Source organism: Trifolium pratense, linkage group LG7 (genome assembly GCF_020283565.1).
Source record: "Trifolium pratense cultivar HEN17-A07 linkage group LG7, ARS_RC_1.1, whole genome shotgun sequence".
Classification (NCBI taxonomy): domain Eukaryota; kingdom Viridiplantae; phylum Streptophyta; class Magnoliopsida; order Fabales; family Fabaceae; genus Trifolium; species Trifolium pratense.
In genome coordinates, this window is record NC_060065.1 from 18,246,971 (window position 1) to 18,315,158 (window position 68,188).

At 34.1% G+C, this 68,188-nt stretch overlaps 10 protein-coding genes and 1 pseudogene across 27 annotated transcripts in view; 6 read left to right on the forward strand and 5 right to left on the reverse strand.

Moving 5' to 3' along the window:
• Nucleotides 1–9,585: 9,585 nt before the first annotated feature.
• LOC123894597 (ribosome-recycling factor-like) lies at nt 9,586–14,237 on the forward strand. 5 transcript variants are annotated; one of them, XM_045944632.1, is made up of 10 exons: nt 9,612–9,729; nt 9,867–9,939; nt 11,902–12,131; nt 12,409–12,561; nt 12,646–12,761; nt 12,873–12,964; nt 13,055–13,076; nt 13,178–13,246; nt 13,704–13,772; nt 13,865–14,237. In XM_045944632.1, exons 3-10 carry the CDS (start codon nt 11,933–11,935, stop codon nt 13,943–13,945), a joined length of 801 nt encoding a protein of 266 aa, XP_045800588.1. In that variant the 5' UTR covers nt 9,612–9,729; nt 9,867–9,939; nt 11,902–11,932; the 3' UTR covers nt 13,946–14,237. The 5 variants fall into 5 exon arrangements, with proteins under 5 accessions (XP_045800586.1, XP_045800587.1, XP_045800588.1 ...); XM_045944631.1 differs by having other exon boundaries at nt 9,609–9,729; nt 12,646–12,964; XM_045944633.1 differs by having other exon boundaries at nt 9,867–12,131.
• Nucleotides 14,238–16,869: 2,632 nt separating this feature from the next.
• Nucleotides 16,870–19,636, forward strand: LOC123894599 (ribosome-recycling factor-like). The gene is made up of 9 exons (XM_045944635.1): nt 16,870–17,126; nt 17,429–17,598; nt 18,075–18,206; nt 18,292–18,407; nt 18,519–18,610; nt 18,697–18,718; nt 18,820–18,888; nt 19,165–19,233; nt 19,321–19,636. The coding sequence occupies exons 2-9, from the start codon at nt 17,433–17,435 to the stop codon at nt 19,399–19,401; spliced, it is 747 nt and encodes a 248-aa protein (XP_045800591.1). The 5' UTR covers nt 16,870–17,126; nt 17,429–17,432; the 3' UTR covers nt 19,402–19,636.
• A 5,410-nt stretch (nt 19,637–25,046) lies between these two features.
• Nucleotides 25,047–30,201, reverse strand: LOC123894600 (F-box/kelch-repeat protein At3g23880-like). 8 transcript variants are annotated; one of them, XM_045944640.1, is made up of 5 exons: nt 29,140–30,201; nt 27,621–27,785; nt 27,371–27,418; nt 27,168–27,236; nt 25,047–27,071 (listed from the first exon to the last, which is right to left on the reverse strand). In XM_045944640.1, exons 1-2 carry the CDS (start codon nt 30,172–30,174, stop codon nt 27,765–27,767), a joined length of 1,056 nt encoding a protein of 351 aa, XP_045800596.1. In that variant the 5' UTR covers nt 30,175–30,201; the 3' UTR covers nt 25,047–27,071; nt 27,168–27,236; nt 27,371–27,418; nt 27,621–27,764. The 8 variants fall into 8 exon arrangements, with proteins under 8 accessions (XP_045800596.1, XP_045800597.1, XP_045800600.1 ...); XM_045944641.1 differs by having other exon boundaries at nt 27,546–27,785; XM_045944644.1 differs by lacking the exon at nt 27,621–27,785 and adding an exon at nt 27,544–27,620 and having other exon boundaries at nt 29,140–30,200.
• Nucleotides 30,202–31,105: 904 nt separating this feature from the next.
• LOC123894601 lies at nt 31,106–33,750 on the reverse strand (annotated as a pseudogene).
• Nucleotides 33,751–34,831: 1,081 nt separating this feature from the next.
• On the reverse strand, nt 34,832–38,570 carry LOC123894602 (mitochondrial inner membrane protease subunit 1-like). Of its 5 annotated transcripts, XM_045944646.1 has the most exons (7): nt 38,432–38,570; nt 38,282–38,355; nt 37,820–38,014; nt 35,856–36,065; nt 35,553–35,780; nt 35,356–35,466; nt 34,832–35,260 (listed from the first exon to the last, which is right to left on the reverse strand). In XM_045944646.1, the coding sequence occupies exons 4-7, from the start codon at nt 35,964–35,966 to the stop codon at nt 35,219–35,221; spliced, it is 492 nt and encodes a 163-aa protein (XP_045800602.1). In that variant the 5' UTR covers nt 35,967–36,065; nt 37,820–38,014; nt 38,282–38,355; nt 38,432–38,570; the 3' UTR covers nt 34,832–35,218. The 5 variants fall into 5 exon arrangements, with proteins under 5 accessions (XP_045800602.1, XP_045800601.1, XP_045800603.1 ...); XM_045944645.1 differs by lacking the exon at nt 38,282–38,355 and having other exon boundaries at nt 38,432–38,568; XM_045944649.1 differs by having other exon boundaries at nt 34,856–35,260; nt 35,856–38,014.
• Nucleotides 38,571–41,162: 2,592 nt separating this feature from the next.
• LOC123894604 (involucrin-like) lies at nt 41,163–43,649 on the forward strand. Of its 2 annotated transcripts, XR_006803878.1 has the most exons (3): nt 41,163–42,156; nt 43,097–43,269; nt 43,379–43,649. XR_006803878.1 is itself a non-coding variant. In XM_045944650.1 (2 exons), the coding sequence occupies exons 1-2, from the start codon at nt 41,539–41,541 to the stop codon at nt 43,118–43,120; spliced, it is 642 nt and encodes a 213-aa protein (XP_045800606.1). In that variant the 5' UTR covers nt 41,163–41,538; the 3' UTR covers nt 43,121–43,313. The 2 variants fall into 2 exon arrangements, 1 of the variants encoding a protein (XP_045800606.1); XM_045944650.1 differs by lacking the exon at nt 43,379–43,649 and having other exon boundaries at nt 43,097–43,313.
• A 1,765-nt stretch (nt 43,650–45,414) lies between these two features.
• LOC123894605 (nuclear matrix constituent protein 1-like) lies at nt 45,415–50,057 on the forward strand. Its single transcript, XM_045944652.1, has 4 exons — nt 45,415–47,878; nt 48,513–49,001; nt 49,323–49,495; nt 49,585–50,057. The coding sequence occupies exons 1-4, from the start codon at nt 45,466–45,468 to the stop codon at nt 49,726–49,728; spliced, it is 3,219 nt and encodes a 1,072-aa protein (XP_045800608.1). The 5' UTR covers nt 45,415–45,465; the 3' UTR covers nt 49,729–50,057.
• Nucleotides 50,058–54,231: 4,174 nt separating this feature from the next.
• LOC123894606 (nudix hydrolase 16, mitochondrial) lies at nt 54,232–59,221 on the reverse strand. Its single transcript, XM_045944653.1, has 4 exons — nt 58,822–59,221; nt 57,761–57,872; nt 55,450–55,533; nt 54,232–54,810 (listed from the first exon to the last, which is right to left on the reverse strand). Exons 1-4 carry the CDS (start codon nt 58,890–58,892, stop codon nt 54,556–54,558), a joined length of 522 nt encoding a protein of 173 aa, XP_045800609.1. The 5' UTR covers nt 58,893–59,221; the 3' UTR covers nt 54,232–54,555.
• Nucleotides 59,222–59,594: 373 nt separating this feature from the next.
• Nucleotides 59,595–63,125, forward strand: LOC123895990 (PKS-NRPS hybrid synthetase cheA-like). The gene is made up of 3 exons (XM_045946449.1): nt 59,595–59,826; nt 60,199–61,991; nt 62,130–63,125. The coding sequence occupies exons 2-3, from the start codon at nt 60,201–60,203 to the stop codon at nt 63,123–63,125; spliced, it is 2,787 nt and encodes a 928-aa protein (XP_045802405.1). The 5' UTR covers nt 59,595–59,826; nt 60,199–60,200.
• Nucleotides 63,126–64,528: 1,403 nt separating this feature from the next.
• LOC123895991 lies at nt 64,529–64,921 on the forward strand. The gene has a single exon (XM_045946451.1). It carries the CDS (start codon nt 64,529–64,531, stop codon nt 64,919–64,921), a length of 393 nt encoding a protein of 130 aa, XP_045802407.1.
• A 497-nt stretch (nt 64,922–65,418) lies between these two features.
• LOC123894607 (protein MAIN-LIKE 1-like) overlaps nt 65,419–68,188 on the reverse strand; it is a 2,974-nt gene continuing 204 nt past the window's right edge. The window contains exons 1-4 of one of the 2 annotated variants that reach the window (XM_045944654.1): nt 68,101–68,188; nt 67,231–67,720; nt 66,409–67,125; nt 65,419–66,307 (exon numbers count right to left, since the gene is read on the reverse strand). The exon at nt 68,101–68,188 is cut by the window's right edge and continues 204 nt beyond it. In XM_045944654.1, the coding sequence (XP_045800610.1) occupies nt 65,555–66,307; nt 66,409–67,125; nt 67,231–67,713 (1,953 nt within the window). In that variant the 5' untranslated portion in view covers nt 67,714–67,720; nt 68,101–68,188 and the 3' untranslated portion in view covers nt 65,419–65,554. Of the gene's footprint in view, nt 66,308–66,408; nt 67,126–67,230; nt 67,852–68,100 lie in introns of those variants that run through there. The other variant, XM_045944655.1, reaches the window with a different exon arrangement.

A 68,188-nucleotide genomic window follows, 5' to 3' on the forward strand; every position in this document is an offset into this window, starting at 1 on the left:
ATGTGTACATGATATTATGAGGTACTGTCAGTATTAATTTTTTTTTTTTGGGAAAAAATTATCGATTTTTTTTCCGGAAAAAAATTCCCGATTTTTTAGGGAAAATTTTTTGATTTCAGATAAAAATAATTTCGGAGTTTTTCTGGAAAAAAAAGTTTCTGTTCTTTTTTCGGGAAAAAAGTTTCGGATTTTTTCCGAAAAAAAATTTCAATTTTTTCTGGAAAAAGTTCTGATGTTTTCCGGAAAAAAGTTCCCAATTTTTTGGGGAAAATAGATTTGAAATGTTCATATGAAAAAGTATTGCTGATACAAAAAAGAGTGAAAAAACAGAAAATATTTAAAACTTTTATTTCGAATAAAATATTAGAACTTTTTCAGAAAAATATCGAAGAATTTTTTTCCAGAAAATATCCGAAACTTTTTTCCGAATAAAATATCGGAACTTTTTTTCCGAAAAAAGAACGAAAACTTTTTTGTTCAGACAAAACCTCCGAAATTGTTTTTATCTAAAATCAAAAATTTTCCCCTCAAATTAGATAAAAAAATGTAGAAATTGAATAATATGTAATAAAAATGACTCATATATCCTAACACTACCTTGAAGTTTTTGATACAAATTTGGCTTTTCAATTTATTTGTATGGTTGCTCAAAACTTAATGTAAAATTTTCAAATATTTTAGACTCTCTCATAAGATCCAACAATTGATTCTCTTGTTTTTATTTCATTGTAATTTTATTCTTACTCTCCTATTTTTTACAAAAGACAAGGATTTTTTTTTTACCTTCTCACACATAAGATGATTTATGACGAGAATAGATCCTCCATTTATTTTCTCTCAATTTTTCTTAATATTTACATCTTAACCATTAATCAATTTCTCTTCTTCTTTTTTTCTTCAAATTTTAATTTTGTTTTCATAATTTAAATGGTCTAAATTTCACATTATTCTCTCAATTTATTTTTACAATTAAGAGGGTCCATTCTCAAAAACTCAATCCAATAGACATATGTTATTTAGAAGAGACTATAACTTAATTAAGTACCACACCAAGCTTTCTTATCCACTTAAAATGAAAACTAATATTGTTTTATCTTTTAAAAAACAATGTTTACGATAACTTTTACTCTATTAACATCAACTCATTCGTTTTGTAGCCTTTTTTTTCTTTTGACTATGTGGTCTATCCTAATCGATCCTACATAGAGCTCTTTCTATAACTCAACTCTCAACAAAAACATTAATTTTTATGACATAAATCTATACAGAGGGTCCAAATTAAAAAATTAATATATCAAGTTAGGTTAGGACACCTCATAATGAAAAATAAAAATTTTGTTCTCTCAAAAAGAGCTATTTAGTTTCTCATAAAAAGAGCCATTCAAGAAAAAAAAATCTCATGGAAAGAATACAATAAGACAAAATGAAATAGAGGAACAATTTACAAATTGAGAATTTTAATTTCTCAAATGGAAAAATAATAAATTAAAAAAATTCTCGTTTTTCATGATTTAACAGGTGAACAAGTTTTAACTTGTAATTTTTATGTAAAAGGCCGGTGCCCACGAGACTCGGCTGGCCTTGCACCGTGTGATTTTTTATTTAGAATAAAAATATTATCACAACTTTTTCATATATATCTATTTTTTTTAGATATATATAGGCATGACAATAAAAATCATACCCATTTTGACAGGAAAAATCCGAGTTGACTGAGTTTGGGTTCGGGTTTGGATTTTTCTCGATTTCAAAAGATGGGTTTGGGGCGGGTAATAGGTACATTGATACTCACCTCGAACCCGCCCCGCTTATATTAATAACTAGATTTCACCTATTTCAAATTAGAAACGCTTAAACAATCTCTTAAATTACATTCATATGTTTATTTTTTATTTTAAATTTGAGTATTAGACAAACAATTTTCTCTATTTTTTTATTCTTTATTTTAAAAAATATTGTTGAGAGAAAATAATTTTGGACATTTAACTTTTTTTTAATAAAAAAAAACTAAAATACAATCTAAATTCATGTGGAAAGAGGTGTAATGGGGATACCCGAAACCCGATGGGGATACCCGATCCCCGTTAGGTATGGGTTTGGGGTTATCATTTTTATCCCCGCTCGAATTTGGGATGAATTTTGGGAACCCCGAACTTTATGGGTTTGGGGAGGGCAAAATCCATCCCCCGCCCCATTGCCATGCCTAGGTATATATCGGGAAATACAAACTTTGATGCGTCTTTTTCTTTTTAATTTTACCTTTATTTAAACTATTTTACGAATATGTGTTTGTCGATGTGACACCGACTATTTCAAGCAACGACATTTTGTACCGGTTGATTTTATATGTGAAATTCATCAACAAAACATTATGAAAAGTGTTGAACAATTGCACATAATCTGATGTGCTTAGAAAATATTCTGAGTAGTTGTAGACTCATTATGTAAGTTTAAGAGTGCAACCTAATAGGGTGGATGAATTAGGTTTTAAGACTTTTTGGTTATTTTATAGATGTTTTGGATTCCTTTTATTTTTCTTGAAAGTTATGATGAAGGTAATAACAATATGCTGAAAAATAAAAGAGAAAAGGGAAAGAGAAAAGCGACACAAGAGAATTATAGTGGTTCCCCTATCGGTACGTCCACTCCCTTCACACCCCGCGAAGGAATTCACTATGTTAGAATCTTTGTTACAAGCAATCTTACCCCAAGACCCCCTAACAATCTTTCTAACATACAACACAAGATAGCACCACACTATCTTTAACCGCAAGAATCTTCACCAAACCCTATGGTGAAATTCTCATACAACACAAGATAGCACCCCACTATCTTAAACAACACTTGTTTCCACAACCTTGGAAAACAAGCAACAATACAAAGTTACAATGAAGAAAACTATGTATGGCTGTTATCAAATCAATATCACTTTAATAATGTATATATCTTAGTGCTCAGAAACCTTTTTGGATATGAAAATATAATCAAGGTTTCACAAGATATGTGTATGAAAGTTTATGAGAAAAAGTGATATTAATAACTTAGAAATATAGTGAATATGAAAGTTGTTATTGATTGTAATGATCACAAATATATTTATAGAGGCTTTAGAAAATGTCCATGAAGCAAGACAACTTTTAGAAAAAAACTTATAATAAAAAGTTATGTTTAAAAAATGCAATGGTTCATAAAATATGCATTCTGTCCAGGACATATTAAGACTGTTGTTACGAACAGGCGATGTAAAAGGAACTGGTTTCAAAATTCAAACGTTGCACTGCTTTGAATTACCAACAGCAACAGATCATTTTAAAACGGTTAACGACCGAACAGATTTAAAAGGTCCTGACACCTATTTTTCAAAATCAGTTTTTTATAATTTTAAAAGCTTGCTTCATAGGACTTTTATATTCAACTTAGAAATTTATGTGTAATTAATTTTAAAATAATTTCTGAGCATTCTAAGTTATATATTTATTAAAAGTAATAAATCAAAGATAAGGACCATACTTACAAATAATTTAAATACTAAGTCTAATACTTTGGTCTTGATGTTGTTTCCTCATGTTGAGCCTCAATAAGCTTTCTTCTTTTATGATGTGAGTTTGTTATCATCAAAACCCAGCCAAGTTCAAGAAGGAAATCTTCTTCACAATCTCCCCCTTTTTGATGATGACAAACCATATCTTTTTGACATTGTTGCTCAATGAATCTCCCCCTATCTTGTATGTCTCCCCCTTTGTTTTGCAAATGAATATCCTGAAAAATTTTAACCACAAAACACAAGCATACAAGTATATACTCCTTCTCCCCCTTTTGACATCATCAAAAAGAAGAAAGAGTAGAATTCAAAGAATAATAATAATATAAGGGAAATTATATACAATATATATTAAAAATACTTATCTTTCGCAATGATTTGATGTCAATAAAAATATCAATGTTGATGCTCTTCAAATCATCTTTAATTCAATGAAAACTTTAATCCTACTATATCATATGGTCTTGTATCTTGAAGAAACCAATCTTAATATGACAATTTTAACATATGGTCTTCAAGTACCTACAAAACAATTAATAATATTTTCTAGGTACCCATTTTTCTTTGGGTCCTCTTGGGTTAGTTCCTTTCTTTATCCATATATACTCCCCATTAGGAACACCAATTTTCCTTACATAGCAAGCATTAGGAGTATGGCCACTTATACCACAATAAAAACAAGTAGGAACAAAATTACTTCTATATATAGGAATATAGGATTTCTTTTTAGAAAATCTTTTCTTAGGATAATGATGAACTTTTGGTGCTTTATTCACTTTCTCTTTGGTGGATTGATCAATTGCCTTAACAAAGATAGTTTTACTTGTACTTGGTTTGTCAAAATTAGAATAACCAAGTCCACTTTTATCATTAGAAAATCTTTGTTGACTAAGGATATTGTCCAATCTAACTTGTCCTTTTTCATATCTTTCAAGAACTCTTTTCAATTGGACAATTTGGAAGGAAAGTGAATCACACTCTTTGCATGTAAAATTCTGTTTTTCTTTTTCAAGAAAACTTTGTTTTTCAATTTCAAAATTCATTTCCATGGTGTCAATCTTTTCTTCAAGAGATTGAATTTGTTTCTTTTGTGTTGACACCGTTTTATATAGAATTTTACATTCATTGAGTAATACATTAATAGCACTTTGAAAATCATTATCATAAGAAGAAGATTTACTACTAACCTCTTCACATTCATCATCGGAATGATGTGATGCCATTAATGCGAGTTTTGCATATTCTTCGGTCTCCGAGTCGGATGATGAACTTACTTCATTATCATCCCATGCAATATAGGCTCTTTTGGGCTTTGACTCCTTTCTTCTTTTGAAACTACTTTTCTTTGCACGTTTTGGACAATCCGTCTTTATGTGTCCTTGTTTCCCACATTCATAACAAGTTATATTTTGTGTGGAAGTGGATTCGCCATTAAATTTTTTTCCTTGATCAAATTTCTTTGTTTTGTCTCTTTTCAGTAATTCCTTAAGTTTCTTGACAATTACTTCTACATCATCATCTTCTTCACTTTCCGATTGAGACTCTTCATCATTACTATCATAATCTCTTGCTTTTGATTTTAAGGCGAGACTTTTGTGTTTCTTCTCTTGCACTTCATGCTTTTCTAATCTCCCAAGTTCAATTTCATGTTCTTGTAGTTTACCAAATAATGTTGCAGAAGTCATTTTGGAGAGGCTTTTCTTTTCTGATATTGCTGTTACCTTTGGTTGCCATTCTCTTGTCAATGATCTAAGAACTTTGAGATTTAATTCATCATTAGAGAATGTTTTTCCAAGTGCTTTTAAATGATTTGTCAAATGCACGAATCTTTTTTGCAAGTTGAGGATTGATTCTCCGGGCTGCATTGTGAATAATTCGTATTCTTGACTCAAGGTGTTCAATCTAGATCTTTTAACTTCAACGGTTCCTTCATGAGTTTCCACCAATGTATCCCATATTTCCTTTGCCGTTTCACATGTTGAAATACGGAAAAATTCATCCATGCTAAGTGCACTTTGAAGTATATTGACTGCCTTTTTGTCGTTGAGTACTTTTTTCTTATCATCTTCATCCCAAGAACTTTGGATTTTGGGTGTGCCCACACCATTTACAACACTCATAGGAATAAATGGTCCATCAACAACAGTCTTCCATATACCATCTCCTTGTGCTTCTAAATGTGCCTTCATACGGATTTTCCAAAAATCAAAATATTCACCACTGAACAATGGAGGCTTGTTACTACTACCACCATCTCTAAAAGTCGGATTTGCGGAAGCCATTCTTGATCTTTTAGGAACAGGTTACCTATAACCCGCTCTGATACCAATTGTAAGTTTAAGAGTGCAACCTAATAGGGTGGATGAATTAGGTTTTAAGACTTTTTGGTTATTTTATAGATGTTTTGGATTCCTTTTATTTTTCTTGAAAGTTATGATGAAGGTAATAACAATATGCTGAAAAATAAAAGAGAAAAGGGAAAGAGAAAAGCGACACAAGAGAATTATAGTGGTTCCCCTATCGGTACGTCCACTCCCTTCACACCCCGCGAAGGAATTCGCTATGTTAGAATCTTTGTTACAAGCAATCTTACCCCAAGACCCCCTAACAATCTTTCTAACATACAACACAAGATAGCACCACACTATCTTTAACCGCAAGAATCTTCACCAAACCCTATGGTGAAATTCTCATACAACACAAGATAGCACCCCACTATCTTAAACAACACTTGTTTCCACAACCTTGGAAAACAAGCAACAATACAAAGTTACAATGAAGAAAACTATGTATGGCTGTTATCAAATCAATATCACTTTAATAATGTATATATCTTAGTGCTCAGAAACCTTTTTGGATATGAAAATATAATCAAGGTTTCACAAGATATGTGTATGAAAGTTTATGAGAAAAAGTGATATTAATAACTTAGAAATATAGTGAATATGAAAGTTGTTATTGATTGTAATGATCACAAATATATTTATAGAGGCTTTAGAAAATGTCCATGAAGCAAGACAACTTTTAGAAAAAAACTTATAATAAAAAGTTATGTTTAAAAAATGCAATGGTTCATAAAATATGCATTCTGTCCAGGACATATTAAGACTGTTGTTACGAACAGGCGATGTAAAAGGAACTGGTTTCAAAATTCAAACGTTGCACTGCTTTGAATTACCAACAGCAACAGATCATTTTAAAACGGTTAACGACCGAACAGATTTAAAAGGTCCTGACACCTATTTTTCAAAATCAGTTTTTTATAATTTTAAAAGCTTGCTTCATAGGACTTTTATATTCAACTTAGAAATTTATGTGTAATTAATTTTAAAATAATTTCTGAGCATTCTAAGTTATATATTTATTAAAAGTAATAAATCAAAGATAAGGACCATACTTACAAATAATTTAAATACTAAGTCTAATACTTTGGTCTTGATGTTGTTTCCTCATGTTGAGCCTCAATAAGCTTTCTTCTTTTATGATGTGAGTTTGTTATCATCAAAACCCAGCCAAGTTCAAGAAGGAAATCTTCTTCACACATTAACCGTTACTCCCTCCGTCCCAAATTATAAGGGAAAATAAAAAAATCACACTTATTAAGAAAAAATAAAACATGAGAATTTGAAGTATGTTTTTGTGGGTTTTCCTTGGAATAAGTTGCATAGGAAGATGTAAAAACAATTTTTATTGGTTGTTGTTTATTGAGAAAATGAGAGAGAGAAGAAATTAAATGCAATTTGCATTTAATTTTATGAAAATAAGGAAAAAACATTTTTGAAAATGATTTTTTCTCTTATAATTTGGGACAAAAAAAATGGGCTTTTTTCCCTTATAATTTGGGACGGAGGGAGTATAATTTTGTAAACATATTTGTGATATTCAAGACATTTCAACATTGTTGCATTTTAGACCTTGTACCATTAACGAACTTTTTATAATTCCAAAATTTCATTCCAAAATAAATATCCACATTTACTCATTCCAAAATTTCAACTTCATGTTGGCTGGTTTGTACACATAACCTCTTTCGCAACTGTTTTCTTCTATATGAACCAAGACTAAATTTCTCTATTACAATAGTAAATCCTAACTTTGCAAGCTTCACAACAGACCTAAATATTAATCAATTGATCTTGATCCTTATATTTTTGGGTGGCAAATTGATTACTTGTTGTATTGTATCAATAATAACACGGACCTCGGATTGAGCATTGTTAGGCTTTGAATCATCGAGATGTTTAAGAACATGGTATTTCAATTTATTGGGAGTTATTGAATCATTATCCATAACTACAAAAAATCATCAAACATAACAAAAATAAATAAACATTTTTTTTACGGTAAAAATAAATAAACATAGGCTTAAATGCAGTTTTACCCCCCTATTTTGAAATATGCGGAATTTTACCCCCTATTTTAAAACGGTAATTAATCTATCTCTGTAACTCCAAATTTAGTGGGGTTTGATTCTGTGGAAAGCTAACTCGATTACGGTCGTTTCAGTATCCGTTTTGTGTATTATTGATCCAAATTGAGTTCTGTGCGAAATTTTGAACTTGAGGCTCAGAAGCAGATTTTGTGCAGAATTTTGGTGGGGGGCAAAATCAAACAAATTATAAAATGGGGGGGGGGTAAAATTCCATATTTTAAAATAGGGGGAGTAAAATTCCGCATTTTTCAAAACATGAGGGGTAAAACTGCATTTAAGCCATAAACATATTTGTAAAGAAAACATGTTAAAATTCAAAACATGCAGAAAATACAAGTTTTGAATATTACTATCAGGTTTGAAATCTATTTTTTAAATTGGTTTTGAATATATCTTCAAAACTGGACCAATATATAATATGAAATTTCAAACTACGAATGTACGAGTGGGTTAAAAATGCAAATTACTTTATCTTCTATTTTTTATAGGGCAATTGAGTGTAAACAACCTTCATGAACGAGCCAATGTTAAATTTAGACTTAAAATACAAGAAAAATCGTAACTCTTTTGAGAAAAAACGAAGTTAAGTTTATACGAAGAATAAAAAGTGATAGTACAATGAACAAAATGTTTTGTGTGTGTTTGGTTCGGAACTTTTTTCCAGCTTAATCTTGGTTTGAAAAATAGAATACGAATCAAACTTAAAGGGCAAAAACAGAATTTTAGAGCACTTGAAGCAACATTATGTTGTATTACTTAGAAAAGTGGATGTTTGAACACCTTAAGATTTTGAGTTAATATGTGGTGTCTAACTCATTTGTAGAGTTGTTCTTAAACCCAATGTAGATGATCCCCGACTGTTCCCTCGTGCTCAACACATTGTAGTAGGCTTTAAATAGAAAAATTCAAATTTCAGTTAGTAAATTTATCTCTAAGCCCCCCAAGTTTCTTTCAAATCCCCCAAAAATTCCATTTTTACCTTTAAAATTCAAGTTCAGGATCTACTTTCTGAACTTAGTGTTAGTTCTTTCCCAACCAATTCGGATTTTAGATTAAGAACCAAAACCATAAACCACATAAACAAAAAACCCATACACAAAATCAAAGGTTTCGTACTTTCGTTCTTTCTTCCTCGCCTCCTATGTTGCCTAGGTACGGGTACGGTACCGGTATCCGGTACCGGTACTGGTACGCGGTACGACATTTTTAGAAAATTTAAGGTACGGGTACGTTAGTATAAAATATTAGAAAAATTATTTTTAAGTGAATTATTATCATCATGCTTTGAAGATTTAATTTTTTTTGTCTACCGTCTCAACTATTTTCATAAAAAATGAGAGATAATTGAAATATAATAAAAAATTATAATAGTTTAAGAGATTTTTCAACCGCCAATATGTTTTTTCCCTATTCATCATCATAAATCAACCAAATAAAAATGGGTACGGAATCGGTGCGTACCATGGAGTATCCGGTACTGATACGTACCCGGTACGGGTACTTCACCATTTTAGGAGTACCCATGCTACATAGCTCGCCTCCATCTTGAGGGGTTAGAAAAAAATAAGGAGGGTGTAAAGAGAAATAAATAAATAATCTTTCAGTTATATGGTAGTAAGCCCATTTACTCACACATACATACTTCTCTTCTCTTTGGTTTCTTCGTCCCTGCAGTGCACTAAGCTGCACCGCCACCTCCGCCCAGTCGCCCACCACAGCCGGAACCGTCGGCTAAGTGACCCTTCTTCAATTCAAGGTTAGTGTGATGTTATGTTTCATGTGACAAATTGGGTATAGACTAGAAAAGATTAAGACTATTTTATGTACACTTCTATAAGTTCCCAAATCTAAAATCAAACCCTAATTCTTCAAATCAAACCATCCCGATCTTAGTTTCCGATCTCAGTTTGTGATAAAGAAATCGTTCCACTTGGATTCAAGCACTCTCTCGGTCTCATCATCGCAGGTATTCCACAAAACCCTCCAAATTCTATTCCTTCATTATTCTTCTTCTTCAACTATCTTTCTTCATCAAGGTTTCTTAAAACTGAGAACAAAATCTAAGAATCAATATGTGAAATGTGACTTTGAGGGATAACATTTTTTTTGTGCAATTATTTATTTGCTATGGTATATGATTCTTAGATTATTTCAGCAACACTCTTCTGTAAAAACGTACCTGGTTCTGAAACCCAATTTGAATTTCAATCTCTAGGTTCATATTATTTCCCTTTATTTGATTGATTAGTTGATTTATATTTATGAGTTGTGATTCGTTTTTCTTTTTCAATTTTACTTTGAATATTATTAATAGTTTTTCTTGTATAGATTAATGATAGTAATTGGTTTTGTCTTAGTTGGTTAGCAATTACTATGATAATGATACGATGTAGCTTAACCTAGCCGCCCCTAGGCACTACGGGGGACATCATTGCATTGTGATTTTGAGTAGCGGCTGTAGCCTGTAGCACCACTAATAGTGGTCAGATTGCGGCCAATTAGTGTCTACTATAGCAAAATTCTTGCAAAATTTGCTTTTATAAATGTGTTCAATATGTTCATAAAATCATGAGCTTTGAAGTTTAGTCTTAATTTTTTGTTATATTTTTGTAGGGATAATTTTCAAATATAGATTAAAAACAGTAAAATTTATGTAGAAACTAAACTTGAAAGGTTGTGATATTGTAGGGACTTAAAAATCCTATTTAACCCTTAAATTATTGTAAACAACTAACTAACTGTTGACTTAGTGGTGCCTATGACTGCATTTTCATTGTACAAAAGTCTATGTGGCCTTAGGCCTTTGTTAAACACCTTCACTGAAATTGAGTTGTGAAACTAAGATCGGGATGGTTTGATTTGAAGAATTAGGGTTCGATTTAGCATGGTAAAAGCATTCGAGTCTGGCATTTGTTAGGTTTGCAGTTTTGATTCTGGGTTTATGAAGGTAAATAAATAGCATTCGAGTAGCATTCTGTTCTGGCCTTCTGGGTTTGTGACTTATGCTAATAGGTCTGATTGTTATTTCAGTTTTGATAACAAAATAGCTCTGATTTTAAGAGTGAAAATTATATTCTGAACTTATCAAAACTCATGTTTAAGAAACTTTAGATATATGAGTGAAAATCACTTCTTTATTCTTAATTATATTATGTTATGAAGAATGATACATTATGTTCTTTATTCTTAATTATAATATTATATTCTTGACAACTGAGTTGTAGATACTGAGTTGTTTGTGACTCTATAGGTAGTGCTTGTGATTCATGTTTTTCATATGTCCGTGTTTCATAGCTTACTCAACATTGACTTGAAAAATGTTAGAGATAAGGAATTTAAATTTGTATTAACACCACATAACATCATAAGGTAAGAGATTGGATATGTATCACATAGAGTATGGATATATGCAATATAGATAAAGAGTTAGATGAACAATGATATAAGGTAAGTTATTGTAATCTTAAATTGATATAATGTAAGTAGAAAGCAATGTAACAATAGGGGTTTATATAGGGGAAGAGAGATAATAATGGTAATAATAATAATAATTAAGGATGTATATTTTGTGAACTAAGAATATATGATTAGGTGCAAGGTGAGAATAACCATGTATGATGGTAGCAATGAGGGGATGTGATTCACTATAATAGTATAAGGTGTAGGGATTGGAAGTACTTAGTTTAGTGTATGAAAGTTTAAGTTGAACATGAGTGTCTAATCTATCTTTAAAGTTTTTGAGCTATAAGCTACAATTTTGTGCTTCTTTTTATTAGGAGTCCAATTTATAATATTAGAACAAGGCCTCCAAATTGTTTGAGACATCCCTGAATTTATGTTATTGTTACCATTGAAATGTTCATAATTTAGGATCAGAATATTTGCACGAGTTCATGTACTCATGTTTGTTATTATTATTGATCAACAGGGCAAGATTAAGATTAGAATTAAACAAGTATATGATGGCTGGCTACATTATTAGACGAGCATTCTCATGCCGTAATTTGTTTCGCCTCCGAACCTCTGCTCTTAGCGTTTGTGAAAATTCCCCCGTTAAACTTTGTACATCTGATGATAGCAGTAGAGTCTATACTCTTACAACTATGCCTAATTTTATCATGGAAAGTCGCAGAGCCTTTGCCAAAGGCCGAAAGTCGAGTAAGTAATTTAGAATTACCAGCATTTATTATTGAAAAACAAGCAATTTCACGCATTAATTGATCTCAGCCATTGATCTGAGATCAGTCGGGTTGATATTACACATTCACCAAATTATCTTTAAATAATCTTCACCACTGATGACCAAGATCAATAGTTGTGTCACACAGTTTGTGCTCGGAATCTAAATCCGGCATAGTATGCCTAACATATACTTTAATATACTCATTTTGTAACGTTGGTTGATTTTTAATGATCATTGGTTTCTACATATTAGAGGTTTTAGAGGATGAAGGAAGTGTTAGTACAGTTGAAGTTCCAACAAACGTTGGCCCTATTATTAAGGCAAGTGCTGTCTCACAGATGGAGGCTGCAATGGCTGCATTATCTGTTGAACTAAGCAAACTACGAACAGGAAGAGCATCTCCAGGTATATTGATGTTATCGTAATTCTATTTGTCTGCGAATGCTTAATACCCAACACATTAGTGCTGATCATGTCTTATCTATACAGGAATGCTTGATCACATTATTGTAGAAACTGGTGGTGTCAAGATGCCTTTGAATCGGATTGCTCTTGTTTCGGTTCTAGATCCTAAAACCTTATCTGTTAATCCTTATGATCCTGAGGTACTTTATCTTACACTTTGGACTATGATTGCTATTTGTAAAGTTCTAAGTAAACCAGCATTATGGCATGGCGTGACAAATTTTTGCATATCACACGACGAACTTTTGCAGACACTTAAACAATTAGAGAACGCCATTGTTTCATCTCCATTGGGATTAAATCCTAAAACAGATGGTGAAAGATTGATTGCTGTCATTCCACCGTAAGCTTTTATTCTATTTTACATTCCGTTACTCACGCCTCACAGAGTGAATCGACTAATTAATTTACTTCTCCAACCTTAAATGACCAGGTTAACCAAAGAGCATATGCAGGTATGTTAATTACACTTCATTTATATTTGTATATGATTTATACTTGACACTTTTTGTTTGATAGCATGCCTCTGTATCCTTTTGCTTGACATTTATTTCAGGCTATGAATAAGTTGGTGACTAAATCTTGTGAGGATACTCGGCAAAGCATTAGAAGAGCTCGACAAAAGGTGTGGTGTGGCTTTGCTATTTCAATTTCTTGACTTTTATTTGGGCGGACTTGCCTTTTAGTAATTGAAACAAGGGATTAAGGAAATGGTATTTATTGAAAGATTTTAGAGTTTTCCCTTTCTCTGAATCCCTCCAGCCATTTTAAATGGTTTTCTTTTTTCGTTCGTCCTTGTTTATTTGTTAGTCATTGACTTAAATTGCTGTTAAATGCTTAAAGTTTTCAGCATTCTGGTGAATTTTCGAATACGCCCTTGGTGCTTAATTTTCAGTCTGTCCATCCTTAGAGCAGAGGATAAAATATTTCAAAAATGAAAAATGCAATAACAGGATAGGGCTTCAGCCTTAGGTTTGGCTTATCTACCTATTTCCAGAGTAAAAGGGTGGTCCTCTGGATACTATTGTTTACATGGTTTACTTTAATTTTCCATACAGTGATTAAATATATTGATTTTACAGGCAATGGATGCCATCAAGAAATTGAACTCCAGTCTTCCCAAGGATGACATAAAAAGATTGGAAAAAGAAGTAAGTTACATATGCTTAATGTAGTAATTAATTTATGGCGACGAGATTCCGTAACTCTATAAATTTGATTTCTTATTTTTTTCTGCTTTCAGGTTGATGATTTGACGAAGAAATTTATCAAGTCTGCGGAAGATGTATGCAAGGCAAAGGAGAAGGAAATTAGTCAAGGTTGAGATGTAGTGTTTTTCTAGATTTTGTGGGTAGGTTTCACTAAATCATCTAATTTATTCTGCTGGGGCCTGAAATTTTATCTGGTCTAAGCTAAAGCTGAGTATCATTTAACTAGTCATTATATTTTGTTAGTACAACAGTATTAGATAAAAAGGATTTCTCATTCTCAACCTGTGGGTTTGGAGTTGTTGCATTAGTGCAGGCTGCTATGTAATGTTTTTGATTAAACATTTTGTGTTTATGGTTGCTACTCCCCTTGTTGGTCCTAATTTGTGAATGTTCCGTTTTGTCACACAACGGTGTCTAGAGATTTTACTCTGATATAAATATACACTGCAAATTTACTTGTTGGCTGAGTCGGCGAGTAAAAGAAGAGAGTGATGAGGAGGTCGATGGTTCGATTTTCACTCCCAACAGAATGCTCAATAAGACAAATGCTAAGGACAAACTTTCAGACACTCTTTATTCTCAGGCCATGCCACCATTTCTTTTAAAGATTGTACCTAGTAATCGGCTCCATAAGTTTAGAAAATACAATACGCCTTCACTTTTTTTTTTTTGGCTTAAATGCACTTTTGGTCCCTCTATTTTAAAAAAAATAAAGTTTTGATCCCCTATTTTAAAAATCAACTTTTTGATCACCCAATTTTAATTTTTTGTTAGTTTTGGTCCCCCATTCCATTTTGGAGTCAATTTCGCTGTTGTGACCCTATTACTAATGATGTGGCAGCGCTGGACAAATCTCTTTTACATGTCATTATTAAAATTTTCAATTAAATAATTAATTTTTAAAAATAATAAACATCTAATGTGTTTATCATGATCTTCATTGTTCATCATCATCTTTATCAATAAACCCAAATTTTAGAAAACACCTTCATCAAAATCAATCTCAAACAAAACAAAATCATCATCTAGAAACCTAAAACATACAAATTTTTAATATACCATCAAACATACAATTGATCTTTGAGCAAAAAAATAAGTAAGCACAGTATAGTAGATAGAGCATCCAAATTAAAGAAGTATGCATTATAATCAAACAACCAACTTGTGGGTATATGCTGGAAAATTGAACCTAAAATTGTGGGGGTATATGCAGGTTCCCAACTGCGTGAGGTGTCGACCCCTGGGTTGGGTTAGGTCGAAGAATACTTATAGAGCTTGAAAAGGTGATCTAAAATTGATATATAACCACATAAAACTAACATTCACCCCCAAAAGAGTTGATAATCAGATTGTGAATGAGTGAATTTTGAGATTTTTCAAGATTTGAAAAATTTAGGGTATAGATGTGGGGATTTAGATTTTTTGAGTTGATAAAGATGTTTTAGGTTTCTTGAAGATAATCTTGATTTGTTTGAGTTTATTGATTTTGATGAAGGTGGTATTTGAAAATTTTGGGTTTATTGACAAAGAAGATGACAAACACGATGAACAATATTGAAGATCATGATGAACACATAAATGTTTATTATTTTTTAAAAATAAATTATTTAATTTAAAATTTTAGTAATGACATGTAATAAATTGTCCACTAGGTGCTGCCACGTCGTTAGTAATAAGCCACATCAGCAAAAATGACTCTAAAATGGAGTGGGGGACCAAAACTAACAAAAAATTAAAATTGGGGGATCAAAAAGTTGGTTTTTAAAATAGGGGGATGAAAACTTCATTTTTTTAAAAATAGGAGGACCAAAAGTGCATTTAAGCCTTTTTTTTTCTTTTTCCGACAAGCTTATTTCCTAAAACTTAACTTCCACCATTTCGGGTCCACCGAGATCCGAAGAACTTTTCTATTTCTTCTACCTCTCTTATCTCTTGCCATTTCTTTTTAACACTAAACCATTTTTCTACCCATATCTCTTGGCATTTCCTAGAATGTATTTTTTTGGTGTTATAGTTCTGGATCTAAGATGCCTTTGTGAATTATATTTAATTATTATCTATAAAAGTCGTGATTATATTTCCGTAGACATAATTTTTAAGTTACGCATTTTAACTTCTATTGAAAAAACACTTTATAAAAGATGCATTTGATTTGGATTGTTATTTTGGAAAAAGTTTACTTTATTTAATTTAAAAATGATTGCGAAAATTTTAATTCAAAGTTTTTGTGATTTTTTTTCATCAAAAAAGTATAACATGCTCTCTTTTGGACTCTTAAAAATTGAGTTGTTACATAGGAAAGTATTGTCTCTCTTACAAACACATCTAAATTTATTCTAATATAAAAATATGACGTGACATTGAATTTTGCTATAGCTAACCAATGAATTTTGCTATTGCTAACCAACTAAACTCCGAGTACCGAAAATTTCAACCCCAAACACAATTGTCTATCTCCTGTTAGGATTCATGTGCATATCCTTGAAAGATTTCAACTTTTCGCAACCCCTGAATATATTCGGTCATTCCATGAAATTACCAAACTAACCCTCTCGCTTTCTAGAATGTGAACACTTTTTCACACTCTAAGTAGCGAGTGTCAATATTTTTAGCTCAAATCCACCCCTTAGAATGAAAAAAAATCATGAAAAAAGGAGTTCACATTCTAGAAAGCGAACTCAGCTGCAGTTCATATTTTAGAAAGCGAACTCCCCCCCCCCCCCCCCCCCCATTTTTGCTATTTACACACTCGCTTTCTAAGTAGCGAGAGGGGTAAAATAAGGTTTTCAGGGGTGATCATGACTACCGGGGGCGTCCGAAGTAACTTTCTCCTTGAAAAATAGAGTATGAGTATGGGGGACAACCCTATGTTCTCTTGCCCATGCCCCCTATGAGTACCAACCTTAGAGATAGCCATTCAGATAATGATGATGAGAAATAACTTGCAGGAGGATTACTGGGTGCTGCAGGGAGACTTGGCATACCATATGGAACTCCAACTATATATATATAAGACTGGTTATGCAGTGTAGGAGCACATATCTCACCGCCAGCTTGAAGATTTCCTGAGAGTAACGAAAGCAAAAGTTTGAATGGCCTTGATTAAAAGTTTCAAAATTAGTATTTTTTTTAATAAAATACAAAAACAAAAGCACTTTCAGTATCTGTATCCAAAAAAAAAAAAAGCACTTTCAGTATCTATCTCATCGCAGAACCTTGTTCCAATTCAAACAATCCGCAACAGCATCTCCTTGACAACTTCGCCGCAGCGCCGCTTTGACGGCTCCACCGCTGGTACATTTCACTGTTACAAATGCTTTATTTATTTATTTATTTATTTATCTATTTATTTATTTTGCTATGGCAAGAGTAGACAATAAAAAATGCAGGTAATACTTAAGTTGTTGTAATTCACTATAAGAATTGTTAAGTCTTTGAGCTTTGTGGTTCTTTTTATTAGAACAAACAAGGCCTCCAAACTGACTTTATGTTATTGTTACCATTGAAATGGGCATAATGCATAATTTAGGATCAGAATATTTGCACGGGTTTCAATTCATGTACTCATGTTTGTTATTGTTATTATTGATCAACAGGTATATGATGGCTGGCTACATTATTAGACGAGCATTCTCACGCCGCAATTTGTTTCGCCTCCCAACCTCTGCTCTTAGTGTTTGTCAAAATTCCCCTGTTGATAGTCGCCATCCAACTATGGCTAATTTTATCATGGAAACTCGCAGAGCCTCTTCCAAAGGAAAGTCATGTAAGTAATTTAGGATTACCAACATTTATTATTGAAAAACAAGCAATTTCACGTCGGGTTGATATTACACATTCATCAAATTAATCGAAATAGACATTGAGTCACGGTGAAAGAGGAGGAAGGAAGGGAGAATAGAAATTGAGTTTGTCACCTTGTGTGCTCAAAGTGAGAAGATTTGATAACATAATTTACACATGCAAACATGGAATCAAGAGAAAAGATGGAATTTCATAGTGAAGGCCATTTGAGAGAGATTACGGTACTGATATTGAGAGAAGGGAGAAATGTGGCTTTGCTTTGGCTTCATTCCATTTCCACTACTAATTATTTATCCAAGTCATCATTTGTCAATTTTGTCATTCAACTTACTACAAGCATATTTGTGTCTTTTAGTTACTTCTTCACACTTTTGGTCACTTGTTATTTGCGTGACTCCAATAATCCTCTCTAATTAATATTACTTTTATTAATTATAGTCGGGTGGTTACGTGAAGCTCCACCAAATTATGGCCCTGATATTAAGGCAAGTGCTGTCTCACAGATGGAGGCTGCAATGGCTGCATTGTCTGTTGAACTAAGCAAACTACGAACAGGAAGAGCATCTCCAGGTATATTGATGTTTATCGTAATTCTATTTGTCTGCGAATGCTTAATACCCAACACATTAGTGCTGAGCATGTCTTGTCTATACAGGAATGCTTGATCACATTATTGTAGAAACTGGTGGTGTCAAGATGCCTTTGAATCGGATTGCTCTTGTTTCGGTTCTAGATCCTAAAACCTTATCTGTTAATCCTTATGATCCTGAGGTACTTTATCTTACACTTTGGACTATGATTGATATTTGTAAAGTTCTAAGTAAACCAGCATTATGGCATGGCATGACTAATTTTTGCATATCACGTTACAAACTTTTGCAGACACTTAAACAATTAGAGAACACCATTGTTTCATCTCCATTGGGATTAAATCCTAAAACAGATGGTGAAAGATTGACTGTTGTCATTCCACCGTAAGCTTTTATTCTATTTTACATTCCGTTACTCCTGCCTCACAGAGTGAATTGACTAATTTACTTCTCCAACCTTAAATGACCAGGTTAACCAAAGAGCATATGCAGGTATGTTAATTACACTTCATTTATATTTGTATATGATTTATACTTAACACGTTTTGTTTGATAGCATACTTCTGTATCCTTTTGTTTGACATTTATTTCAGGCTATGAATAAGTTGGTCACTAAATCTTGTGAGGATACTCGGCAAAGCATTAGAAGAGCTCGACAAAAGGTGCGGTGTGGCTTTGCTATTTCAATTTCTTGACGTGGATTGATTTGCCTTTTAGTAATTTAAACAAAGGATTAAGGAAATGGTAGTTATTGAAAGATTTTAGAGTTTTCTCTTTCTCTGAATCTCTCCAGCCATTTTAAATGGTTTTATTTTTACGTTCGTCCTTGTTTATTTGTTAGTCATGGACTTAAATTGCTGTTAAATGCTTAATGTTTTCAGCATTCTGTTGAATTTTCGAATACGCCCTTGGTGCTTAATTTTCTGTTGATTTTACAGGCAATGGAAGCCATTAAGAAATTGAATTCCATCCTTCCCAAGGACGACCTAAAAAGATTAGAGAAAGAAGTAAGTTATATATGCTTAATGCAGTAGTTATGGCGACGAGATTCCATAACTCCACAAATTTTATTTCTAATTTTTTTCGGCTTTCAGGTTGATGATTTAACGAAGAAATTTATTAAGTCTGCAGAAGATGTATCCAAGGCAAAGGAGAAAGAAATTAGTCAAGGTTGACTTGTAGTATTATTCTAGATTTTATGGATTCTGCTGGGGCCTGAAATTTTATCTGGTCTAAGCTAAGCTGAGTATCATTTAACTAGTCATTATATTTATGGACTATTTTGTTAGTATAGAAATATTATATAAAAATGATTAATCTCATTCTCAACCTGTGGGTTTTGAGTTGTTGCATTAGTGCAGGTTGCTATGTAATGTTTTTTTATCAAACATTTTGTGTTTATGGTTGCTACTCCCCTTGTTGGTCCTAATATGTGAATGTTCCGTTTTGTCTCACAACGGTGTCTAGAGATTTTACTCTAATATAAATACACACTGCAAATTTACTTGTTGGCTGAGTCGGCGAGTAAAAGAAGAGAGTGATGAGGAGGTCGATGGTTCGATATTCACTCTCAACAGAATGCTCAATAAGAGAAATGCTAAGGACAAACCCTCAGACACTCTATTAAACACACCCTTTATTATCGGGCCATGCCACCATTTCTTTTAAAGATTGTACCTAGTAATCGGCTCCATAAGTTTAGAAAATACAATACGCATTCACTTTTTTTTTTCCTTTTCCGACAGGCTTATTTTCTAAAACTTAACTCCCACCATTTCGGTTCCACGGGAGATCTGAAGAACTTTTCTATTTCTTCTAGCTCTTATCTTCGGCCATTTCTTTTTAACACTAAACCATTTTTCTACCCATATTTCTTCACATCTTATTCCACAAGACCAAATAGAATGTATTTTTTTGGTGTTATAGTTCTGGTTCTTAAATTAAATGCCTTTCTGAATTATGGTCTATGAAGCACGGACACGGCGACACCGCTAAAGTAAAAATTATAGGACACCGACACCGTTAAATATTTATAAAAGATATAAATTAATAATCAAAATATATATACATATAAATCTAAGTTAAACAAGTTATTTCTTAAAAACAGTTTTAAAACAAGATATGATAATATTTTACCTTTATTTATTCATCTACTATTAAAAAATCTAAAAATATTGTAATCAAAATGTAATCTCTTCAATCCCTCATTGATTTTTATTGTTGTTTCGGCATATCTTTAACTCTTGTAGATATGTGTGATATGTGCCTAAGAAGAGTATAAGCAAAGAAAAATAATTTTTTTTAGACACTTGTCCGACACATGTCGTACGAGTGTCTTATAGGTGTCGGACACCGATGGAAGGAGTGACAAAATTGAGTTTTTTTTTGTAACACCCCTTTTAATTTGAAGTAATTTAAATACAAATAAGTAAATAAAATATTAATGTTTTTGAAATTTTTTGGCATAACCTCTTTAGAAATTAATTATTCTCTATGTCACCAAAAATTGTACCTAATAACATTTTTTCTCTTTCTAATAAACAAGAACTGTATAACATTTAACTGGTCATAAATAATTGCCAGTGGAAAATTACTCTTATCACTTATAATATGGAGAAGTTAATTTATGTGTATTTCTGTTGAGACTTGTCATTTTCTGTTACATGTTAGTTGATTTGTTAGTTGATTTTCAGTTACATTATAAATACATACATACATACTAGTATTCAATATTCATTCATTCAACCACATTTAGATTTTTATTTCCACACACTCAACACTCATTCATCCTCTTCCTTTTTCCTTCAATCTTTTCTTTTTCTTTTTTTTTTCTTTTCTTCAAGAAGAGAAACACAAGATCATGGCTTCATTTCTAAAACATGTTCTTTTGGGACCCCTTATCAACAGTATCATCAAATTGAAGACCCTCAGGCATTTGCTAATGACCCTCTGGCGTGGTCGAGACCACTGGTTAGGTATTGCTCTGGCGAATTCTCCATGGCTGCTGTTCAGGAGAATGTGGATATGGAAGATAAGTGCCAAGTTGAAGTTGGCATTGATGCAATCATGTTTCAATGGTCATGGAGCCTATAGCTAAGATGCAGCAGTTAACTTCTTTTTCAAGGTTCCTTTCTTCCAACCAGGATTTCTCTATAGTCAAGATGCTCTATCCAGCCAGATTTGTGTGGCATCAACTGGGTTCTTTGAAATTTGTAAATCATTGTATGTTAAAATAATCTTCAAATAAAGCATGTTAGCTAAAGCACCCAGTTTAGAATTTGTTGGTATATATCCGTTTGAAGAATGCATATATTCATGTTGCTGGTCACTAGTATCTTCTTGGCCCTCTGAATGAAAAAGGATTGTCCGACACCGCTTGTCCTCTGAATGAAAAAGGAAAGGCATTACAAGTGCAGCCTTTCTTTGAATTCGTGCATGGTTTAGTGAGCTATTAAACTTGTCTAATTCCTTTGTACATAATGGAATCTGATTTTATAGACTCAACTCATATGAGAGTGCAAGGGAACTGGATTGTTCTGTGACGGTGGAAAGTGCCTCATAAGATTAAAGTTTTCGTGTGTAGACTGGTGAGAGGATACATACCAACACGCGAGAAATTGGCGCAGCAAGGGGTGTACTGTCCGGCGACTTGTCCTCAATGTGAGATGCTGATGAAAAATGATTTTTACTTTTGTTTTTGCTGTCCAAATGTCCAGGCAGTTTAGGAGGCGAAACTGGGAGCATGCTCAACCGAGAAATAAAAAAAAATCGCACAGCTGCTGCAATCACGCATGAGTTGGGCCTGATTTGACCATATTTCCAACAAAAAATTTTCCACTGCGCTAAAGTTAAATCTTACTTAAAATTTCCATTTTCGCCTTAAAATACATTGGAGCATCCCTTGTCCTTTTTTTAACAAAAAAAAAAAAGGCATATATAAGGTACTGTAAATTTTCTAGGTCATGAAAAGCCTTTTTTGCCACTCATCTGTTCTTTCTACTTTCTGTGCTGTCCTAAAACCATAAAATCTCAAGAGCTCACTGTGTTGCAAGAATAAAATGTGATTGGACAGCAAAGAAGAATGTGAGTGAGTGTTGAGTTAAACGTGGAGATAAAAAACTGAATATGAAATAAGGAATGAATATGTACAAATATATAAATCTGGTTATGTATAATGTATTTATGCAATTGTAGAAGACAATTGGGTGATATTAAACGATCTGCAATGTTACAATTTGAACTAGTTCTTTTCCCAAAACTAGGCAGAGGATGGAATTAAAGGACTTTATTCAATACTATAGTCTAATTCCAAACCCATACGTTGCTAGCTTAATTCAACTAGGATTGGATTAGCAGGTGCATGTGCAGGTACCTATATCTCAGATTTATTTAATTGATCAGGACACGGCAATCTTAGTTGATGCTTGAGGAAAAAATTTAGGCATCAAAAACCATATTTGTTTTTGTTTCAGATTTTCTGTGTATATGTTTGTGTGTAGAATGCAGCGCATGTTTAGTTCAACGATGCAGTTGATCATGTCCAGAGAGGGACCATCTTAGTGCAGGATTTTTAAGACTTTTTCTTGTCTGTATGATGCTAGGTCTGTGGCAAATATTGCATTGTTGTTTTTCTTGTAAAGAAAGTTTCTCTTGATATGTTTTTCAATTTCATTTTTCCAAATTCACTGGTTTATATGCAAGACGGGTCTTATCTTTCTAAAGCTGCATAGGAGTTACCTTGTTTGTGACAACAACAGAAAGAACATATGTATCTAGAGTAGCACTAATCCTTCAAGGTTGGTTTCTCCATAACAGTGAAGTCCTAGTCTTTGATCGATGTCATAAAAATTTGTTTTACGTTGGGTGCTGACCGCCTAACACAATCCTCTCATTTTATCCAAGTTTGGGAACGGTTATATATAGTTTTGCAACGAAGCAAACAAATAAAGGCTTAAAATAGTAAGACATCGTTTGATTCATTAGCCAACCCCATCTTGTGGAATACGGCTAGGATGTTGCTAAGGTCGTCGAACCTTCACTTTGCTGTAAATGTTGCAATACTTATAATATAACTAGAATAGATATACATGATACAGACTTCAACATCCACAGGCATAAAATCAAGAGGAAATTAACTATGATTGAATGAGATTGTACTAGCTTCATTTTGTACTTCCATTTGGAAAATTAAGGCAGAGACATAATCATTGTGACACTTACAACAGAACTGAGTAAATGAAAAAACAAATGGCATCTTATTTCCTAGCTATACATGTGTCACGCATTAGCGTTATTATAGAAATTTGTAAACTCTGATTGTCGAACTGTGTTATCGCAGCCTATATAGGAGTTGATCTCTGGCCTCACACCCTTCCCATTTGGCCTTTTGTCCAAATATACAACAATCACAGTTATATCATCATGATAACCCGATCTAAATCCATAATCTCGATTGCCATTGTTCCCACTAATACAATTACTCTTCAGAATCTCTAGAAGGTCATCATGATATGTTTTCCCCCTTTTTTCAGCCCCCTTCTCTAGAGCAGTGACAGGTCTTTCCGCGATTCTATCTCGTGGACTGTTGTTAACATCTCTAGCAGCCTTCAAATTTGAAATCAATTTCCAAAATCCACCAGATCCAAATATAATGAATCTATCAGTGTTTTTTAAGGCTCTTGAAGAAACATCTTGATGTGATGATAGCAAAGGAAAGGTGGAGTCACTACTTCCGACAATGGGATTTCGAATGTTCTCCTTTGGGTGAACTTTGCATTTTTCATATATGCATATCCTATACAGCTACTTGTCTCGATTAAGCCTTTAACTTCAATACTTCGGTAGCGACTACATAGGATTATTATAATCTGGATGCAATTCAGTGAATTCTTGTTGAATATCTGGATTTATAAAATTGTGATCTCTAACAATCTTTTTAACAACCAATCTATTAAGTTTAACAACCGAGTATACGTTGGCGAAAAATAGCGTCCCTCTCCATATGATATAAATCAAACAACCTGAACTAACAAAACTGTTCTGTACCTGACACTTATGAAGCATTAAGGCTAACAAAACTATCTCTAACTATCTTTGTAGTACAGAAATACCATCTATTTGGTTGAGGAACTTCCATTTCCTATTCTTCTATCTTGTATCATGTTTCTTTGTGTTTTTCTTTCTTTGTATGTTGGGATATAAGAGCATTAAGGCTAGCAAGATATGTGAGATTCAATTTTCCCCTCATTTTGTTGTAGAGATGTGTATTGTTACTGATTTGGTTTGTTTGAATCAACAAATCTTTTCATCTAAGTGTTCTGATTGACATAGTTATGTGTTTGATTTATAATAATTATATGATATGAAAAAGTCATTGCTAATCACTTTCCATTCTTCTATCTTGATGATTTATGAAGCCCTACTACAAAAATTATGTAAAGTGTAAACATAAATATTTAATTAACAGACTTGCCTCTTTCCAAGCAATTTCTTTGATGAAAAAAAAAAAACGGCCACAGCTTTTTAATATCCGAAAATCAATCAAACAATTCAGAATTATTATAGCACACTAATTGCTTGATTGAGTGTTTTCTACATATATACAACATTATTCATTAAATAGCTACTGTATATAAAAAGACATGGACTATCATATTTAGGAACCTTGTGGAACACCCTAATAGATTAAAATGGAAGATACTTCATATTTCATCAAAGCTATAAGACTAAACTCAATGTAACCCTATAAGACTAAACTCAATCCAACTTTGCATAGTTTGACATAATCGACCCAACACAACAACAAAACCAACAAAACAACTAGACACAAAAACCAAAGCTATACCATGCTGATAAACATACAAAAGCTAACCATTAATTCTCTTACTTTGAACCAAAACAAACCTGTTAGAGGCACAAAAACATAAGCCAAAAGACCAGAAAAAGGAACATACAGTATGTAGATACAAATAGCACTGAAACAACAAGCACAATCAAACAGTATAGCAAACTCCTAAAAAAAATAACTACAGTCCCCAATATACTACAGGCCTCATAGAACAAGCAAGGTATAGTCTTCAAACCACTTAAAATCCACTTCCAAGACAAATTTTATTTCCTCCATTAACTCTTTGTAATCAAAAGACAGATTATCAAAGATCATCGGATTCCTATTTGTGTGCCATATCAGAAGAAATCCCTTCTTAACTTTTTACTGCAAGAAGCCGAACTCAGACCAACAAACAACACCTATCCATCAGAACACATCATACCAAATTTTGGAGACAAAACTAGAATAGAATGCAAAAGAAGTTAAATTGGAGTTTCAATCCAAACCACACAAAACACACAATAATTTGAATCTTCTGGAGAATCACTCGACACCTCATGTTAAATTTTTTTCTCTTTCTAGCATGTTAAGTTCTTTGAATCCAGCTTCTACCGTCCCTTTCAATCCAACAATTTTTCCTTCAATTGCATCTTCAACCACCAATCTAAAAGCTCCGTGAAATTTTTCATTTCTTTTTCCTTTAACTCCTGTGATGTGACTTATAACAGCATTTTCTACATTTTTTTTTCACTGCCTCCATAAAAAAAACTTGGTGGATGGAAGAGATATCCATCTCACCTGAAATAGCTTCGAAACTTGCTAATAAAACCCTATTTTCCTCACTTGAAGAGTTTTGAAACATTTGAGCTATCTCTAATATCTCTTCAGCCTCCATCTTCCCATGGATTCTATGATCTTCAAACCCTTTGTCTTTTAAAAAACTTTCAAGCCAGGTTAACAATCGATCAAACTTTGAAATAACCAGTGACTTACTTTCTAGGCTATTAAGCATTACATCTGCTTTTGTGCTATCAGGACAGTTGAAAGGTGATGAAAAAACACTATCATCATCATGCAGCTCTTTCCGACATAGAGCACACTTTTTATCTTTACGACAAAAAAATTCCATACACAGTTGACAAAAGATATGTTTGCATTCTTTGGTGATGAATACTACAGGAATAAACTTCAACTCAGAGTAACAGATGGGACATGCTGCTTCCTTTTCTTCAAGCTTAGTATTTATCTTCTCCATGAGTTCAGAATTTCTTTGTATATCGCCTTTTTTCACCGCTAATGGAATGCTTGAAAGCATTTCTCGAAGCCTTAGGATGCATAGTTCTAGATCGAGAAATTGTTGTTTCTTTACTCTTTCTTCCTCGAGTGGTTGGTTACTAAGTTTCATATCCCTTAGTTTCTCTTTAACACGATGTTCAGCTATTAAGTAAAATCCTTTTTCTTCATCTGTGAGTTGAACGGGAATTGTTTTAACTATTTTTGAGCCAAAATGATATAAACTCCTGACCATTCAATTTTTTCCCATTCAGACCCTGACTTACCTGTTTCTTAATGCCCTGACATGCAGAAAACCCTTAGCCTAATTAGTCTCAATCATCCCATAATAATCTACACCATGAATCGGCCACAGATATGTAACAAGTGTGTCCAAAAGCTCAACACCCTCTAAACCCTTAACAGTTGTTAGGCCTCGTATAATTACAACTGGACCCACAGACCCACTGTGAGACTTATCACCACTTTTATTATGATCACTGATGCATAAAATATTATCTCCAATCCCCTTTTCTGCATCAAGCTTGCGAACAAGGGCCTGAGAAAGTTGAACATCTGCTTGTATTCGAACTGATAGGATGAGTCTTTAGAGCAGCTGTGAAATCACTTTGTTTATTAAAACCCCTTCCATGTCTTTTCTTTTTGCCATCTGCTTCCTCCTCTGAATTTGGTTCGCTAGCGTGCGCTGATTTGCTGGATGAAGAGGCACTTAAACCCGGATTTCTGCATTGATTGTAAATACAATATGCATAAGCAAGAAAAGGAAAGCCAGAGTGAGAGATGCACATACAAGAGTAAGTAAAAAAGAGGACAACTTACAGATCAAAAGTTCCACTCTGCAAATCAAGCAAAAAATCTTTTGCCAGCTGTCGAGCCCTTTCATTCCTCCTAAAATATATAAAGTAACAAAAATTAGAAACCACTTGTCTATCTTATAAGCACCCCCGACAAAAATAAAGCAGACCCATAACATGACAATATGTTCTGTTTTTATTCAGAACAGTAAGATTGATATAAAATACCTTTCAATGACTTTAAGAAAATTTGTTGGATGGTATTTATCTTTCAACCTATATAAAAAGGTAAAACAAGAAACAGAAAAGGAAATCAGATTGGTTGAACTTCAAAAAATATGGCGATTCGTACCTTCATAGTAAACATTTAAAGATTGAAAACTAAATTCTTTAGAGCATACACCACTCCTCATCCTTATGAGCATTGAAATAAGCTCTTTTTTGGGTAGAAATGTACTCTGATCTATATTCTTGATACCTAGAAAAATCAATCAGAAGTCATTTGTCAAGAAAGATCAGAAAATTTTCTGACATAACTTGAATTCTCAGAGATAATGCAAAAGATTATTTATGTTCTGCTTCAGCTGGTAGTATATCATCCTCAAGCTCCTGAATGAATTGCTTATAGGACATCAACCCTTCTCTAAAATAGGTCATAAATATACTAATGTTAAAATGCCAAAAAGATCAATTATTAGACAAAGTGAAATAAAGATAACTTGGAATCATAAAACAAGCAATAATATTAACAGTTTTCGATAAGTGTTACTTTCATTAGTTACTGAGTTAACTCAATTGTAGATGCACTTAAGCATTAAAGTGTCATAAGTAGATAATTAGCGTTGAACGCATAAAACAATTGTTCTATAAGAACCAGAAAAAACTGACTAGAAATTAGAAATAAAAGCACATCATCAACAATGCAATGCCAAGAAATTTTGAACCTAAGTGGCCTGATAAATCTAATTTAGGAATCTACAAGCAGCCATATAAAACAAATGTGGCGGTTCAATCAACAATGTATCTATGAAAGACAACAATTTTAAGGTAATAGTGATTCATTAGGGGTAATTACTCATACTCGTCCCCATACCCGCTCATTTTTATGGGTAATTACCCATACCCGTGTCCGTACCCAAAATGCAGGTTTTTACCCTACTCGTTGTGGGTATTTTTGCGGGTGCCCACTAGGGATGGGTCAAATTGCCATCCCTATGAAAAATGAGTGAAAGCTTTAAGATGGAAGAAGACGAAAAGGCAAATGTGATAATGAGAAATAATAGACTAGAAAGATACCCATGTGTTTCTTAAATGAGATCTGAACCGTTTATTTTAATCTAAAGGCTAGCAAGTTTCTCATCATTCTCATATAATTGATCAATCAAAATTACAAGAGCTCTTCAATAAAATTCTTAAAGGCAAGGACAATATAACAAACCGAAATGAATACATCATTTCTATAACAAACTGAAATGAATACATTATTTCTTCATGAGCTACTTCATGGAATTTCTACATATAATGAATAACTTTGATCAATATCACCCAGATCCTTGGTTGCTAGATCATAGTCAATAATTGCTATCAATAACATTGCTAATAGTAGAATAAGAATTAAGAGAAATTTATAATCTATGGTGGAAGATTTGAATGATTGTTAACTATATATAAAATGTAATGAATGAGCAGTGACAAAACGGACATAAATGAAAAATAACATAGCAATTTCTCAAGTGGCATAGTCCATATACACCATAAGAAATTTACAGTTGAGTCTCTCAAGGAGGTGACGTAGCATAACATAACATCTAGAAAGGTGATATCAAACTCTCGACATAGACTTCAGGTACCATATCATCATAGATCTTGTTTTGAAATTCAGGAAATTGAAAAGTATTATTTATGGAATCATAAACAACCAACATATATTTATATTCCCCCACACATTTGGCAAAAATCTCCATTAGTACTTGGTGATCCTCTGAAATATATAATACCTTGTTAATGCGAAGAACGCCCCATTCTTTAAAGTAAGGAACAGTTAACAATTTAGTCCAAGACTTTTCATTACCAAATTCTTTCATAATCCAAACATCAGCAAAACATTTCCCACTAAGAAGAAGGGACAAACAACCCCTCAATGTCCCTAAGGTAACAAAACGTGAAGTTCTTAATTGCACATTAGAGACGGGAGGTAGTGAAAGCTTTTGATATGACTCATTCTCCAAATCAAGAGAAACAATGAACTCTGATACCAACCAATTAACAGAGTCACTCACAAATATTCCCTCCCGATTATCCAATAATGATTGGCCGGACTCGAGAATTGGAAAATCTTGAATCCTTGTCCAATAATCTGTACCCAAAATATGAACACTGACTTCTCTTTTGGTACTAAGGGCATTAAAAGCAATAACCTTATAACTATCGACGAAACGGTCATACAATAATGTATATGAGATTGAAGTAATCGTCTCTTCTGGAAATTTCAAAGAAGGCAATATTATGAATTTAGATCTAATAGAAGGGTTAAACAAAAGAACTGAAGAATTATCTATCATATAACATAGTATACCGTCACAAGTGGAGACATAACCACCAATAGATTTTCCTTCTTTAAGATAGTAACTGGAAATAGTAGCGTCTTTGGAGTTGATGAAGATATTGGATATTGGGCATTGTAAATGAAGGAACTGAGAAGACTTTAGGAAGAGATGGTGGCGGTGGTCTTGGCATGATGATGATGTTGTTGACAAGCGGAGTTGCTTCTTAGCAAAATTACAATCTTCAGAGATAAGGGAATTCCATGACTTGCAGACGCAACGGAGTTGACTCAGTTGTTTCACCGAAAGTCTACACAGGATTTCTGCAACCAGATCCAAAGGAAGATGCAGTGACGGTTCTATCCGCCGTCGTCGAATCCGTGATGTTAGGGTTAGATCAGGTTGTTTCCGTCGTCGAAGTGGCAGTTTCCTCCTCAGAAGAAGCGCCGTTTTTTTTGCCATCAAAAATCGTAACGAGAAGCCAACCATTTTATTTTATAAATAAATCTATTTTGGTTTAATGTTTTTTAACAAATATATATACTAACATTTTTTTTTTTAGAAAAAAAGGTAAGATAGAATTCAAATTAATCTTTCATAAAAAAACAAATTATAAGAGAGAATTACTTTCTGCACCCCCTGAAATACTTCAGTCATCTCCAGAATTAGAGACTTAGAGGGTTTCTCTTGGGTCAAGTATAGGGTTGATATCTTGTAATCACTTATCATTGAAATCTCTTGGTCACCATAAGAGATTTGAGAAAAATGTAGAAATAGGGAAAATATATTTCTTGCAACTCTTTCTTATTGAATCTCATTGTAATCAATAAAGAAGTTTGATAGTGGAACGGAGAGTCTCTCTCCCCCAAAGTAGGTTGGTTTTAACTGAACTGGGTAAACAATTTTTCGTGTTCTTTATCGCTTTTACTTGTTTTAGCTATTGTGTTTAAATTGTTTATTCCATTTTTGATTTTGTTGTTTATTCGTTTGCTCCACACACTAAAGGATTTATTGGTGTGGTTATCTTCGGATTCACAACACTAACAATAACCGTAATTCTTTCTAAAGATAAAATAAAATGTGTTTACCTACGATGAAAACTCAAAATTCTCTTCCCCACGTTTCTTTTATCACCCCTGAAATTACGTCATTGTCCATACCTAAACAGTTTGAAAAATACATTTTTCTAGGGATAAAAGAAACGATGGGGTGGGGGGTGGGTGGGATTTTCTGAAAACACAACACATAAGCACTAAAGAAATGCAATTACACAGAAAAATGCTTCACTTGATATGCTAACTTGAAAAATTAAGGATATAAAACTTTAAGCTCCGATATATTCTCTAAAGGTCTTGTTTGAAAAACAAAGTGAGGATAAAATAAAAAGTTTTGGTTCAAAGTATTTTTTTTCTCTCGAGTGCTTTGATAACCAACATAGTGAGAATCAAAGGTCATTTGACAACGAGTATCATAACACTTGATATTTGATTCTTCGCACTCGAAGGTCCAAGACCATTCTTCAAAAGGACAGAATATCATATTAGGACTACACAAGTTCTTCCAACAAAACCAATTTACCAACCATAAATAAATGCAAGGTTAGACAATTGCAGGATAAGCTCAAACAACAGAAAGTGCTAAGAGAGCATCCAATTCTATAATAAATTGAGTTATATTGGTGTGAAGGTTCTTGGAAAATTTTAAGATTGGTCCTACCCTAATGCCACTAAGGCCCTAAAAGCTTGAAAAAGTAGAATGGAATGAAATACATGCAGTCACAATCAATCTTTACTTGGTCCAGTGGTGATTGGCGTTGAATTTGGTCCATAACTTACATGATTGAAAGCTTCAAATCATTTATTCCAGAACGATCCAAAATCTTTAAGTGGCGATACCTTCAGATAAAACATCAAAAGATTAGAGAGAAGTGAAAGAAGAAAAGGAAGTGAAAAAGTGGATTCTTGTATACGCGTGGCTTCAGCGGATACACAAACTTACCCTCCAGAATAGCTTACTCTCAATAAGGCCATAAGGAACTGCACCGAAACTTCTAGAATCATTGCTATTATATTTGTTATCACCCTCTACCCAAACGTGACCCTTTGGAACCTATAGAAACAAAGGAGGCACTTAGAAAACAAAACCTCAATAATCCATTCTGCAAATAGAAAGACGATCGAATGTTAAACTTGATAAATGAAGAAAATATTAAGCCCGTTCTTAAATGAGGAAGCCAAAACAGTACCAGTTCTTAAACCAGTTATTTTAACAAGTGACTTCAAACTACTAACAAAGCAAAACACATAATCAAATTCATAAAAAAGCCACTAAAAATGGGATATTTATTTTTGTTGAGAAATTGGCATACCACAACTGTCTCAAGCTTATTGCTGTTTTCGGGACTAGAAACATATGTAATTCTATCACCCTCTAATCCAACCAAGCACTTTGCGACAGTCTATCTAGGGTTGTGAGGTAGGTGATGACATGCGTCATTACATGAAAATAAGACAAATTTCAAGTGTTTTTTAGAAGAATTGTAACTCATTTCATGGAAGAATAATGCACTAGTTTGAAGATATTTGCAAAGGATGAAAGTAGCTGAAAAATGAAGAAAACTGCTAATATTCTGTTTACTTTTCGCCCCAGGCGAAAATTCCTGTGCCTGAGGCGAAAAGTCCCAGTTGAAAAACACCTCTCTGTTGCTATTTCGCCTGAGGCGAAAATTCCTGTGCCTGAGGCGAAAATTTCACCAGAAAAGTGCCTCTCTGTTTGCCTGTTCGCCTGGGGCGAAAATGTTGGTGCCTCAGGCGAAACTTCTGTGCCTGGGGCGAAACTTTTGTGCCTGAGGCGAAACTCTCATTTATTGACTCCGGTTATAAAAGGAAAACGCAGATCTGAGAACCGGGATCGAAATTAGCATTGGAAACATCAATTTTGAGAACTTTTGAAGATCAAGGAGTTTGGAGACAAGGATTTGAAGGTGGAAACACATCAAGATCATCTTGTAATCATGCTTTCTTTCATTTCTTTGATTGTAATTTCTTTAATCACTATGTGTAACTAAATTACCATGATTGATCCTTAGGGGATTCTTATTATTATTTCTCTTGAACTATGTGATTATCATATGTTATGATTAATGAATTACGAGCAGGGCATCACGCAACAGAATTGGAGAACGGCAATAGCGCAACAAGCAGGAGGAGCATCATATGTTATCTGGTTTTATTTTATTCTCTATGTTGCTTATTGTCACAATTATGTCGAGCTAAATTTCCATGATTGGTCCTTAGGGAATTCTAATTTCAATTTATCTCGAACCATGTGATTATCATTTGATATGATCAATGAGTTACGAAGTTAGTTTTTTTGATTATTCCTGGTGCTTAATGCTTTGTATGAATTCGCGACTTATATGATGATTTCAATGATTTGTTTTACTATGACAATAGGGATAACTCATCGATCTAGGAATAATTGATCAATTAGCTTTCACTTAAGACATTTCGGATTGTTAATTGAGATTAACGGATTAAAGTTTATATTCCTCAATTGATCATAGATTACCTAAGACATTAGGAATCGATGATCAAGGGAGAGGATTATGTTACCAAGACATTGGACATGATATTAAAATAGTGTACTCCACTTTGGTCAAACACAATATGTCAATAGCTTCAACAAATAAAAACTACATAAAATACCATATTATTCGATAAAATGCTTAATTGACTCGGTAAATCAAAAATCACAATTTATTTAAAATGACTCTAAATTAAACACTAAATTAATAAAATGATATTAAAACTTCATTAAAAAGACTAAAAATAGAGACTGGTATGAGGATTCATCAGTAGGCGTAAAACTACAATATCTCCGTTGAGCAACTTTACCAAATCGAGTTGAGATCCTTTCCGTAAGAAAGATGGTTGATGTCGCATCGATTGTAGGGAGCATGCTATGACCATAAGTCTGCAGAATTGGAACTGACAAGTTATTAATCATGAAAATGAATATGTGATAAGTTGAAAGAGTAATCATGCTTACGATAACAGGACTAAATTGTCAGTAACATGTAAAACGCAGAAGCACTTAGCAACTAAGAATGCTGTCTCCCGTGCTTCTTTAATAGCAAACCTAAATGGCCCCATGTTTCTAAATACTGTAATTGCCTTTTTCATCTTAGTCGGTCTTTAGACCGGATATTCAGTTTTAAATTTTTTTGGATTATTTGTATAATTTTTTTTATAGGATAGGAATAATTTAATAAAATATTACATAATTTATAATGGGATTTTTGCACTCTTAAACAATTAAGTTGCTCATAGTAGTAAAATCGTTCATTTATTTATTTAATGAGATTTTCTTTTGTCATCCTTACCTATCTATATGGAGTGGAGGAAGATTTGGTGAGGAAGTTTTTTATAACGTGCGGACGATATTTACAAAATTTCTTAATTTTTTTTCTCCAATTTTATAATATCCGCTACTTAAGTAGTAGAATGATAAAATTGAAAACATGTAGGATGCGCAAGAAGTAGATAGGACGAGAAAAAGAAATTCTTTTGAAAGCTTTTGAAAAGCTTTTTAAGCTAAAGTAGAACTATGTGTTTATATAGTGTGGTATCAAAATCACTCTTCCCTAGGATGATGCAACAATTAGGGTAAACTATTTATTTTTACTTTTTAAAGCTTTTGAAAATCAACATGAGTAAAATAAAATAATTTTTCAAAGGAAAGTTTTAACTTTTAAGTGTTTGAGATGAGTTTCAACAGAGTATTAGTTCTAGTAAATGTTAATGTTGAAAACTTCAAATCTTCACATGTATTATTGTCAAAAAAAAAAAAAAAAAAATTCTTCACATGTATTTATAGAATTTCTATGACATACATTGTTAAGGCTCGGCTACAATTATTTGACCTTGGTTTGTCCTCTATTGAGCAGTGAAATTATATTCGGTGCAGTAATAAATCTCAACCATTGATTTTAAAACTACGTGATAAATGATGATTTAATACATCAATCACACTATATTGATTTTAAAAATCATTTTATAGTGTTCATAATTTAAAAGAGAAATGTAAGCTCTCCCCTGCAAAAAAGAGAGGTCCAAAAAGCTTGCAAAAATAGCATAGAATTGAAAAATTGCACCTGTCACTCCGAGCTCAAACCCAAGTTAAGGTGATTCGGTTTGCACCACAATAAACCATAAATTACAGATTAGGTGATTCGGTTTGCACCACTATAAACCATAAATTTTATACACAATATCATGTCTAATGTTCAATTTTTGAGAGCTACAAATGAATACTTAATTAGTAAGGTAAGCTGTTCATATAATAAACAGAAAAAATGTAGCAATTTTAACATAAGGCGATTAAAATGCATAGTTTTAGTGAGTGAGCTCCAGATCGCAAAGAAAATGGTTGGACATGGTCCGCAAAGGCAATGTTTTCCCTTTCGAAATGAAACAAACAGTGATGTTTCTCAAGATTGTAATTTGTAACTTACATGATTGAAAGCTTCAGATCATTTTTTCTCGAACGATCCAAAACCTTTAAGTGGCCATACCTTCAGATAAAACATCAAAAGATTAGGAAGAAAAAGAAGGGAAAAAGGAATTAGAGCCTTGTGTGTGTGGCTTCAGAGTATATGCACAAACTTACCCTCCAGAATATCTTGCTCTCAATAAGGCCATAAGGAATTGGACCAAAATTTCTAGAATCGTTGCTATTATATTTGTTATCGCCCTGTACCCAAACGTGACCCTTTGGAACCTATAAAAAGGAAGGCACTTAGAAAACAAATCTCAATATGATTCAGCAATGGAAAAAACCATTATTAATAAAAAAATTGACCATACCACAACTGTTTCAAGCTTATCATCACCGTTATCGGGATCAGAAACATATGTAATGCTATCACCCTCTAATCCAATCAAGCGCTTCGTGAAGATCTTGCTAGGGTTATGAGGTGAGCGATGAACTACAATATCTCCATGAGCAACTTTACCATATCGAGTTGAGATCTTTTCAGCAAGAAATATGTTTGGTGTCAAATCGATTGTAGGAAGCATGCTAGGACCATAAGTCTGCAGAATTGGAACTGACTAGTTATTAATCATGAAAACGAATTTGTGATAAGTTAAAAGAGAAATCATGCTTACCATAACAGGGTTAACCAGGTAGTTTTTCGTAACATGTAAAACGCATAAGAACTTTACAACTGAGACTGTTTTCTCACATGCTTCTTTAATAGCAGTCCTCAATGGCCCCATGTTTCTAAATACCGTTATTGCCTTTTTCCTCTCTCCAAGTATGAATCTTGAATGTTGTTATCCGTATCGAAAGATAAATGTTTCGTTCACCGGTAGCAACTAACAAAAACCGAGAACATGTCAGATGTGAGTGTTGGGATAAAGCATGCATGATTTGAAAGACATCAGCAGTAATTAGGAGGTTTTTATATAACTCTAAATTATCTGCTGTCCAGCTTTTTCTTCCAAACAGCAAACACATTCTAAACAACTTCTACATGAACTTTAGAAAGTAGAAACTCCAATATCAATCGATCATTTTATTTTTAAGAAAGAAATTAAACATTACGAAACATATCAAAGTTGTGAACTAGGCAGAGACCAGTCACTTTTATACCCCAATTCAACTAACAGTAATAATATATGAAACTAAAACTAGGATCAAGACAGAGAAAGATAGACCAAGCTTAGTCATTGAAAATAAATAATGAAATGACATGCCACAAGAACATGTGGTTAACCAATGACAAAATTAAAGAACGGCGAATTTCAAATCAGACCATTAGGCTGCAAGAGGGCGGAATCCTCAATAGGATTGAAATTTGAAAAAGGTGTCGGATTATTACTTAACAGACACTTTTTCCCAATCTATTTAGCTTAGTGAACCATAGCTCCAAAACCCCTGAACTAAACAGACCCTAATGGACTTTCTACAATCAAAGATCAGACAAGGCATCTCAAGAATATTCAATTCAACACCCACTCTAAACCACTCGCAAAGTAAGCATAAAAAATTGAAATGCAAGGTTCTATTTTAAAGACAATCTATAGATACCAACCAATCAGTGGCTGATCTTGCCCAAAATATTATAATCGAAATTTATAAAACTCATGTATAATTACTTTTTCGGTTAAACCGTATGATTATTGGAAGGATGATTTTGAAGTGTCAATGTTGAAGCTATGCAGTTTTCATCTTTGTCAGAAACTTTCTTGCATCCATTTTCTTATGTTTAACCATTGTATCACCCCTAAAAAATGCACAAATTAATTACTAATAAAATAAAACTAGTAAACCACCAAATCAGCCCCTGATTTTGTAAGATACTCTAAAATAGATCCCTAAATCTATAAATATTTCAAATGAATCCCCAACTCTTTCAAATTTTACTCATTAGTTCTTCAAAGAATATGTTAGGACTTAATTGAGAATAAGTGGATAAACTTAATGATCAAATTGATGATAAGTTATAAGAAATAAGGACTTAAATTGACAGTAAGTAGTTGAATATAGTGACCAATTTGACATTTTTATAGAGTCAGGACTAGTGCCCTACAAAGACAGAGACTAAGTCCTCCCTACCAAGTCCAATGCCAATCACCACAGGACCAACTAATGATCTCGACTAACTTGTAGTTTTACTCAACATTAATAAAATAAGAAATGCTAAAACAAATTACTTATTCAAAGGAAACTAAAGCTCCTCTCTAATTTGAATCTGTGTACTCTAATTTGAAAAGGAAATTAAAACTAAAAATGAATTAAAACCAGAAATAATTAGGCAACGGTTTGATAACAGGAGGAAGGAAATGCAGAAAAGCAAATGGACCGAAGCAACAAGTTATGTGCGCAAAGAAAAATATGGAATAGACCTGAAACAGAAAATGCAGAAAGATGCGAGATGGAACGAGTGAAACTGTGAAAGTTATGTACACAAACAAACTCAGTTTACGTTTGTACGTGATATCAATTCAGCGAATCAAAACTGAGAGATGGAACTCAAATCAACATAATTTCATTAGAAATTTGCAGCAGATTCACAAACAAACTCAAATAAATCGCAGAATCATTAATTGGTAACTCGAAAACTTACCTTTCAAATTGAGTTCAGAACCGTAGATGAAGATGAACGCGACGGTAACGGCAACGGCGGTTTGAACGGACGGCAGCTTGAGGATTTTTGCTGTGAATTAACAGGAAGGACATGGAAACAGGACGCCTAAGGTTTTTGGATTGAGTAAACAGTCACTTTCATCCCTGAAAGTGTCGCTCGCTGTCATAATAGTCCCTGAATGAACGGAAATTAAAAAAATGTCCCCGATTGTTAATTCCGTTAGTCAGTTTAGTCCAAAACGTTAAACATCAGTTAACTATGATGATATGTCCTATGATTTGGCATCTGACTAGGATATTTATTGATTTGTTGGACTTTTTTATGTCCACATGGTTTTTATTTTAATTAACATTAATTTAAAATGAAAACATAATAAAATACCTGAAAAAAATAAAATAAATACATACATACACAAACCATCCCCAAATCAAGAAAACCTACCCAGAATTCATCACCAAAATTCATCCTCACCCACCAACCACACATAAGAAAATGTGAAGAACATTGCTATGCATCTGAAGGTAAAAAAAAAATGTCATACTAGAATTTCACTTTCCAATCTTAATGCATCAAATTCAATATTTATCTTACTCTTGGACTTGTTGTTGCGCTGCTGCTGGCAGAGGCGTGGTTTGATGTGTATTGGAATAGCTGTTGCAGAGGGTCTTGGAGTTGTTGCTGCGGTGGCGGCGGCAGAGGATCGGGATTGTCTTGGAATAGCTGTTGTGGATGAGGATCTTGGAGTAGCCGCTGCGGATGAGGATCTTGTACTTGTTGCTGCGGAGGAGGGTTTTGGACTAGGTGGTGTGGAGGGTCTTGGATGTTTGTTGGTGGTGGTGATGTGTATTGTTATCGGTGAGGAGTGGTTTAATTTGTATTGTTATTTTTAATCTTTTAAAAATTAATATTAATTAAAATAAAATATGTGGGCATAAAAAAGTCCAACAAATCAATAAATATTCTAGTCAAATGCCAAATCATAGGACACATCATCATAGTTAACTGATGTTTAACGTTTTGGACTAAACTGACTAACAGAATTAACAATCAGGGATGTTTTTTTAATTTTCGTTCATTCAGGGACTACTATGACAGCGAGTGACACTTTCAGGGACGAAAGTGACTGTTTACTCTTTTTGGATTTCATTTATATTAAGGGTATTTTAGTCATTTCGGTGTGTAACCAGGTTTTTTTGGGGTGAGTAAAAAACAAATCTAATATTTGGGATATCTATATAGAGAATACTTAGATCAAGTATCATAGGAGTATATCCTTTTGATCTTGTTCTTACTTAAAATTTGATAAATCAACTATTTTTTTCATCTCACTTTTTAAGAAATTGTTCTCAATTTAAATAAGATGTTGATGTGTCAAATTTTAAGTGGAGAACATGACCAAAAGGGGTGTATGGTATTTGACCTAAATTTTCTCGTTTAAAAAAAAATTCATAGCCTATTTTTCAAATGTTATTTCAAGTAGCTTATGAGCTTATATCTTATAACTTATCATTTTTTCTTCCAATTTTACCCCTACCATCTTATTTGAAAAATTTTAAATATTGATTAAACATAACTTTTTTATGTCATTTCATACGTATAGGCTAGTTCAATCGCTAACTTTACCAAACACTACAAATTACATCAGTTAGCTTATTTGCTATAAACTAGTTTATCTGTTATTTTTACCAAACAAAGCCAGAGGATGAGAGAGAGTAAAAATATAATAAAAATGTGAGAGAGAATTATCCAAAAAATTGTTAATTTGAGTTGTTTCTAAGGAAAATTCTTTGATAGACACAAATATAAATATGAGGTGTTAGGCACACTCACATAAACAAGCAAAAATTAAAGAGAAAAGAAATAAAATGATGTTGATTGATGTGATTATATTACTTTTGATTTAAAATTTAAAATTTTGAATTAGTGTGTGTGTGCCCAAATAAAATATGATTTGAGTTTGTGCTATCCAAGTATTTCTCTGTTTCTAATTACTAGCCTAGAGAAATACTTGTATGCTCACATGACTAAATTCACTTTTTGGTCACAACCAACAAAAATTTGACACCTCATAAGCAAATAAATAAATATATATGAGAGACTGTCTTCAACAAAAGAAAAAGAATAGTAACCACGTCCACAGCCACCACCAACCACCGCCATCGTTGAACATATTTTCTGACGACGAACCTTATTCCTTCCACCTCGGCAAGAAAACTCTTTTTCTTGATGTGAGAATATGCGGTGCACGACGACGTCGACCTTGTTGGTCGCCAACGGTGGTCGTTAGTTTGGTAGCCAACTCTCCTCTCGCAAAACTCATTCAGATCACGTTAATCGTAGGTGGTGAACTCCCTGGACGTAGAAGGAGATCAAATTTGCCTCTTTGATTCAAAGTTTGGTTGGAAGTTTGAACTAATTTATTTTGGTTTCATTTGTGCTTATCTGGGTTTTGTTGCCGTTGAAAGAGATGGAAACAATGGTCTACAAAACCATCTTAGTTGTTATTATTTTTTAATTATTTTGATATGTTGGCAAATTTTGGTTGGTTGGGACCAAAAGAATTTCTTAGTCATAAGACTATGGAAGAATATCTCACTAGCCTATATGACAAATGTCATAAATATATGTCACATCATAAAAAATGGCTTAAATATAAAATGAATTCAGAAATTCCAAATAAAAAATTAAATTAGCGACAAAAGAATTAGTTTTTCAAATAAAGGGACGGCCCAAATCTTATTTTTTTTTAAATTAAGGAAAACAAAAAGAAATTTATTTTTGTCACTCTACCAATTTCTCCCGCGCCCTATGCATTTCTTGTTTTATCCTTCTGCTACTTTTTTTTTTGAAGGATCCTTCAGCTACTTAAATAGCGGACATTATAAAAATGAATTTTTTTAAAGTCGTTCTTTATAAAAAAAAACATTGAAGTCGTTCTTTATAATTAAATCGGTGTGAGTAACTTTTTACTTTTAATTTTCTTTTTACAAAAAAGAGTTATTATCTTTCATCACTCGTGATAATCATACAAATGTCTAAGAGTGTAAATACGATCAGGTGACTCGTTTAATACATGAATTCATTTACATTTGGGTTCAACCTGGACCAATTAGGTTGTAACTCCTAATTAGATGTGATAATGAAGTATATGGATGAGTTAGAATATGTATGATTTGTGAGTGAAGTGTTTAAGTATCATTTACTTACACTTGTATATTTTGAGTATGTTATCTAACTCTCTTTTATGTGTTATGTGCTGGTCCGTTGGGGGTCCAGATTCACAGGTTTTGTGGTTATCGATGTCGAGTCGTCGGTGAAGCTCCGCTCTGATTGTGACACGGGAAAGGGTTGTATTTAGTATATAGAGTCTTTGTGACTATTTGTATTTACTTTTGAAAATGTACCTTTATAAAGAAGATTTATTTTGTATAAAACGAGTTTTACTAAGTAATTAACTTAGTATTATTTTCGTAAAGAGGAGTGTAATATCTCGAACCAACAATTTATCAATCAATTGATTTAAGTCCAGAACTTTATTTTATCCGCTACGTCGTTTTTGAGAAAAGAAATTTTTAAGCCATAATAAAGGCATTAATGGGTTTGGGTGTTACAAGAAGAAACATGAAGGCCAAGTGAAGGAACACGAATCAAAAGAGAGAGAATTTGAAGGCAAAGTGAAGGAGCTGGAATCTAAAAAGATGGAGTTTGAAAGCCAAGTCAAGCATTTAGAGTCAAAAGATAACCAACTTGTATGCCAAATGAAGAAGTTTGAATCAAAAGAGAGGGAATTTGAATGCCAAATGAAGGAGCAGGTATTGAAACATAAGCATTTCGAAAGCCGAATGAATGAGCTTGAGTCAAAAGAGAAGAAATTCGAAGGTCAAATGAAGGAGTTGGAAATTCAAAAGAAACACTTTGAAATCCGAATGAAGGAGTTAGAGTCAATTGATAACCAACTTGCAGAACGAGTGAAGGAATTTGAAAGCCGAATGAAGGAGCTTGATTCAAAAGAAAAGCAGTTCGAAGAACAAATGAAGGAGTTTCAATCAAAAGAGGAGGAATTTGAAGAACAAGTGAAGGACATTAAAACAAAGGAGGAGGAACTTGAATCAAAAAAGAAGCACTTTGAAGGACGGTGGAATGAAATTGAGTCAAAAGAGAAGAAGTTCAAAGTAAAGGTGAAGGAGCTCGAGTTAAAAGAGAAGCAGTTTGAAGGACAAGTCAAAGAATTTGAATCAAAGCTGAATAAATATGATGGACAACTGAAGAGGCCTGAGCCAAGGAAAATATATATATTGAGAAAGAAAAAGAATCGGGTAAATATTCTTATTCACCTAGTTAGTTTATTGAAAGAATTTCATTACAACTGGTACCTCTTAATGATGGTGATATTTTTTATAACCTGATCTACATAATTCATTAAGTTCATGTTGTATGTCTTCAAACGCTTTTCCAGTTTCCATATCACACCCACAAACCTGTCAAACTAATTTGGATTTTATTTTTCCCCCTTGGATATTTTATAAATCTCTCAAGTACAAAAAACTCATGCATAATTATAACTGAATTGACCTTGTTCTTTTCATTTGTGTTCTCTTATGTTAATTTAGACATGCTTTAGATATTTTATCATTATGTTTATCAAATCTGTTCATGTCTATTGTTACTTCCCTTTCCACCCTATCTGCAGTCAGTCTCAGTATGCGGCGGTTATGGTATTCATGATAAAAGCCTAAAGTTGCTAGTCTTTGAGATAGTGCAGAACTCTAAGATAGAGACTATTTTTACCCAGTTTATCATTTGTGGTGGATGTAGTTTGGAGAAATTCTGTTTTAAATTCAAATTATATTGAAAATATGACCTGGAAATTGTAAATATTTAGATTGTTGTACGCACTGTAAAATCTAAATTTGCCATTTTTTTTTACCTCGTTCGGTTTATGGATCACCACATTTATATATATGTATATCAAATAATTAGTAGAAACCAAATCACCTGTATATTTTTCTTGACATGTCAGTAAAATAGACTAACAACTTAGAGAAAGACAGTTGGCAATTTGAAGATGAGAAGAAAAAGCACTGGATAATTAATACAAAGATGCTAAAATTAAGATTTTACTTGTTCGTCGTATGAAGTTGAACTGATATGTAATTGGCTTCATTTCCTTTCCCAAACAGAGATTTGATTTTTTAGTACTTATGTTATGTCCGGTCTAGTAAGTTTTGATGAAGTGACATTTCTCATACCTTGCAGATTTTGTTAAGAATCTTATCATGAAGAAGCAATTTGTTGCAGCTGTTAGATTCAGTTGTGCATATAACTTGAACGACAAGAACCAATTAGTTGATATGCTGCGAGAATACGTCCATACTGTCAAACTGATTTGTGAGAGCAGTTGTGAGAAAACCAACTCCATAGAAATCAAGGTACTTCAGTTTTTCTTATTGAAGTTATATTTTATCAAACATTCCATTTTCACAAATACCCCTCTGCATGATAGTTATAAATAAATTATTACTGTGAACTTGAACTCAGGATAAGGCCAGAGATCAAGAAATTGCTAGTCTGGGAACTGTTCTACAGTGCATTTTGGATTGCAACCTACAATCTGCGGATATGCTTGATAAGGAGATTAAATTTCGCATTCTTGAGCTAAAAGTAATTAAAGGCAATTAGTTTTTGTACTGGAACAACCTAATGTAAAGAATTGGGGTAACGGAAACATGCTAACTTATAGGTTACTTTTGTTGGGGTACGTATTCACGTGTAAATGACTCTAACACAAATGACTTTAACACGACGCTCTTTGTTTCATACCCTGTAAAAGCTCTAATTGGAAAGAATGACAACCAATGATATGGTTAACAGGATTATCTTTATTTGCTGGCTACATCTTTTTAAGGTCTAGGGAATTAGGGTGAATCAACAAAACTGTTGTGTGACTTTTCTTTTTACTTAACTCTTTACTAAGTTCCCACTGAACACACAAAACACATTATTATTCATTATAATCTAAAATCAAGTTTGTAAACAAGTTTATCTTTTAAGGTTATGAACATTCTCTTCTTTAAGAAGGTTCACTAACAAATCTTTTGTTATCCAAGTATGTATCTGTTTAAGATCAAATTTGTATAGTGCAGCTTTAAAATTTAAGACAAACTCTCAGCTTCTAATACATCAACATTTCTTCTTATATACGGAAGTTACTTTTGCCGCCCTACCATTTTCTCAAACATTGTCCGCTACTTAAGTAGCGGACGACATTTTTCCCTAAAATTTCTCATTTTATAACCTCTGCTACTTAAGTAGCGGATGAGTAAAGATAGAGTGCGCGAGAAACACGTAGGGCGGCAAAAGTAACTCCCCTTGTATATTGCAACAATAATTTGGTAACATCGTTTATGAGTTGTTTTCAATTTATTTTTATGAGTTATCTTATCTAAATACAAATAAAATAATTTATCTATAAATGTTTATTAGGATAAACAAATAAGTTGTTTTTACAACCAAAGTTCACTATGTTGAGTTGAGATCATATTTATTCTTTTATTTTCTTTATTACTATATCATTTAAAAAAATGCCAAAAATGCCATTAAATGAATTCAATTTTCTTTTATACACTCCAAAATATTTAAAAATCCTAATAATAAAAGAAATAAAAATAATAGAAAATAGATACTATGCTAACTCCACTATGTTACTACACTTAATTTTTGCTTATGGTACATAATTATTTTTATCATGTGGAAATTTACACATGTTAAAAAGTTTAAAATAGTAAATTTGGTTGTGCATTTTATATTAAATGTATAACTTTTTAATAAATAATTTTTAATTTTCAATTTTTTTTTACTAATTTTAGTTGCTTTAAATTTTTTCTGATTAAAATATTAGAAAGAAAGAAAAAAAAAAGTTGAATTATAATTTAATGGTCTAGGTACTCATATATTTGCCATTTTCATGTCTGTTTTGTGGACCCCCAAACCCTCACACAGTCACAACTGTGACCTGACCCCTACCAACTGTAGTAACAAACCAACTCACAATATTCATTTTTTCCCTCTCTTCTTTCCTTCATTTTTCTCTTTATTTTCACTCTTCACTCTCCAAATTCAAATCAAATCTACAAATCTCTTTTCTCTTTCTCTCTTCATCTTCCATTTTTTCTTTCTGGCTTTACCTCAACCATTACAGTACCAAGAAGAAAAGTATTGTAAGCATCTCAACTTCATTATGTTTATTTTTTCACATTTTTTTCATGCTTTTCTCAACAAAAAATCAACTTCATGCATTGTTTAAGCTTTTCTTCTGCTAGTTTAGTGTATTATTACTTCATGATTCATTTTGACCTAGAAATTTTCATTTTATTTTTTTTGTCAAATAGTCTGGTGGCTAGAAATTTCACCAAAGTTAGGTGAATAAGTGGAGTGTTTGAAATTTGAATCTCGACTCTTGTATATATAATGTGATGTCTCTATCAATTTAGTTAAGTTCACATGGACCAAAATATTCAATTAAAGCTTGTTTATTTTTTATTTTTATTTATATTTTTTCGTTTTTTTATTACCAGGATTTTATACTGTGTTTGTAATTTCTGAGGGTTTCCAGTTTCCACAGTTGAATGATGGATTTTGAGGGTTTTGATAAGCCAAATTTTTCTGGTGATGATGGGAATTTTAAGTTTCCAGTTTCATGTGAAGATGAGGATGATGTTCCTTTGTTACCAAAGTTTTCCCGGATTTCGTGTTTGGGAGCATGTAGTAGTAAACATGAGGCTTCTGGTATGAAGAATACTACAGTTTCAGCTAAAAGGCTGTTAGATAACAACAATTACTTGCATAGTTCTGTTAAGAAATCGAAGGTGTCACCGTACGATGATCACAAAAAAAATGAAGATGATATTCCTTTGTCGGATTTAAATAAAAGGCCGGGCAAATCAACTGATAATTGTGTGAAGGATTTTGTAGTGAAGGAAGGGCAACTCTATTTGATGGAGGAATTGATTGAAGAGCGCAAGCAAGAGTTCAAGGCTAAAGAGATAGAACTTATTCAAGTCAAGGTTAACATTTCAAAAGAAATAGAACTCTGTCAAGTCATTGATAAGGACCGCGGAAGGAAGGAAGAGGAAGTCAAGGCTCTTTCCCAAAAAATTGCTGAATTTACTTTCGAGCTTAAGGCCAGAGAGAAAGACCTTGATGCAATGAACAAATTAATTGGCGAACAAGCAGAAAAATTAGACCCTGAAAGGAAGAATGTTGGTGCTCAAAAGAAGGCATTTGAGTCATTGAAGAAACAATTTGAAGGTCGGATTAAGGAATTGAAACAGAAGCAATGTGAAAAACAAGTGGCGGAGCTTGTGTCAAAGGAGAAGTACTATGAAGGACGATTAAAGGAGTTAGAATCAAAGGAGGAGAAGCTTGAAGAACAAATTGAGGTGTTTGAATCAAAGAAGGAGGCACTTGAAGGTCGTAAGAAGGAGCTTGAATCAAAAGAGAAGCAAGTTGAAAGACGGGAAATGGAAATTGAGTCAAAAGAGAGTCAACTTGTTGGCCGAATGAAGGAGATTGAATCAAAAGAGAAAGAATTTGAAGGCCAGGCAAACGAGCTGGTATTGAAACAGAAACTTTTTGAAAGCCAAATGAAGGAACTTGAGTCGAAAGAGAAGCGACTTGTAGGCCGATTGGAAGAACATGAATCCAGTGTGAGGGAATTTAAAACCCAAGTGGAGGAGCTGGAATCTAGAAAGAAGAATTTTGAAAGCCGAATGAAGGAGCTTGAGTCAAAAGAGAAGCAACATGAAGGCCGAATGAAAGTGCTTGAATCAAAAGAAAGAGAATATGAAGGCCAATTGAAGGAGCTGGAATCTAAAAAGTATCATTTTGAGAGCCAACTCAAGGAGGTAGAATCAAAAGATAACCAACTTGTCGGCCAAATGAAGGAGCTTGAATCAAAAGAGAGCAAATTTGAATGCCAAATGAAGGAGGTGGAATTGACAAAGAAGCAATTTGAAATCCGAATGAAGGAGCTTGAGTCAAAAGAGAGAAAATTTGAAGGCCAACTGAAGGAGCTGGAATCTCAAACAAAACATTTAGAAAGCAAGAGGGTGGAGTTCCAATCAAAATTGAGGCCATTGCAAGGACAAATTAAAGAACTTGAATCCAAAAAGAAGCGACTTGATGAACAAGCGAAGGAGCTAGAATCAAAACAGAAGTTGTTTGAAAGCCAAGTGAAGGAGTTAGAGTCAAAAGAGAACCAACTTGTAGGCCAAATGAAAGAGTTTGAATCAAAAGAGAGTCAATTTGAAGACCAAATGAAGGAGCAGGTACTGAAACAAAAGCATTTTGAAAGCCGAATGAAAGAGCTTGAGTCAAAAGAGAAGCAACATGAAGGCCGAGTGAAGGAGCATGAATCAAAAGCGAGAGACTTTGAAGGCCAAGTGAAGGAGCTGGAATCTAAACAGAAGTATTTTGAAAGCCATATGAAGGGGCTTGATTCAAAAGAGGAGCAACATGAATTCCGAGTGAAGGAGCATGCATCCCAAGCGAGAGAATTCAAAGGCCAGGTGAAGGAGCTAGAATCTAAAAAGAAGCATTTTGAAAGCCAAGTGGAGGAGCTCAAGTCAAAAGAGAGGCAATTGAAAGGAGAAGTTATGGAACTGGAGTCTAAAGAGAAGCAATTTGATGGTCGGGTGAAGGAGTTAGAATCAAAAGAGAATGAATTTGAAGGCCGGGTGAAGGAGCTAGAATCAGAAAAGAAGCATTTCAACAGTCAAGCAATGGAGCTCGAATCAAAAGGAAAGCAGTTTGAAGGACAGATAAAGGAGTTTCAGGCAAAAGAGGAGAAATTTAAAGTGAAAGTTAAGGAGCTTGAATCAAAGGAGCTGGAAGTCGAATGTCAAGTTAAGGAGCTCGAATCAAAAAAGAAGCTTTTTGAAAGCCAAGTTGAGGATTTTAAATTAAAAGAGAAGCAGTTGGAAGGACAACTGAGGGAGCCTGAGTCAAGGAAAAAATATATTAACGAGGAAAAAGAATCGGGTAAATGTTCTTATTCATCTAGTTTATTGAAAGAATTTCATTACTACTGTTCCTCTTAATGATGATAATTTTTAGAACCTGATCTACATAATTCTTCAAAAACATTTTTAATCATGTTACTATTTAATGTCTTAGTCAAGTTTAAATATTCTCCTGTTTTCGTATCACATCCACACACTGTAAACTAGTTTGGATTATATTTTTTACCCTTGAATATTTTATGAATCTCTTAAGCACAAATAACTCTTGGGTTTTTTTATCCATAGCTAAGGTTTTAATACAATATTATGATACTTCTAATGATAAATTAGTATATTAATGTAGTTTAAAATTTTCAAGTATATTGCAAAAAGTGTAGCTTAATATTCCGATTTGGGCAACTACTTCTAGCCTTGTTTATTAATCAATGAAATTTAACAGTCTCCAGTTATTCAGTTAAGGTACTATGTTGACATTGATTGTAACTGTTAGTATAATTCTTTCCTCTGTCACCCATATATTTCAATCTAGCAGATGTCTTACATTCTAGCGTAGTATATGGTTTCTTTTAAAATCTTATTGTCACTGTCATTATTATTTACAGATGCTTTTATAAGTATGAGGAACCTTAAATATCTGCTGTCTAAATATGCAGTTGCATCTGATCAATTAAGTCGTATAATTGGCGGAACAAGTTTGCAGTTGGATACAAGTAAGAAAATTGATGGAGTTGAGTCGCATTACAATGGTAGTTTAGTTAATATGCTAGACTCACCAGATCCTCCAAGAGCTGTTTTGGATATGATACAGAACCCCGTTATTCCACTGTGTAAGATGGGAGACAATGTTGTGATTATTGATGATTGCCACATCTTTCTGCTAGAACAACTGATGAGAATCTCACCAAATATTGAACCTTGTGTAAGAGAAGAAGCATTGAAGCTAGCACTTGATTTGAAAGCTTACATGAAAGAAAATACTGAAAATTCTTTGGTTGTTCTGGGTTTTCTACTGCTTTTGTCGATTTATGGATTGCTTGATTCTTTCAATGAAGATGAAGTCTTGGAGCTTTTTGCATTTGTTTCTCAAGACAAGATAGCTATTGAGCTGTTTGAGACCCTTGGTTTTACAAATAAAGTTTCTGGTATGTTAATTAATGTATGCTTACATATTTTCTCATATGATTATCAAATCAAATGTGTTCATATCTATTGTTACTTTCCCTACCATTCCTATCTGCAGTCAGGATGATGTGGTTGCTAGTGTTCTTAGTGCAGAACTCTGAGATAGGAACTCTTAAATTATGATGAAAATGACATAGAAAAAGTAAATATTAAGATTGGTGTATGAACTGTGAAGTCTCTAAATTGGCTTCATTTTGTGTCCCCAACAGATCTAAAATTAGAACTTATTTTATGTCTGTTCTAGTAAGTTTTGATGAAGTAAAATATCTTGTACCTTGCAGATTTTGTTAAAAATCTTATCATGAGGAAGCAATTTGTTGCAGCTGTTAGATTCAGTTGTGCATATAGCTTGGCTGACAAGAATCAATTAGTTGTTATGTTGCGAGAACACGTCCAGAGTGCCAAACTAATTTGTGACAACAGTTGTGAGAAAATCAGCGCTATAGAAATCAAGGTACTTCTGTTTTATTTATTGAAGTTCTATTTTTATCAAACATTGCACGATAGTTATAAATAAATTACTATGAACTTTATTGAACTCAGGATAAGGCCAAAGATCAAGAAATTGCTAGTCTGGGAACTGTTCTACAATGCATTTTGGATTGCGACCTACAATCTGAGGATATGCTGCTTGATAAGGATATTAAATATCGCATTCTTGAGCTAAAATCAAGTAAAGGTATTTAGATTTTGTACCATAACAACCTATGTAAAGAAATGTGGTAATGGAAGCTTGCTAACATGACTCTCTGTATCTTACTCTATGTATAAAGTCTAATTATTAGGAATGAATGAAAACTCATGAGATATGATTAACAGGGTTATCTTTATTTCTTGTGTACCTTTTCTTTCTCATGTTTTTATGTCTTTATTTTTTAGAGGTTTAAATTAGTTATTATGTAGAAATGTTTAGTTATTTGGAGTACATGCCATATGTTATTGAAGTTTTTGAATGTATAAAAGCTTAATTAATTATATCACCATTTTTTAAAATGTAGTAGATCTTTATAACAAAACTGTCTATTTTTTTTGAAATAAAGGAGGATCCTTAACCCTATCTATGCAAGTCCTATTTAAGTTAAAATAAATGTATTGTGGAATTAATTGAAAATACTAGCAGGTAGTATTCAGGTTCCTTGGCTACTTGCTGGTGACTTCAATGACAGGGTGCATTTAGTAGAAAATGTAATATTTTTAGAGAACGAATATATGCTTGTAAATTAATAGACATTGGAGCTTCAGGACCTAAGTTTACATTGAGGGGTCCCATTCACCATGGTGGTCAACGTATATATGAACGTCTCTATTGTGCGTTATGTAATGACTAATGGAGGCTAAAATTTCCAGACGGTGTTGTTAAGAGAGCAGGGTGGCCGATGGAAACATTAGAGGTAATTTAAATAATGTAGTTAGAGATGTTAAAAGCATGGAAGTTCCAAAACATTGAGCAGGTGTTGCATCAAAAGAAAGAACTGATAGCTAGACCTAATGGAATCCAAAAGAGCATGCATGCTGGTTGGAATAGTGGTGGACTGTTTTGATCATAGATAAACCAAGGACCATCCAGAGGGCTGCATATTGATCTTCCTCGTGCGTGAAGGCAACTAAATAATAATCATTGCTCAAGTGCATGATGTTTATGATGATTTCTCTCCCGACCCCCCGCATTTCTTTTCTACCCGCTGAATTTCCGTTTTTCTTCACCGTTTCTATTTAAATAAGTGTTATTAACATATATTTGAGTTCTTGTTTCGTGTTTTTGTCGCCTAACATTGTTTGGTTTGTTCATTGTCTTGTGTGACGTTTTTTGGTTGTCCCGTATTTATGCGGTGTTTTGTTTGGCCGGATTGGCATATATGCTTTAACTTGTTACAAGTTCAAACAATGATATACAAATTTAAGGCATAGATACAATAGCTCAAGCTTATGGTGGTTATCACTAAGGTCAATTTTCTCTCAATTTCGCAAATTTCTTGTCGGTCATCTCAGAGACCACATATAGTCGATTTTTAGTACAAACAGATGCAAATATCTTTTTTTCGGAGTTGGATGTCATCAAAGATTGTGGATCTCAAATTATTTTTGACTTTTTGTCGTATGTGAAAGAATTTAGTCTGGTTGTTGGGGTTTAAATTTTGGTTTATTAACATCATATTGTCGGCTAAAACTTTTATATCTATTGACTATTGAGGGTTTAAGGTTTAGGGTTTAGGTTGTGTTATATTACGTTAATATCTCTGATGTGAAAAATCAAACAGGCAGTTATGGACAAGCATTGGATGTTCATAAGAAACGTGTCACGCCTGAGAGGTTAGAGAAATGGACCAATGGCTTAACTTCACTTGCTAACTTTCGCGGCTGTCATATGCAACCGTAAGCTCACCAATATTTATTACTCAAATGTTACAATATAATTTGATCTATTAATTGTTCTGAGAGCTTAGCTCAGTTGGCAGAGACATTGCATTATTTATGCAGGGGACAGAGTGTGATTTGTAATAATAACAGTATGTCAAACAGTTTAAGGAAACATTGTTATAAATTTCATAAGACATTGACTCGATACATTTTCTTTGATTGGGGGGCAGGGCAAAGGGTATATATGAATTCCATTACATATATGAGATTATTCAAGAGGTATCTAAACATGTGGCTTGCTCAATTGGTCTAGATTTTCGAGTAGAGAAAGTTATGCGTTTTTTGACTTTCGGCTCTGACAATGATAGAGTCTGCGTGGTAGGGATATGTGGAGCTCATGGAATAGGGAAAACCACACTAGCTCGTGAAGTTTATCATTTCCATGGAGGCACCCAATTTGACTGTTATTGGTTTTTTGATAATGTGGGAGAATATCTAAAGAAACATGGATTAGTACATCTCCAACAGTTGCTTCTCTCTGAAATTGTTGGACATCACAACAGGCAACAGCACTATGTTTGAAAGTGTGGATGAAGGGATGCCGATGGCGATAAAACATATGCTCAACCAAAAGAAGGTTTTCTTGATTCTTGAGGACGTTCATGATTCAGAGGTCTTGAAAGCCATTGTTAAACTGACTACTTTCTTTGGTTTTGGTAGCAAAGTCATCATTACTACAAGGGACAAAAGTTTTCTAGAACTTCATGGCATTAAAAGAATATATATATGAGGTAGAAAGAATGGATAAGGTAGAAGCTTTTCAATTGCTTAATTTGAAAGCTTTTGATTCCATGAATGTTAGTCCTTGTTATATGACTATTTTAGTGGGTCTTGAAACTTATGCTTCTGGGCATCCATTCATTTTGGAAGTGATAGGTTCCTACTTGAGTGGGAAAAGTATAGAAGAATGTGAATCTGCATTGCACAAGTATAAACAAATTCCAAACGGAGACATCAAAAAGATACTACAAGTAAGCTTTGATTCTTTGGAGAAATCTCAGCAGAATATGTTAATTCACATTGCACTTCACCTTAAAGAACAGGAACTAGCAATTGTTGAAGACATGCTTCATTGTAAATATGGAGTGTGCCCGAAAAATGATACTAGAGTGTTGCTTAAGAAATCTCTGATAAAGATTAATGAGAATGGTCAAGTGATATTACATGGCTTAACACAAGACATGCTCAAAGAGAATATTCCACTTGAGGATACAGTTGTTTGAGGTAAGAATGATATTTGAATTATTTGGATTTGTTTATATTTGTAGCCCTGATATTTCTCTTTTCTCAATGATGAAATCATTGTTTATTCATGTAATTTTGTATCCAATGGAACAGGAGCATGACAAGGGGACAAATCAATCCTGCATGAGCATGAACAGGAGCATGATTGATATTCAATTCCACCAGATCACGAATTTTGTATCCAATGGAACAGGAGCATGTTTTGGGATCTGGTGGAATTGAATATCAATCATCACAGCAGCTCTAGATGGTTCGTGATATTTCCTAGGATCGTCCCCCTTCTTTGATGCATTGCTTTTGTTGTGTCGCAATACATCCTAGCTTGTAAATTAAAAATGTCACTCTTTATAAATTCTTTTTAGGCCTTATTTATTTTCAATGTAAAACTTAGATTGTTCCCAATACATTCCTCACGACCAACACTATTGAGATTAGTGTGTAGATAATTTGGTAGATGACTTAACTGGATAGACTCTGATACCATATTAGAATTTGAATTAGACTCAACCCAAATTCTAAGATGGTATCAGAGCATATCCAAGATTCGTTGAGACACTTTATATCAGATAACTCGCTATCGGAGTACTCTTGTCGTACTTCATATGTTCGGTCCTAAGCGTTTAGAGTTTCATATTGGAAGTGATATGGCCTGAAAATCAATTTATAAGTAGAAGACATCCTTAAGCTAGTTTTGTAAAGTTGAGTTGTACTCGACCTAAATTCAGTTGTCATGAATACTCTACTAGTTACTAGTTAATTTATTTACTTGCAAATTTTAATGCGATTGACCATTTTACATTTTGAATCAATTAGTTACATTAGCTCTTGATTTTGTTGCCTGCTTTGTTGTATGAATTTTTGGGCTATAAAACCACAAACACAGGCAAGGATCACCAGTATGTGTGTGCGTGATCCTTTCAAGTTTAGAATCTTTGGGTTGACTATAAGCGCACAATCAATATGCATTAGCTCTTGATTTCATTCTTGTTCAGAGAATATATTTGGCAGGGAAGCTGATCCTGTTCTTATGGTAACCAATCTTGGACAAAATATCTTATGGTAGCCAATCTTCAAGCAAACTCCAGTTCCACAACCCCTTTTCATCAATTAAATCTACCACGAACTTGTAGATATTACGATGTTGTTAAATGAGTGTGTGGGTGAAACAATTATGAATTTTTTTTTTCTTTTCATAAATCAAGTATCATCGGCACGCAACTGCAGAGACTAATTCATCTCAAGCCTTGTGAAACCCCAAATAAGTGGCAAACTCATCCTAAGAATTTTAACACCACTGCATATCCAAGACAAGGGTCGAACCTAAGACCTTGGTTAAGCTAAAAAAAAATCACACTATTTCGTCCAAGCGCTCTTGGTTATTTATGTATTTAGCTGCTCTACTTTTGTTTTCTATTGTTCCACTCCAGTATCAAATGGATTTAATTGCTTATATCTCTGGAAGCTTAACCATTGTGTCCCTTTAAAACCAGTGAATATGTTTATCACTAAATTGCATGCATGGAACAGTTACAATGAATAACTATGCCGTTATTACTTCATGTTTGTATGAGTTGGTCATATTCAACATCAATATTTAGTAAATCAAATATATAGGTGTACGCATGCACAGATACAAATTTAACAGAACAAGAATGAACAACTGAGCTGATATTGAATGTTATGAATTACTCTGAATCAAGAACCAGAGATCATTCCACATACTTGAAATAATAACTAAGCAATTCTGATCAGTTATATTTCCTAAAGTAACTACCCCAAGAATAGTATTTTTATCAAATAGCCACCCCCCTAAAAATAAATTGTCAGCAAATCAGTCTAATATCAGGTAAATCATATTGTTCCATCAACAAACTTTTCCTCATGCCATTTGCAGAAGCGTTCCAGAGCATCCCTCATCCATTCATGCCGGAGGCTTCCGAGTGCCTCTGATACAGCCAGCCAACTCCTATTTCTGGTATTTTGCTCAGGCCACAGCTGAAGTTCCTCCTTGACAAACAAAGCAAACATTGCTGCTTTACACCACCCTTCTGGACTGAACTCATCTTGGTGGGTCTTACTCCTAAACTCATAGCACCCAAGACAATCCTGACACACCATGTAGCAACAGGTTTCAGCCATCAGTTTGCAAGTGTATCCATCAAAATGACAAGATCAATATGAAAATTAGCAATATTAATCAGCCTTGTTTACAATTAAAATAACTAAATCAGACTATAAGTTTCAACTTCCAATCGACAGCAGTAAAAGAGTGAATCACAAGCATGCCAAGACAAATTGATAATAACAATACCAAAATCATGTAGAATCACTGACTTTTGCTCACATCTGAAATAAATGTTGGAAAAAAATATTTAAAAGTGATAATATTCAACCCTAATTTAGGCTCAAATTCACCATATTTTAAATGTTAATGTGCATTCTTGTATTTAAAAGTGATAATATTCAACCCTAATTTAGGCTCAAATTCACCATATTTTAAATGTTAATGTGCATTCTTGTGCATTCACAACCATGAAAAGTTTAGAAGACTTCGCTGCAAATACAACCAACTAAAAGCAACAAAGAATACTATGAGAAGATGATATGACTTTCTCACATGCACCAGAACATAGGTTTCCATTACGAGATCAAAGCATTCAAACTCTTAAATCCATCATGATATTACAGAAACTCAAAAACCACATATTGCAGAAGCTCTGAAGTTAATAAATTCATATTTCTCACCATTAGGTCTCCTCGAACTCCTGCTTCTTCTATAGCTTCTCTTACAGCCGCCTCCTCAACAGTTTCATCATTCTCCCAACCTCCCTTTAATGGAAAAACGTTACAATAATCAGAAAATGACATCTCCACACTTAGGGTCCATTCAAAAAACAATGAACTACTGATCTCAACCAGGTTAAGTTACAAAACATAGCATAAATTAGAAGCAATAAATAATATAAATGGACCTTACATTTAAATTTCACTTGAATAATTTTGACAGTATCATATGCAATTCAATAAATGTGTTTCATCCATAAATTCAGGATAGGTTTTTAACAAAAGAATATAGTAGGGTCCAATTATTCAATGGGCTAAAGCTAATCCTTTCAGTTCGGTAAAAGGTCCCTATACCTAATATGTTATATCAAATGGATCCTGTACAATGATGGTATCGTTAACAGAATTCCACTGATTTTACTATCTCATCAAAAGCAAAGACAAATTTTTTGAATTAATTTAACAATGTGATTGGAACAGAAAATGGTCAAGAGGTTAAATAAATCCGCTACATCTTATACACTGGGTATATGAGATGAGCAGTTGATCAAGCAAATTTATTACCTAAGCTCAAGCTTGAAGTTAGGTTTGAGAATATTGAGGCTCAAGCTAGGTTGACATAAATAGCTCATGTATGTGTATATTATAGATGTAATTTTCTTCTTTATTTATTGTTCTCTAATATTTACCATTTACCTAACTAGTTTTCAAGAGTCATATATTCAGTTGGTGACTATCAACGTAATAGCATGAAGGTATCAGCTAATACTACATTAATAAACCTTCTTTAGAATATGTATGTTATCTTTATCATAAGAGATTTTATTCTCTAATCCTAAGTCAACTTTATAGATACAAAATTAATTTTATTTTTACTTCATATTCTACAGCAGATTCCCACATCAGTCAAATTCCAAGGAAAGAAATATAGTACAAACACAACCTAAATACCTAATGCAATTGATATTCCCTTTCTACTCATTCAAAAGTAGCAGGAACGTAGGAAAAATTTCACTTATTTCTTTGGAGCAATTCATCCCATAGGAAATGAATCCATAGAGATAGTAAGCACAGTTTCCTTCCAAAAGTACAAAGTAGCATTGTGGTAAAAAAATATATAAAAAGAAAGGCCCAATCTAGCGTCAAGGTTTCCCTACGGTGCACAAGTAAAAGAATTAGTTTTTAACTAGATAGTGAAGTTCTACAGATCTTATTATATACTGTCAGCAATTAATACTTTCTTAATTCATTCTCACTTTCCCTATTATCTCTCCTCTCAACTCAGATTTGCAGCAAGCAATCAGACATGGAAGAAGCGTGAATTGCTGATATTGCACTGACAAAGAGCGCCCCTCTTTCTCTTTCGATCTCTTCTCATTTACCACTGTTGACGATGTAAGGGTTCACCTGTACTACACAGCCAAATGACCAAAGAGGTGTGTCCGGGAAAAAGAAGAGTGTTGAGGCACAAGACTAACTCTTCAATTGTTGAAAGACTTAATTTTTTGTTGTGATTTGGGTTTAGTCTTGGATGATGCAGATGTATTATTTCCTCTTCTTTTACTCTGTTCTTTTTTGTTAGATATCAAAGTTTTGTTCTTTTATTTTGATGAAGATGAAAGTTTGAATCTTTTATTTATTGAGTTTGTCTGAAATATTTTTTCATTAATTGTAGATATAAAAATTTGAGTACCATTCATTTCTAAATTTATGCAAAACCTGAGCATTACATTTTTGAGACACATTCAGTATTTAGTATTTACGTGACAAGAAATTGACATCAAATCAAATAGTGTTGATATGCAGAAGTAGAAAAAATGGTAGTGAAATCTGAAGAGGGAGAACAAACAGCGAGAGATATGTGAGGTCCTAGGTGGCGTTGTATGTTATTGATGAATGATGAAAAAGCCCATGAGAAGAAGACAAATTTAAATATAAGCAAGTGTATTTGGTTTATAGTGTGTGTAGTCAATTTAACGGTTCTAAAGGTTATGAACGGTAGGAGACCTATCAAGGTCTTCCACCCTAGCAAGTAAGACATGTAATGCTATTTTTTTTTTCCTTATCCTAAAAAACCATCATAAGTATAAGAGGGTAGTAGAACAACCAATGACAAATTCCAAATTTCCCAATACAATGACTGAAAAGAACATACAATTTCAGAGCAAATTTTCCAATATCTGAATATCATAGTAATCAAAGTATAGCGTAAACTAGCACCAATCATAACAATACCCAAACAGGTTTAAGAAGTGTTATTTCAAAACATTACCTTTGGAAACAAAAGACCTGGTCCACTAGGTGAATTAATCATAAGCACTTCAATAATCTTCTCAGAACTAGAGTCGTCGTCTCCAGAACTTTTATACCTAAAGGGAACACACCTGCAACCAAATTGACATCTTCAAAAGTCAAGACAAGCATACAAAGCCAGTCACTGATCCAACCTTATCAATTGTTTTAATTAATTTAACATCTCCTATCACAACAGATACGCCCCACGTAAATTGATTGATAACATTCAAAAGAAGAAAAGAAAAAGGATGTCAACCATCAATCAACAAATACGGACGACTTCTCGCATCTCTAGTTTTCTCTTTAATTAATAATGCTACTTTATAAAATAACACAGTGCTTCATAGATAATCAATCTATTTAGCTACAGGTTACAAACAAATCTAGACCAAGTAATCCTATCTGGTCAAAATGCCTCTAAAAAGTTGACCATACATACATATGTATACATGTACAGCACAAGTATAATCAAATACTAATTTCATACATACAAACATACATGTTCATGTACATCACAAAAGTGTCTAAAACATGAGACCTTGTGAACAAATATTAATCATTATTACATATAATCAAAATTTAATTTTCCTTAAATTAATTAAATTTCAATCAGTCATATATTATTATATTAGTATGAAATTAAATGGTAAAAATAAGCTCCTTCATCTTATACATTGACTTTCACGTGTACCCCCTTAAAATAAGCCATAATAGAGACATGCATCAACATCAACCAATAACAACCAAAACATCACCATCAACAAAAGTCACAAAACCAAATTGTATTTTTCTCAAAAACCAAAACAAAACAAACATAACTTTCCTTAAGAAAATGACATCTCCCATTTTCCCTAAGGATTCCGACAAAAAGATTCATTTTTCAGATTCATTGAATAAGGAATGTATACCGGATACACTTATATATGAGACCTGGAGGAAGTATTAATTATAATTAAAAAAATTCACAACAGAAACCATAAAAATAAAAATAAATAATAATATTGAAAAGGGTGCAATGAAAGGGGAAAATTATATTACCCAGCAACAAGACGATAACCATTCTCATACCGTTGCTGATGCCGACCCGTACGAGCAACCAAATCAGACATAATAGCAACAATCAAATTCAAAAACCCTTCCCAATCCCAATCAAAATTCAAAATTCAAAAAAAAAAAAAAACTCAATCTCGCACAATCGCGAAACCGAACAATGTAGCAATTTCCTTCGCCATTGAAATCGAAATTAAAATACGGCGCGCGCGAATCACGAAACAGTTATCGCCCGCACTCGATTACGATCCCAACAACGAACACATTTTAGTTTCTAGGGTTTGCAATTGCACAGAGAAAGAAGAAAATAGAAAAATGAAGAAAACGAGAGATTGAAAAGAAAGAAATGAAAAAGAGAAAGAAGAAGCGGTTAGAACGGATCAAAGGGTCAAAGTCACGTGGATTGTGGTCAACATATATAGGGTGGAAGTGGATACTGTGGGTGACGGACAGGGTATTAAAATGGGGTGATGAATTAGGTTGTGACACGTGGTGAGTTGTTTTTGTTGAATGAGAATGGAGGAATGTGATTGGGTTGTGTATGTGGTGGTGGCGTGGTTGGTGAAGTAATGGATTGTGATAGTCGGTGGAAGAAGTCAGCGGATTATGGAACGTCATGGGTCCGGCCCAAAGTACAGCCGAATTTGGTGATATTTTCTCTCCCCACCCCCCACGTTTCTTTTATACCCCCCTTAAATCCCAGTTTGCCCTTCGAAAATGACCACTTTTTTGGTTAGCAAATTCGGGTTTTACGAATCGAAAAAATTAAAACTTCGGTTTTTAAAAACCACTCGCTTTATCCTTCGAGTTTTACGAATCGAAGTATGTTTATATAGAAAGCAACCTCACATTCTTCATCACTTTCAATACTTCATCCCCACACTACCAAAAGAGATCCCAAAATCCAATCCGTTTTTCACTCAAATCGCTGCTTAAAATCAAGTTTGGAACGTTTGCTAAGGGTTGGAAGGCGATTTGAAGCACAATATTAAGGTAATCTTCCGTTTAATTTCTTTTATTTTCAACTGTCATACATGCTAGGTTGGTAGGTTTCTGACACAAAATCGTTCGATTTATAGAAATCGAAGGAATCCTTCGGTTAATACGAATCGAAATGACTGGAACTTTTGGTTTTGTGTTGGTTTAAACGTGTTTGCTTGCCAAGCCTAACCGAAGGATTCTTTCGGTTGATACTAACCGAAATAACTGGAACTTTAATTTTTGCAATGTAAAATTATTTGCCTTGACTGTCTGTTTTGCTTGCATTGCCTTAGCTGTTATGGATTATAGAATGTGCTACCAATTTTATATGTATTAAGTATTATATGTGGCTAATTATGCGTTTATCCCTCTTATATTATGTAGTTATGGCGGGCAAACGAGAGCTTGTGCTAGGTATCTGTGCCCCGGGAATTGTTGAGGTTCCGCCTGATAAACCTCCATCTAGACCTGTTGCATATGAGATTGATACATCAGATCATTTTTACACTGAAATGGCAACCCCTGACCGAGATGAGTTGATTAGATGGGCTCGGGAGATTGCCTTAAAGCTAAAGTTTGCAATTGTAATTGGCAAATCCGACAACGGCAGCGATAAGAGGAAGCAATATTTCAGGTTGGATTGCGAGCGGGGAGGCCGGTACGTGTCAACAAATAAGAAGTTAAAATCTGATCAAACCGGCACGAGGAAATGCGGCTGTCCATTTCGACTCCGTGGTTATTGTCATGCCGATAAAACATGGCATTTGACCGTTGTAAATGGCAAACATAACCACGAGTTGGACAAGGCAGTTGAAGGCCATCTCATTGTCGGTCGTCTCAAACCGGAAGAAAGGCAATGTATGGAGGAAATGTCAAGGAATTTGGTTCCGCCTAAGAATATAATGTCCACATTGAAAGATAGGGATCCAAACAACAAGACAACGGCAAAGCAACTCTACAATTTAAGTCATCGATTAAAACTTAAAATGAGGGCATCAATGACTGAAATGCAACACCTCTCCAAAAGACTTGTCGAGACCGGGTATTTTTTCAAACATAGGACGGTTGTTGCAGACGGATCCGAACACGTTCAAGACATTTTCTTTGCACATCCTAAATCTATAAGTTTGTTCAATTCTTTTCCTACTGTGCTTTTGATGGATTCGACATACAAAACAAACAAATACAAAATGCCGTTATTTGAGATTGTCGGATTCACATCAACTGGGAGATCTTTCAATGTTGGATTTGCTTGGCTTACCAATGAAAGAGAAGACAACTTCACTTGGGCTCTAGAGCAGTGTGTCAGTCTCTTAAGGAATGAGGATGTTAGACCGAAGGTGATTGTCACCGATAGGGATTTGGCTCTGATGAATGCAGTTTCCGAGGTATTTCCAACATCGGCTGCAATGGTTTGTCGTTTCCATGTAAAAAAGAACGTGAGCTCTAAGATGAAGGAAATTGTGAAAATCAAGAATGGAGAGAATGAGAAGCAGACTGATGTGTGGGATCAAATCACCGATGCTTTTAATGATGTGTTAGAGTCGCCAACGGAAAAAGAATATGCTGACAATGTTATGGTGTTTAGGGAGCTCTGTGCGAGATGGCCAAAGTTTTTGCGTTATGTTGAAGAGACTGTCCTAGACACTGATAAAGAAAGGGTTGTCAATGCTTGGGTAGACCAACATATGCACATGGGGAATCACACCACGAATAGAGCTGAATCATGTCATGGTGTGCTGAAAGGTTACTTGAAGGACGGTAACGGTGACTTGGTGAAAGGATGGGAAGCGATAAATAAGATGTTGATAAGTCAGTTCACTGAAGTACAAGGTGAATTCGGTCGGAGTATGTCTGTTGCGGAACACAGATACGATGATGATCCTCTTTACGCATTCTTGTTTTATAAAATCTCAAGAAAGGCTATGGATCACATTTATGACGAAGCAAACAGGGTCGAAGAATGTGGTATGGATAGCAAAAAGTGTGGCTGTGTTATGAGAAGGACATACGGGTTGCCATGTGCATGCTTGATTGCGAAGAAGATAAAAAATAACAAACCTATCCGACTGGATGAGATTCACCCTCAATGGAAGAAACTGTGTTTCGAAGATGAGCCGGCACCGGGCGACGTGGCTGACGATTATGATTGCTTGGCTGAGTGGAAAGCAATTCAGGTTATTACACATTCATAAATATAATGGTTACATTTCGTATACCTTTTTATTATGATTTTAATTTTACATTATGTGTATAATGTTACACTTTGTATACAATTAATTTTAATGAGTTTGATTTTTTTTCTTTCTTTGTAGGAACGATTAAAAACAGCCGATGTTAGCGTGAAGAATGATATTAGGAATCAACTTCGTCTCATTGCATATCCAGAAACCACCTCTGTGAAACCTCCGCTTCAAAAGGCCAAAACAAAAGGTGCTAGAAAGAAAAAATCAGTTCGTGTCACAAGATCCACGAGCAGGGATAAGTCTCGGTGGGAGCATGTTGATGATCATATTGCAGCTACACAGGCATCTCAGTCGCAAGCAACAAAGTCAAAGCCGTCGACTTCACAAACAGTGCCTGAGGTGCCTAAAGAACTCGTCATCAGTACTTTGACTCCAGCACCTCCAGCACCTCCTGAAATTCCTTTTATCAACCATATGCCGAAGTTCATGCACCCATTTATTGAAGATATTATTGACGTTCAAGGTGACGGTTATTGTGGATACCGTGTGGTAGCTTTGCACCAAAAAGGAAATCAACAAGATTATGAGTTGATCAGACTGAACATGGAGAGGGAGCTGAGATTGCATAAGGAATCATATGTGGAGTTGTTCGATACTGAGCGTTACAAGTATGTCACGGATGCACTTTTCCCACCACCGAGAAGGAGTAAACATGCTATTGCAACCAAGGACAAATGGTTTACTTTTCCGGATATGGGTTACGTTGTGGCTACTCATTTTCAGAGGGTTGTTGTTCAACTATCAAATATGGAAAAGTGTGGAGCATCTAGAACTTGTTTCCCATTGCGTGGCAAACCTCCATCAGACACGTCAGACTTGGATTCCAAGATTATTTGCATCGGCGCGCTCGCTGACCACTTTGTGTTAGTGCGATTGAAAGTAGGATGTCCGATACCTCCAACGGCTCATCAGTGGAAAAACTCTTGTTCCGAAGAAGCTGCAGATTGGGAGCCCATGTTTTTGGATAGAATGCAAAAGTTTAGTGAGCTGTTGACCATTGAAAGAGCAGGCGATGACTTAGTCACGATTGGAAAGGGTAGCAAAGACGATCCGTTGGAATTGTAGTAGATTTTAGTAGTTTCATTTTGAATTAGCTAAGCGCATTATTTTTTGAAATGGTAGCTAAGCGCACTATTTTTTGAAAGGGTAGCTAAGCGCATTATTTTGTGATGTATACCATGCCGATTATGCTTTGTAACATATTAACTTTGTATGCGCAATTTACACATGAACCTTGGTTATGAAATGTGGTATTATTGTATATTGAACTTTGGTATTATTGTTATGAAATATGATTATGAAACTTTGGTTATGAAATGTTGTAACAAATTGTATTTAGCCTGATATAATTTTGGAAATGAATTGAAAGAAAAAACAGGTTTTGACCTCGACGATTTTGAGGTGGTTCTGCAAGTGATTCTGCATAACCTGGCCTTGTTTCTGCATAATTCGATCTTTATCAACCGAAATGTTCCAGGAATTTCGGTTTATATTAATCGTAAACTATGTTTCGGTTTCTGCGAGTCGAAAGAAATTTAAATTTTGCGAAGGGGGTATAAGAGACTTGATGGGGGGGATTGAAGAAAGGTAGGTATTATGTGAAAAATGATCGAAATTGCACCGACAAGTTTTTGTGGTCGATATTGTACCGACAATATTTTGTGGTCGATATTGCACCGACAATATTTTCGTGGTCGATATTCGTGGTCGATATTCGTGGTCAATATTGCACCGACAATATATGTGGATATTATTGATTTCTATGTATTATAAATACGTATAGGGAGAGTTAGAAAATAATTGAAATCGTTTTCTACAAAATGAGTACTTCAAAACGTGTTGTTAAAAACAATTTAGCGACTTCTTATCCATTTTCAATCAAGTTTCGCGGTAACGACGAGTTGTTCTGCGTTGATTTGAAAAACACTTTAACAACTCTTCAAACTATCAAAAATACGATTGAAGTCATGTATCGCTTCAAATACGCTAGACAAATCAAAATAGACAAACTAGCGTATTATGAGTCATATATCGATCTGGCAGCTGACCATGTTGGAGGATATGATGATGCACCACGGAAATACGAATGGAAAGAGTTGAAAGATGATGAAGATGTGAGAAAAATGTTCGACTGGATTGAAATTGATCCGAAATATCCACGTTTGTATGCTACCTTATGTTGTTGATTTTCCGTTTATGTTTTGATTTTCCGTTTATGTTGTTGTTGAATTTTATATTATGCTACGTAATTTTCAGTTAATGAATGTTTGAATTAACAATGTAAGTTGTAAGTTTTTTAATTAATCAATATGTGCAACAATAACCATCACCTACCATTTAAACTTCACCTACCACATTAACCATCACCTACCACATTAACCATCACCTACCACAATAATGTGCAACAATATGATCTATAAATTAATTTACATTACCACATCTTTTTTCAACACTCAACTCACAAAAAAATGGATGTCTCACTCACACAACACATGAGATCTACCCTTGCAGCAGTTTACTTCAACCACGAAAAACCAATTTTGTTTCGCATTAACGATGGTGAAACGTTCGATGGTCTGAAACAACAACTGAACGAGCTGAATCGTACCACCAACAACCAGAACGATAACAGAACAGTTTCGAGTCTCAAGTACCGTAAACCGTCGATCGGTCCCGACGGACGCATTTCCTTCACCGATATGATGCTTGAAAACAATGATGATATTGAAACTATGTTCTCAATTTTCGAGCAGTATAGCAACAGGGGGCCTATCGAATTAGATGCAACGCTGACAAGATCTGTCGAAGCCATCCTTGCTAGCCTTGTTCGTCCGGAAGATCGAAATCATGTTTCCATTTGATGCGTTGTAACAATTTCATTCCGATGTAATTCCTAATTTCCGTTTATTGTGTTTGATTTGTCTAATTTCGTTTTAGTATTAAAGTTCGTTTCAATATTAGAGTTCTATCGAAACAATTTTAATATCGAGTTAAATCCTACCATTCTTCAATCATACCATTCTTCAATCCCCCCCATCATGTCTTTTATACCCCCTATATACATGAATTTCGAAAAATATAACTTATTTCGACCCGCAGAAACCGAAACATAAGTTTCGATTGATACAAACCGAAATTACTGGGAATTTAAACAATTTCGAGCCGTATAAACCGAAGTATATCAGGCCAAAAAACCAGTCAATGTGAGTCTCTGCCTTGCACAACCTCTACACATTTGAGGTCCAAACCTGTTTATAACACATTTTAGTATGTTATATATGACAGAGCATCAACATATTAACCATCCAATCTAAAAATATTTTAGCGATTAATAAAAAACGTAACAACCGGTAACAAATTACGAATTAAACGATACTAAAATACGTAGTGTACTACATCCGATTGTCATAATCAAAGTTACATCAAAAATAAAAACAAACATCAGAGTTTATAAACAACCACGTCAACATTAAAGTTACAAAAACAAACAAAGTCTACCCCCGAGTGTGGTAGCGTGTCCCCTTCCCCCGCTTAATTCGCCTATAAGCAAGTATCGGATTAAGCAAATTCAGAATCCGCTGCAAAGTACCATGAATTGGAGTTCCTTCAACCGCCTCACCATCGCGAACTGCCCTTTCGACCTCAACCTTGACACTCCGGCAAACTTGCATTAGATTAGGGTCATTTCTTGCTTCCGCCGCCTCTATTAACACCTCTAAATTAGGTGGCCTTGGTGGTGATTCAGGAGCTTCTACGGGTCGCATAACTGGATGCGACACTCTATAAAACCATGACATATATCCGGGTTCAGTGTCCCACGGGCTTGTAACAGGCCGACCCCTCATCTCTTCATCTATCATTCTCAGCTCCAATTCTTCCGTAAACACACGATCTATCTCACACAAGTTCATCCCCGGCGTTGCAGACATACTCGGGTTTCTTGGAATGCCTTGCACATGTTGAAATTGTCTTAGCACACGTTCCGGCAAATGCTTGGCTTTCAATTTACCACACCTTAACCATCCAGAAAACCAACATGCATTTATCAAAGGTCGCACTTGTCGGTGGGCATCATACGGGCTGAACACGCAATCGTAAGTTTGAATATTGTCCAAACTGCTTCTATATCCAGCTGCATCCTTATGTCCTTGCCCAGGAACAACCTTTGAATTTAGTGGCATGTTCGCTGTATATCTAGGAGCCTCCACCCACACACTAAGTCTCGGAAAGTGCGCAATAATCCATCCCTGAAAGTATGACGAACAAGATTCATTATAGCCAAACATAGTCTATGTGACAAATTAGACAAATACAAATAATATCTTATATAACGCTCAGATATTTTTACCTGAAGAAATGACATGTAGCCAGCCATCTGAGTCGTGCTAACCGCAGATCCGTGATCCAAATAATGCTGCAGATGAACAAGAGCAGCAGCACCCCAATTCCATTCATGAACGCATGACAAATCTTGAAAGTACTGCAAATACACAACATCCGCGTAGTAACTGCTCTTGTTGCTGAATATTGTACAACAGACCAAATGTAGCATAAAAGCCCTTACGCTCCTCTCCCTGTAAAGCCTAACAACATGCGCCGGCTTATTTTCAGCAATCGCTCTTTCAGCAGACGTCTGGTTTGTTGTGTATAGAGTTTGCAGGGTAGTATGCTTCAAATGTACCCCGTTGGTTTCGGCAAATGCTTTATCAATATCCTCTCGCTCAACTCCTAGATATGAACTAACCATGTCAGCCCCTTCTCCCCTTGACATCTTCGTATGGTTCAAAAACTTTCCTTGGATTGGAAGATGTAACAGACATTGTACATCGTCCAATGTGATGCCGAGCTCACCTAACGGAAGGTGGAAAGTACTTGTTTCCGGATGCCATCTTTCAACAAATGCCCATATAACCCCATAGTCAAGTACGCTAAAATTGACACGGGTAAGCGGCTCCAATCCCGATGCTTCTATTGGATCCCAAAACCACCTCTCACTACGAGGCGGTTTGACGATGTCCATAACCTTTTTCCCGCTAGCTTGGCAACGCAGAGTCCTCTTTAAAACCTGAAAAATTCCAACAACACAAAACATTGAAAACTTAATTAACATAATCACAGTATTTAAAACAATTAATACATTTAATAAAACAATTAATACACTTAACGGTACCTCGTGATCATCTGGTTCTGCATCCCATATCGGAACCGCCCTATGATTTCCGTATTGTGTTAATAATGACATATCACTTGGTCCTCCTCCATAACCCTCATTTGCTGCATCTCGTCGTGGTTGCCGTGGTCGCTGTTGCGGTCTCCGTCGTGGTGGTTGTTGCGGTTCTTCAATTTGCGGTTCATCAGGTTGCGGTTCATCAGGTTGCGGTTCTTCAGGTTCGCCATACTCGGCATCCTGATTTAGAAATTGATCCGCGTCAAAATCATCATCCTCAGCAGCATTTTGTGCTTGGCCTAAACGTGACCGTGTACGCGTACGCGAACCACCCGCCTCAGCATCATGTGTCCCTCGCGCGGGAATTGGTCCTTGCTGCTTACTACGACCTCGTTTGGCAGGGCGATTTGCAGCAAGCTCTCTACGAGCGGAAGCATTTGCATTGCTTGGCTTGCCATGTCTACCTCTCCCAACATTTTCTTCCATATTTATCCTAACATGGAAAAATATCTTCACACTCAATACAATCTTATAAACTATGATAAATTCAAACTATAATTCAATCAACATTTAATCCTAACACCTATGGTTAACATTATTCATATGGAAGCATATTGAATTTTACTTACACATTTTGTCAAACACTTAGTGTACACCATAATACCATCTAATTGCATACACAAATTAAACCTAATATCACATGCATTCATGTTAACATCTAACTAAACTAACAACTAACCATTAATCAACAATTCAAACATAGAATTTTGAGATAGAAAATTACTCAGGGAGGGAAAAAAACGTAGAAAAGAGTGAATGTGATAAGAAAAACATGGAATGAGAAAAGAGTGAATGTAAATGCATGGAACTTACTTGATTAAGAATGGTTTGAGATAGGATGTTGAAGTTTTCCACAAAATCGCTCTCAAGAAGAAGAAGGAGTGGTGTTGTTGGTGTTTAG

What these genes read in the sequence shown, in the direction of transcription:
- LOC123895990 (XM_045946449.1), top strand. Translation starts at nt 60,201, where the DNA reads ATGGCGGGCAAACGAGAGCTTGTGCTAGGTATCTGTGCCCCGGGAATT. An exon ending in CTGAGTGGAAAGCAATTCAG is followed by an intron (nt 61,992 to 62,129) that starts GTTATTACACAT and finishes CTTTCTTTGTAG; the next exon opens with GAACGATTAAAAACAGCCGA.
- LOC123894602 (XM_045944646.1), bottom strand. Translation starts at nt 35,966, where the DNA reads ATGGGGCCATTGAGGACTGCTATTAAAGAAGCATGTGAGAAAACAGTC. An exon ending in ATAAGCTTGAAACAGTTGTG is followed by an intron (nt 35,467 to 35,552) that starts GTATGGTCAATT and finishes TCCTTTTTATAG; the next exon opens with GTTCCAAAGGGTCACGTTTG. An exon ending in AGAGCAAGATATTCTGGAGG is followed by an intron (nt 35,261 to 35,355) that starts GTAAGTTTGTGC and finishes TTTTATCTGAAG; the next exon opens with GTATGGCCACTTAAAGGTTT.
- LOC123894597 (XM_045944630.1), top strand. Translation starts at nt 11,933, where the DNA reads ATGATGGCTGGCTACATTATTAGACGAGCATTCTCATGCCGTAATTTG. An exon ending in TGCCAAAGGCCGAAAGTCGA is followed by an intron (nt 12,132 to 12,408) that starts GTAAGTAATTTA and finishes TCTACATATTAG; the next exon opens with AGGTTTTAGAGGATGAAGGA. An exon ending in AACAGGAAGAGCATCTCCAG is followed by an intron (nt 12,562 to 12,645) that starts GTATATTGATGT and finishes TTATCTATACAG; the next exon opens with GAATGCTTGATCACATTATT.
- LOC123895991 (XM_045946451.1), top strand. Translation starts at nt 64,529, where the DNA reads ATGGATGTCTCACTCACACAACACATGAGATCTACCCTTGCAGCAGTT.
- LOC123894604 (XM_045944650.1), top strand. Translation starts at nt 41,539, where the DNA reads ATGGAGTTTGAAAGCCAAGTCAAGCATTTAGAGTCAAAAGATAACCAA. An exon ending in TGAGAAAGAAAAAGAATCGG is followed by an intron (nt 42,157 to 43,096) that starts GTAAATATTCTT and finishes CATACCTTGCAG; the next exon opens with ATTTTGTTAAGAATCTTATC.
- LOC123894599 (XM_045944635.1), top strand. Translation starts at nt 17,433, where the DNA reads ATGATGGCTGGCTACATTATTAGACGAGCATTCTCACGCCGCAATTTG. An exon ending in TTGACTGTTGTCATTCCACC is followed by an intron (nt 18,611 to 18,696) that starts GTAAGCTTTTAT and finishes TTAAATGACCAG; the next exon opens with GTTAACCAAAGAGCATATGC. An exon ending in TAACCAAAGAGCATATGCAG is followed by an intron (nt 18,719 to 18,819) that starts GTATGTTAATTA and finishes CATTTATTTCAG; the next exon opens with GCTATGAATAAGTTGGTCAC.
- LOC123894600 (XM_045944636.1), bottom strand. Translation starts at nt 30,174, where the DNA reads ATGGTTGGCTTCTCGTTACGATTTTTGATGGCAAAAAAAACGGCGCTT. An exon ending in AGAGTTTGATATCACCTTTC is followed by an intron (nt 28,811 to 28,953) that starts TAGATGTTATGT and finishes CATTACATTTTA; the next exon opens with TATATAGTTAACAATCATTC.
- LOC123894606 (XM_045944653.1), bottom strand. Translation starts at nt 58,892, where the DNA reads ATGTCTGATTTGGTTGCTCGTACGGGTCGGCATCAGCAACGGTATGAG. An exon ending in GGTTATCGTCTTGTTGCTGG is followed by an intron (nt 57,873 to 58,821) that starts GTAATATAATTT and finishes ATTTGGTTGCAG; the next exon opens with GTGTGTTCCCTTTAGGTATA. An exon ending in CAGGTCTTTTGTTTCCAAAG is followed by an intron (nt 55,534 to 57,760) that starts GTAATGTTTTGA and finishes TTTCCATTAAAG; the next exon opens with GGAGGTTGGGAGAATGATGA.
- LOC123894605 (XM_045944652.1), top strand. Translation starts at nt 45,466, where the DNA reads ATGATGGATTTTGAGGGTTTTGATAAGCCAAATTTTTCTGGTGATGAT. An exon ending in TAACGAGGAAAAAGAATCGG is followed by an intron (nt 47,879 to 48,512) that starts GTAAATGTTCTT and finishes CTAAATATGCAG; the next exon opens with TTGCATCTGATCAATTAAGT. An exon ending in TTTTACAAATAAAGTTTCTG is followed by an intron (nt 49,002 to 49,322) that starts GTATGTTAATTA and finishes TGTACCTTGCAG; the next exon opens with ATTTTGTTAAAAATCTTATC.